The sequence below is a fragment of the Nicotiana tomentosiformis genome, chromosome 6 (assembly GCF_000390325.3).
Source record: "Nicotiana tomentosiformis chromosome 6, ASM39032v3, whole genome shotgun sequence".
In the NCBI taxonomy this organism is placed as follows: domain Eukaryota; kingdom Viridiplantae; phylum Streptophyta; class Magnoliopsida; order Solanales; family Solanaceae; genus Nicotiana; species Nicotiana tomentosiformis.
Genome location: NC_090817.1, coordinates 7,372,979 through 7,443,625, shown reverse-complemented (window position 1 = coordinate 7,443,625; position 70,647 = coordinate 7,372,979). Strand labels below are relative to the sequence as shown.

The 70,647-nt window shown below is 36.8% G+C and overlaps 3 protein-coding genes across 3 annotated transcripts; all 3 read right to left on the bottom strand.

Annotated features, from left to right (window-relative positions):
• Positions 1-26,988: 26,988 nt before the first annotated feature.
• Positions 26,989-28,271, bottom strand: LOC138893528 (uncharacterized). The gene is made up of 3 exons (XM_070178144.1): positions 27,939-28,271; positions 27,240-27,824; positions 26,989-27,081 (listed from the first exon to the last, which is right to left on the bottom strand). Exons 1-3 carry the CDS (start codon positions 28,269-28,271, stop codon positions 26,989-26,991), a joined length of 1,011 nt encoding a protein of 336 aa, XP_070034245.1.
• A 33-nt stretch (positions 28,272-28,304) lies between these two features.
• LOC138893527 (uncharacterized) lies at positions 28,305-31,555 on the bottom strand. The gene is made up of 5 exons (XM_070178143.1): positions 31,053-31,555; positions 30,923-31,007; positions 30,363-30,841; positions 28,870-29,630; positions 28,305-28,669 (listed from the first exon to the last, which is right to left on the bottom strand). The coding sequence occupies exons 1-5, from the start codon at positions 31,553-31,555 to the stop codon at positions 28,305-28,307; spliced, it is 2,193 nt and encodes a 730-aa protein (XP_070034244.1).
• A 5,144-nt stretch (positions 31,556-36,699) lies between these two features.
• Positions 36,700-40,743, bottom strand: LOC104121618 (GTP-binding nuclear protein Ran-B1). The gene is made up of 8 exons (XM_009633653.4): positions 40,575-40,743; positions 39,531-39,600; positions 38,775-38,831; positions 38,517-38,634; positions 37,944-38,033; positions 37,677-37,856; positions 37,507-37,584; positions 36,700-37,048 (listed from the first exon to the last, which is right to left on the bottom strand). The coding sequence occupies exons 1-8, from the start codon at positions 40,575-40,577 to the stop codon at positions 36,979-36,981; spliced, it is 666 nt and encodes a 221-aa protein (XP_009631948.1). The 5' UTR covers positions 40,578-40,743; the 3' UTR covers positions 36,700-36,978.
• Between the last annotated feature and the right edge of the window lie 29,904 nt (positions 40,744-70,647).

The window sequence follows — 70,647 nt, the reverse complement described above, 5'->3', positions numbered from 1 at the left end:
GAATACAATTAGTTTTGGATGACTAGTCAATTTTGTATTTTGCAAAAAAATGTGCACTTCCTTCTTGAATCGGTCTTACGAGACGCAACAATAACAACATACCCAGTATTATCCTACACCGTGAGGTCTAGGAAGAATAGTGTGTACGCATACCTTACCCCTACCTTGTAAGGATAAAGGGGTTTTTTCCAATAAACCCTCGACTTAGGAAAGCATAAGCACCACATTAATAAATATATACACAAGAAGGGACAGTACCAAAAAATCATATAAAAGCAGAATAAAATCAACAAGACAGTAAGGTGATCAACAATGAAAGAAAACAACGATTAGGCATAAAAACTTATTACCAACAGAAAGTGAGACTGCATGTCAATACTACTATTATGAACACTCTAGACTACCTACTCTACTACCCTAATTCGCGACCTCCATACCTTCCTATCAAGGGCCATGTCCTTAATCAGCTGAAGTTGTGCCATGTCTTGCCTAATCACTTTTCCCTACCTCTTATTTGGCCTACCTCTACCTCTCCGTAGACCCTCCAATGTCAACCTCTCACACCTCCTCACCGGGGCGTCTGTGCTCCTCCTTCTCACATGACCAAATCACCTAAGCCGCGTTTCCCGCATCTTTTCCTCAATAGGAGACACACCCACCTTGTCGCGAATAACCTCATTTCTGATCCTATCTAACCTGGTGTGCCCGCACATCTATCTCAAACATCCTCATCTCTGCTACCTTCATCTTCTGGACATGACCGATCTTGACTGGCCAACACTCATCCCCATACAATATCGTTTGTCTAACCACCACTCTGTAGAACTTACCCTTAAGTTTCGGTGGCACCTTCTTGTCACACAAAATACCGGAAGCGAGTCTCCATTTCATCCATCCCGCCCCAATACGATGTGTGACATCTTCATCAATCCCACCATTCCCATGAATAACAGACCCAAGGTACTTAAAACTCCCTCTCCCATAGATGACCTGCGAGTCCAGCCTCACCTCCCCTTCCCCTCTTTGAGTCTCGCCACTGAACTTACACTTCAAGTATTCTGTCTTGGTCCTGCTCAATTTGAAATCTCTAGATTCTAGGGTCTGCCTCCATACCTCTAATTGCACGTTCACATCGTCTCGCGTGCCGTCAATCAATACAATATCATCTGCAAATAGCATGCACTACGACACCTCTCATTGGATGTTCGTCAGTACGTCCGTCACCAGAGCAAACATAAAAGGGCTGAGTGCCGACCCCTAATGCAACTCCATCATAACCGAAAAATGATCTGAGTCCCCACCCACCGTCCTCACTTGGGTCTTTACTCCATCATACATATCGTTAATCAACATAACGTAGGCAACAGGTACACCTCTAGCCTCCAAACATCTCCACAAAACCTCATTTGGAAATTTATCGTATGTCTTTTCTAAGTCGATGAACACCATATGCAAATCCTTCTTTCTCTTCCTATAATATTCCATCAATATCCTAACAAGGTGGATGGCTTCTGTAGTCGAACGCCCCGGCATAAATCCAAGTTGGTTCTCGAAAATAGACACACTGCTCCTCACCCTTAGCTCTACCACTCTCTCCCAGATTTTCATAGTGTGGCTAAGTAGTTTGATACCCCGATAGTTAATTCAATTTTGAATATCACCCTTGTTCTTGTATACAGGAACCATCGTGCTCCACCCCCTCTCTTCGGGAATATTCTTCATTCTAAAAATGGCATTAAATAACCTAGTGAGCCATTCCAAACCTGCCTCGCCCGTACTCTTCCAAAACTCCACCAGGATTTCATCCGGCCCGGTCGCTTTGCCCCTGCTCATCTTACGGATAGCCCCCTCAACTTTATTAACTCTAATCCGCCAACAATACCCAAGGTCACAACGACTCCCATAGAGTTCCAAATCACCCAGTACAATGCTCCTGCCCCCCCTTCCTCATTCAAGAGACTATGGAAGTAGGTCTGCCATCTCCGACGGATAAGCCCCTCATCTAACAAAACTCTACCTTCTTCGTCCTTGATGCACTTCACTTGGTCCAAGTCACGCGCCTTCATTTCTCGCGCCTTGGCTAACCTGAATAACTCTTATCCCCACCTCTGCTCTCGAGTTCCTCATACAAATGACTAAACGCTGCAGTCTTGGCCGTCGTAACTTCTAGCCTTGCTTCTTTCTTAGCTAACTTATAATGCTCTCTATTTGCCCTCTTTTCCTTCTCGTTACACTTTACACTAGCTTCAGATACACTGCTTTCTTGGTTTTCACTTTTCCTTGCAACTCTCCATTCCACCATCAGTCTCCCTTGTGACTACCAGAGTAACCCTTGTGACCCATAATACCTCTCTCGCGGCTTCCCTAATGCACTGCGTAGTCGTCTTCCACATAGCGCTTGCATCCCCACTACTCCTCCAAGCCCCCAGAATCACCAATTTGACCCCCAACTCATTCGTTTTAGCTTCCGCCAAGGCTCCCCACTTGATCCTATGTTGGCTATACATCACCCTCTTCCTCTTCTTCCTCGTGATCTCAAGGTCCGTGACCAGAAGCCTATGAAGGGTCGAGAGGTTCTCACTTGGGATGACCTTGCAATCTGTGCAAAGATCTCTATCAGACTTCCTGCATAGTAAATAATCAATCTGAGTCTCGGCTACCGAACTCCGGAAGGTGACCAAGTGCTCCCTCTTCTTCGGAAAACTCGAATTTGCTATCAGCAAATCAAATGCTCCAGCAAAGTCAAGCTGAGACGTTCCTCCTCCATTTCTATCTCCAAAATCAAAGCCACCATGCACATTATCATATCCCCCTAGACGTCGCTCTAATGTGGCTGTTGAAATCTTCTTATATGAAAAGCTTATCGGTATGCTGGATACCATGCACCATCTCATCCAAATCCTCCCATAAGCGCCTTTTGACTTCCTCATCCAAGCCTGTTTGGGGTGCGTACGCACTTATTATGTTCAAAGTAAAACCTTCAACAACTAGCTTAATAGTCATCAGCCTGTCTTACGAGACATAAATTCAAATTAATCGGGATCTTAATATGAGTATGAGACAACAGATGAAAAATCAAATGAAATTGTCATGTTAGGATGTTGGCTGCTATATCTACAGGTTTAAATTACAAACTTCATTTTTTTCCTTTTACAAGAAAAGATTTAAATTACAAACTTTATTTTTTTTCCTTTTACAAGAAGACCCATTATATACCCTTTAAAGAGTTGTTTGGTTTAGATTATTTACATAATTAAATCAAAATTTTATTAATTAATTTAATTGATAGCAATTATTAGTGTTTGTTGACAATTTCATGTTTAGATTTTGTGAGTGGACTTTTAAAATTTTATATACAGTAAAATGCTCCAAATATTTTGTTAAAAACTATTGCAATCGGAAGAGTTATGTTGCAAAACGAAACGGTTTAATATTTCAACTGCAAAAGTTTATTAATTGTCCATATGAGGGAAAAGAAGACAAATTTGCAATTTTTGATTCTTCAGTTCGTTTGTTTATTAAAAAATTGTACCATACTTGGAAAAGAAATTGAGACAAAAATAACTGAACTGAACTATTGTAAATGTACGAAAATTGAGCTAATAATTATTGAGATCATATAATTGAAAATGAACGATAAAAACTATGTAAGACAAAATAAATAATTGGAGAAAAAGCTATCTTTTTGTATAGTTTTTCTTTTAAAATAAATAAAAACATAAGATTAAAAAAGTGATTTAAGACTTAGTAAAGACAAACAACAATTGAGCAAAAAAAGGGATATGCTTAAAGATCTACTAGCAAATCCCATCCCCACCATATCACATCTTTAGCATAAAGATTAGCTCAAATTTATCCTTCAAATATGGATAAAGAAAAACCCCACAATTTCCCTCAATGGTATTAATCAAATCTGTCATTACTATTTATAGAAATTTTTATTTTTAAGGCAAAAGCCTCGTTAAGTAAGGATTGTAGTGGGATGGATAAAATTCTTTTATAGAGAACACTTTCCGCTACAAAAATCATTGCGTAACGTGAATTTGAATTAGTCGGGGCGCCAAAGCGAGTATTGATCGTTGGATGGATGAAATTCTTTTATAGAGAATACTTTACATAGCGTGAATCAAAATTAATCGGGGCCCCAAAGCGAGTACGGATCGCCATGTGAAAAAAAAATCTTATTTGATTTAAATCATATACACTGATATCACAACTTTTTAAATATTATAAATATAATTTAACATGTGATATTAGGTTAATTAATATTTTTATAATATTATTAACTAATACTTGTGTAAAATTTTAATTGTAATTATCGTATAACCGGTATGATTATGTAAATATTTTTATAGTTCCGTAAGTGCATAAAACGTAAACTCTTCTTTATTTCACTTTCAAGATCCTCAAATCATGCTTATATACTAATCATTAATAGGTTTGATGGGCCTAATTAGACCTCCACAAGTAACGAATTATAGTTAGTGATGTTGGGTTATCTTCTTTAAATACCATCATCAATCAAAATCACACTGTTAATGGAAGTTAACATCATTTAAAATCTTTTTAGATGGTCAAAAGAGTTAGTAACATTATCGGTCAACGAATCAAATTGAAAAAGCCATTTCTATCTAAACAAATCGTTGTTGCTTCATTAGGCACTCAACAACTCAAATCAAACCCATAATTGCGCATGTAATCAAAAGATTCTTCTAATTATTATTCACAAGTCAAAATTTGAGCAAGAATCCATAAAGTATATTATTACTAGCCTTGAAAATTTGTGTTAAGCGACACATTTCTATATTTAATAAAAATTACCATCAAGGGTATAGTGAAATAGTAAAGATTCCTTTATTTTTCACTAGAGATTGATTTTCGAGCCCTAAGAATGAATTTTCTTTGATAGGAGAGCGTTAAACATTCAACTGAGTGAATCTAGATTAACCGGACACATGTTAGTTAAACCAAAAAAAAAAAATTGTAAGTAAATTATTGTGAATAAAGACGTCTTCGGATATCTGATAATAAGCTCAAGATCCATTAAATGTGGATAAACAGAATCATTTAGATTTTAACAAATATCAAACTCTAAACTAGAAATTTCAAATGTACAACGATTTCAATTAACGACTTCAATATTGAAAATCTTAACGTTGAACACATCAAGCATAAATTTCAGATATGGTACCTACGTGTAAAAGGCCAAGTTCAACCCCTAGTTTCTATTAGGTTATGAACAAAGGCGGACGAACAATACAGGGAGAAGGGTCACCGGCATCTGAAAATTTCGACAAAAATTCCATGTATACCTGCAAATATTTTTAAAAAATAGGTAGATATTAGCATAGGCCCGCCGCCATATCGATCTTTATGAACAATGATAAATTTATATTAAATGCCATAGTCCACATCTGATTATGAAGCGTGTAATTGCAAAGCTAATAGTAAAAATCAATCTTTTGTTTTACACATATATAATTAGGTTTGATGCTCATTATGTAATCAAATCTAATCAAGAAACTTCATATTATACAAAAAGTAATAGCATGTTTGACCAAGCTGGAAAAATCAGCTTATTTTGAGAAGTATTTTTTTACAAAAGTGCTTCTGAAAAAGTATTTTTGGAGAGAATCAGTTTGTGTTTGGCTAATCACTCTGAAAAATACTTTTGAGCAATAATTTTTGTTTGACCAAACTTTTCAAAAAGTGCCCTTAATTATCAAATTACGAATAAGGACATAAATAGATTTATTTAATAGTTAATATTATAAGTAAATAAATAATCTCAAAATTTTGTTATTACAGGCAATAATTAAATCTTTTCATTTTATTTAAGTAAAATATAAAAATAAAATTAAAAAGTACTTTAATTCTTTTAATATTATTCAAATATATTAAAAATCATTCAACAAATATAAAAGCATTCACCCCTAAAGTCACGAGTCCGGAACCAAAATAATATATTTTTGAACTCAAAGAACAAAAATATGTGAAAAAAATACACAGTGACCAATATATATATATAGCGTCGTTTTGAAAGATGCTATACCTTAACGGTCGTTTGGCCAGTTAAGTATAGCGTCTTTTAAAACGACGCTATATATATTTTGGTTTAAGCGGGAACTATAGCGTCTTTTGTTAAGACGCTATATATATATATAGCGTCTTAACAAAAGACGCTATACATATAAATATACACCGTCTCCTTCCCTTCCCCAAAACAGAATTGTCGAGCCTCCCTCCCCAAAATTAAAAAAATCTAAACATCCTCCAATCCAAAAATAATTGTGTGGAGCCCATCCGTCCCACAAAAAGTAAAGATTCTCGGCCCCACGTGCTAGCTAAGGCGTTATCTCGGACATTGTTGCTTGTTTCGGCTCCAAATCACAAAAATTTTGACTTTCTAAAAATCTTAAATCGAGGTATTCCAACTTAGTTTTGGTTAAAACTTATATAAAAAATGCATATTAGTTATTTTTTATGTGCTCTATGTTATTTTGTGATTGTTTTGCGATTTAACTAATTTGTTATTTTTTATCTGGACTATAGTTTTAGTGTGCTAAAAAATTCGTAAAATAGAGAAATTATTATTAGTTGTTAAAATAATATTAATTAGTTACTTTTTACTGTGGTATATGTATTTTCGTAATTGTTTTGTGTTTAAATTGATTTATTATTTTTATCCGGTTTAGATTATTTATTTGCTAAAAGACTAGTAAACTAGATAAAATATAACTTTAATTCCCTCTAGTGGTATCTTGTGGCCTAATGTAGTGCTCGTATTTGTAATGTAGTGATCTTTTAGCGTAGTAAAACGTAGTGTCCTTTAGCGTAGTATCCTTGTAGTTATAGAAATTAATTATTTAAGTATCTCTTATCCCAAAAAATACATCAAAAAGCTGACAGTTCAAATACAAATTATCTCCAATTATAGTCAACAAACGTAAGAACATAAAAATTTCAGGATACATTGGTGCTTCTGGGCCTCAAATATTGTGTCCGGAACCAAAATGTGAATATTTAATAATTAAATCTTATATAGTTATGAAAATTAATTATTTAATTTTAGTATAGTAACAAATAAGTCAGTAACAAACAAACAAACATATAAAATAATAAAACCAACATATTAAATAATAAAACTAACATATTAAATAATAAAACTAACATATAAAATTACAGACTTGTTGAGTGAAAAAATGAAAAATAATTCTCATCATGAACATAAGAATTCAGGATACATTGGTGCTATTGGGCCTCAAATATTATGTCCGAAACCAAAATGAGAATATTTAATAATTAAATCATGTATAGTAAAAAATAGGTGAATAACTAACAAACATATAAAATAATAAAACTAACATATAAAATAATAAAATTAATATATAAAATAATAAAACTAACATATTAAAGTAACATATAAAATATAAAATTATAATATTAAAAATGTATCAACCTAATTAACAATATAGTAAAAATATCGAATAAAATAATATTTAAGGTATTGCAATATAGTTATGCAATGGAAAAGAAAAATAATGTAATTAATTTTGTTCAATTTACAGTAGTCGTCATGGAGGTTCCACCTTTGCCTCCCGGACCTGCCTCTCTAGAGCTAATATAGCTACAGGTCGAGCATATGTCTTCCTACATATGGGAGGGGCAGTTATTGGCCCAGACTTTACGTTCTAGGAGAGTAGACGATATCTGGGACTTTCTTAAGACCAGCCAGCTCCATCCCCGTATAGTCAGACGCCTGCAGGATACGAGTTTCTTTAGGATCATTGAGATCGGCCGGCTGCAGCTGGATTGGTCGTTGATTACGGCTTTGATAGAGCGGTGACGACCAGAGACGCACACATTCCATTTGTCCATTGGCGAGGTCACTATCACGTTACAGGACGTGGAGGTTCTGTATGGGCTGCCGGTTGATGGACTTCTTGTTGCTTTGTCGCATGCCATGAGAGATTATACGGGAGATCAGTACCTAGAGATGTTGCAACGGCTCACCGGTTTCCGGCCAGAGGATGAGGGTGTATTGGTTGGGGCTAGTCATCTTGTGTTGACGCCCGTCCGACTGCATTTGGAGGCGATGCATGATGACATTACTCATGATATACCAGATCTTCATATTAGCCGGTATACGAGGTTACTGCTGCTGCTTATGTTTGGAGGCATGTTATTTCCGAACACTTCGGGAAACCTAGTCAGCTTGAGATTTCTTCATCATCTTGAGCAGCTAGATGATTTACATCAGTACAGATGAGGTGTTGTTGTTCTTGGTTACTTGTACAGGCAGATGTGTCGGGAATGCATGGGCACCCAACGAGACGTTGCAGGATTTATGTCGCTGCTGCAGGTGAAAACATAGTCAATTACTCTCTTCATTGTAACATACATCATAAAAATATACCTTAAATCTTACGTCCAAATTGTATATTAGGTTTGGGCCTCGGAGCGGTTCCTGCAGTTTCAGCCACCTCTACCACCCATAGCTCAGGATGCACCACCTTCACCGTTTCGCACTTTGGCTAGGAAGTGGGTTAATAGGCGGGGATACATACGCGAGTACGAGGCTCGACATAATCTCCCCTATTGCTGAGATTTGTTGGATTTGCTGGAGGACGTGCAGGTAATTTTATACTTAAGTTTACTTGGCATGGATTTATATGTGTTGCGTATACTCACGGTTCCTGTTTTTACGTAATAGTTCATTTGGAGGCCATACAACGACGAGCTAATAGCTAGTTTGCCTGATTATTGCTCGACCAGGCGACTTATCTAGAGCTATTCGATCCCGTTGATGTGTCTCGATATTGTCGAGCATCATGCCACCGAGCGAGTCCTTCGCGAGTTTGGTCGACCGCAGTTTGTACCTCCCTCATCAAATCAGGTTCGACATTCATTTCCTCCTCAGCATCACCCTCGTTAGGGAAGGGTGTGTCATCTCCAGACTCATCGGCATTGTTGTCATAATCACTATACTCTTCTTGACTCTGCGCATCTACTAGATCCCGATTAAATACGCCATCTTCAGGCAATTGAGTAAGGACAGGACCATTAAGTTGCTTGTTTTCACTGCACAGCCAAAGAAATAATGAGTTACTCAAATTTGTCCAAACAATACATATAACTTTATATATTCACTTACAAATCATAATGTGTTGATATCCTCAAAAAATCTCTCAGAGTTTCATCGTCTTCGATGTTAAACTCAACATAACAAGCAATCCCTGGAGAAGTCACAGAATACAGATATCTTCCGGTTATTTTAAGATTCACCGAAAGTTTGCTCACACTTATTTTTTTTTACATAACAACGATACCAATGTATCGTACTCCATTGTAAGTGGCAACTTTAATGAGACTGTGGAGATAAACTATAGCTTACTGAGTTATTCACCACCACAAGCTCACCCCTCCCCCCTCCCCCCCCTCCCCCCAAATATAATGAAACCCTAATTCTTCGCTCTTCAGAGGCTATACCCAATTGAATTATTGTTATGTCAATTAAGTCCAGAAGAATTATTTCTGGGCCCACAATAATACATATAGCGTCTTTTAAAAAAATGCTATATATATATATATATATATATATATATATAACGTTGTTTTAAAAGACGTTATACTTAACTGGCCAAACGACCGTTAAGGTATATCGTCTTTTAAAACGACGCTATATATATTTTGGTCACTATGTATTTTTTTTCACATATTTTTGTTCTTTGAGTCCAAAAATACTTTATTTTGGTTTCAGACTCCTAAAGTCACTATATATTAGAAAACTATCCTAAAAATAAAAAAAAATACTTATACATTAATATCCTAAGTATTAGATTTAAGGTTATTTTGGTATATACTATATTTTGTTAAAGATATTTTTGGTAAGAAGAAAAGCCAAAACTGCTTCTGCTTTTGGGAAGAAGCTACTTTTTTCTGCTTCTTCCCATAGCTTCTTCCCAAAAATATTTTTTTTCCAAAAAAACTTGGCCAAACACCTTAAGTTAGGAAAAAAAGTGCTTTTGAAAAAAAAATTATTTTTGGCCTTTGGAGAAACTTAGCCAAACATGCTATAAGTCAAACTTGAACTTGACTTGGAGCTCAATTACCAAACAATTAATTTTAAGATCAAGCCATTTCACTAAATTGACACAATTGCTTTATCCATTTAATTATCTTTTACTTTTCTGACTTGTATTATCTTTCTTGTATAACAATACTAGCTAGTATAGTGTTCAGAATTGGGATAGTAGAATCCAGTATCTTTTGTATGGTTACATCGATTCTGAAATATGATGGGAAAATACATGAAATAAATATTTTTTTATTTTTTATTGTAGATATACTTTTTCAAAATTTGTGATGAAAATTGTGTGGAGTACAAGAGTCCAAAGCTAACTAACTTTTACAGCTTAGCAACTTTTTGGATACTGCTAACTGATGTCTGCATTGCATTAACTTTGCCATATCTTTTATTATATAGTTAGGGGAATGCATGGAATTTTATAAGTTGATTTTAATGATAAACGTTAATTGTAATCTGATAAAAAGAACAGCAAACCTAGAACTATATGTAAAAAATATATAAATATAATAAATAGTCTTTATGTTGTTAAATTAAAAGGAAAAACTATCAAATTTGCTCATGTATAGTCGGAAATCGAGCAACTTAATTTATATTGTTTTTTACACTTTGGGGTCTAATGTTACCGCGTGATAAGAAAAAAGTTTTGCTTTTGTCTTTGACCCCTAATGAAGCTCGAAGTTGAAGTACAACGGAGGGTGATTTTAAACCACAATAAAAAAATAAAATAAAAAAATGTAGACTTTTTTCCTCGAAATATTTTGACACATGAACTCTATTCATTTTACGTTGAGATTCCGTTAATGGTAAGAGCAAAATGAGTTATTTTATGAGTAAACTCAAAATATATATAACTAAAAATAAAATTAAATACTAAGTTCGAATAGTACACAGACAAACTTTGACCTTTTCTCTAGTTTTAATTCATAGAGGTTACCTTCAACCAATGTGACGGGGTGAATTGGATCACTACAACCTTATTCAAATATCATGGGATTGAGCCTGAGATATAAAATAAACAGGGAGAATTGTGATGAGAAACATACATTTTTAGTCGCTCTAAAAAATAATAGCCGACAAAATATAATTTTTTTTATATATACATATTATATGGAATACAAAGAATATATATATTTTCTACACTTTTCGATCGCATAAAGACCAACTTGGACCTTTTATCTAGTTTTAATTCATAGAGGTTACTTTCCAGAATTGTGATAGAATGAATTGGATCGTTACATATGGGAAGTCCAATGTACTAAGTTTTTACTATGCACGGGGTAGAATGAGTCGGGGTAAAGCCGAATCACAATGATCGCAGACTTTTGTATTTGTGCAAGAGGCTGTTTTTCTACGGCTCGAACTCGTCACCTTTTAGTTACATGGTAATAACTTTACCAGTTATGCTAAGACTTTCTTCAATTTGATCATTACAGCCTTAACTAAATATTACGGGTTCAAGTCTTGAATAACCTTACGTGATGTGAACCAACATCACCCGGAGTTTTAATACGAATACTGAACATCGAATGAGATAAATTGATAGAGGGTAATGTAAGAAGGTTTCGTCCACGCAATGAACAGTGTGACGACTCCTGAAATGCAACTGTCTGAATGTGGGCTACAGCTATGTCTAATCATGGGAAGGCACGTGTCATCCAATCATATAACTTATGGTTTTCTTTGTCCATTTCTCTCTCTTTTTGCCTTTTTTGTGAAGTTACATCAATTGTGAGATGAGCTTTAACTTCTGCAGGTAAAGTTCAGAAACAGTGAACTATAGGGTTATTAGACGTTTTCCAGCTATTCTTTTGTTTTTGTTGTCCAAATGAGACCAATTCACTCTCTTGTTCTTGATTGTACACACAATTCTTGTTTTGTTCACTGCCATTCATACCCTTTTCACTAATTTCTTAACCATACTTCATTACTTCAAAATTCAACCTACCTCGTCCCTTAGAATCGGATTCAGGATTTGAAAGTGGCGGAAGCACCACTATCAAATAAAAGTTTGAGCAAATATTAGAGTCGGAATCGAATCCAAACAGCAAATTAAAAGTCAAGTTGTGCCCCTAAATCGATAAATGTAGCTTCCTAAGATTAAATCTTAGGGTGCCAATCAAATTATATACATGTTATTTAAGATATATATACACATATATACATATAATTTTTTCGAAGTTGCCAGGGTTTGGTGCCCCCAGCCCAAAGGGTAGGTCCTCCTCTGCTCACTCCACTCTCCTTTTCTCTTCATTTTTTGCTTTCTTTTTCCTTCTTCTTTCGTATCCGAACTTGCACTGGAAAATCTCACTTTGGGGGTAAAGTATTTTATGTTAAAAGTGACTTAATTACCAGAGTTTGAACACGAAACTAAGAAGTAAACCTATAAATCGTAATGATAAATTTGGCGATTCTTATTGTTTGAAAGAAAATTGGAGTAACTTCTAGACGAGTAACTATATGTCCTAATTAAATCCTAATCAAGAAACAAAAGGCAATAAAACATAGTCAAAGACAAATAATCTTTTCCTTCTTTACAGTTTATTTTCTTCTAAAAGGAGATTTCAAAAGTTTTATCTCACTGCTAAGTGCTAAGCCAAGCTGATCTTGCCTTTAGTATACAAAGTTTGCCTTTAAAAATTTTCATTCTTCAAATATTCTCGAAAAACATATCTAAAACCTAAAAATGTCACAAAAACTAACACAATTTTCTTAAAATTAAGCACACAATTACTCTCTGTAAAATTAAGCACACAATTTTTATGTGAGATTTTTTTTCGATGTTTGCTATAAGAGCCTCTAGTGATTCAAATTTGTACCATGCAAGGCTTATTAAAGGGGAAAAAATTAAGATTAAAATTTGTTCATTTTAAAAACTCGACCTCAAAACTTCTAATTAAGAATAGAAGGTTATTATTCGTCTACCACGTGGGATTGTTTAATCTAAATGGCAAATATGAAGTGAGGGAGGGCATGCAAACAACCCATGATTAGTTGCAAGTTGTAACATTAAAAAGTTCATTAAATTTAAAAAGTTGGATTATTTTTAGTTGATTAACAAGGGTAGAAATGGAAAGCAAAAACCCAAAAAAAAAAAAAAGAATTACATACTTCAATAAAGTGTAAAAAGATAAAATTGTCAGGTTGGTTTGTTAAGTACACAAAGATAACAAACTCTGTCACTGCCAGTTAGAGAATCTTCACGGACCAATCCGTACTTTTTTCGAACCCCTCGTCATAATTAAAATATTGATTTTCTTTCATTATTTTGCTCAGAAACCCTCGTAAATCGAGGCCTCTGTTTTGTTTGCTTTTTCAGTTAAACCCCCATATTTTATTATTGTTTCACTGCCATCTATCATGACCATTGTTATCTTTTCATTTTTTTCATCTTCTAACCCATGGAAAGAAAGTTTTTATTGCTTGGATTAGGGTAGTTTATCTCTATAGAAGGAGAGCTTTAAATTGTGAAGCCATAATTTTAACTTTATAGATACTAAATTTTGGGACTACGATTTCAAGTGTTAGTGACTGGGTTCTAGATTTAATATTTATACATATTTCATTTTTTCAAATCATCAAATATACTGTTTGATCAAAAGCTACTGGATTCGGCTGAACCCTAAGGTCGGCTGGTGCCTCCGCCCCTGCTTAGAACAACGATAAAATTGTCTTCGTGTGACCTATAGTTCACGTGTTCGAACCGTAGAAGCAGTCATTAATGATTGCATTAGGATATGCTGTCTACACACAAGGGGATCCTTAGAACAAAGGTAAAGTTGTTTCCATGTGACCTATAGGTCACGGAATCTAACCGTGGAAGCAGACTCTAATGCTTGTAATAGGATAGACAATTTTCATAGAAAGAGAGTTTTGGAGCAACGGTAAAGTTGTCCTCGTGTGACCTATAGGTCATGAGTTCGAGCCGTGAAAACAACCGTTAATGCTTGCATTAAGATAGGCTGTTTTTATCACACCCTTAATACCTTTAAGGTGCGACCTTTTTTAGGTCCCTGCGTGAGCGAGATGCCCTGTGCACCGGGCTGCCTTTTACCCCGTAGTTTTGTTATGGGGATATAAGAATATCAATTTCGGTATAATTAGAATTACATTTCTCTTATATTTAGTTGCAGGTATTGGCTTATGTAATTTTATGCCAAAATTGATGAAATGTGTGATTATAATGTCGGAGTTATAATTCTAACATTAGTTATAACCCGAAATTTTAAACGTTGCGACCATTTATAAATTCTAAAGCAAATTATCCCACTTTGGGAGTAACAATCTAATTACCTGTCAAATTAAATAAAGTATACGTTTAATTATTTACACCTAATGCTACGTTTTATGCTATGTGTTTTGTCTCTTTAAAACCTATCTTGTCTGCTTATCTCTTTTCCCAACGGTCATGCTTTCTTCTAATTTAAATATCGTTTTTCTTTCTTCTTAGAATTTTCGTTCTTCGAAAAACTCGTGAAAGTTACAATTAAATAATTCTTAATTGTACAGTGCATGACTTTGATTACTTTATTATGATTAGGATGTGAAAATATTTCATTTTTGAATCTAAAATATCTATAGTCACCATTATGAATTATATAACCACCTCATCAAGAGTATTTAAATTATTAGGGAAGAGACACAATTTATTTTATGTTTCCCCCCCAAAAAAAAGATAGGAATAAGTACGTAATCAGTCTTATTTAGCTATGTGAACATTAATTATTATCCCTTGTGATAATTGAGATTCAAAAATTACAATTTTCAATATAGAGTAGAAAATGCAATATACACGTGTAATTTTCTCTCATTTGCGTGTGTAAAAATTACCTAAATATGTAAAACTTAATTAATGCATTCATAAAAAAATACCCTCCACCTCAGGATGTGTAATAGAAACTTATAACTGTAGAAGATAGAACTTTTCTAAGCATTTTTCTTATACTTGTAATATTTAGGTATATATAAGCAGATCGAAAATAAGAGTTCTTTTGTAATAAAAACTAACGTGCACCACCAAACGATATGGTGGAATTGATGACATTTTCTATTATTAATAAGAGGTTTTTAGTTCAGTGCGTACAGTATCAAATATTCGATAATTATGCCCAAAAAATTAAACGAAAAATGTATGATTTTACTTTATAATACAGTAAGATGCAAACATGAAATACAAAGTTTGTAATTTTATGTCCCAATATAATATCGTGTCAATGTTTTGTCATTTGTCTTTCAGATGGACAGAATAGCAAGTTGGCAAAGAGAAACTACGACATTTCAGAGAGCTCAGGTGGTTAAGGCATACATACATGAAAAATGAAAAATGTGCACTTAGTGGAAAAATTAAATCCAATACTTTAGGCAAGTTAACCACCATATATAGTATTTAATTTGATAATAATGTGGGTGTAACTAAAGATAGCGTGCATTAACACCACCGAGGGTTGTAGTGGGAAGTATATGATCCCTTCGCTCTTAACCGGAGGTCTTAATCTGTGCCTTGGGAATGGAAAAAAGTCTAGTAGGAAGAGATATCCCTTTAATGAGCCTTATGCTGTGTGAATCTGAATCAGTCGGGCTCCTATACAAATATCAAATACCGGACGAGAAACAAAAAAAGAAAAATGTCAATTGAGAGAATGATTGTTAAGTTGAAAAAAAGCTAACTTCGATTCCTCTTTAGGGGCTGTTAGAATTAAACCCTTGCTTCTATTATCAACAAGTAGACAACCAATAATTATATATTTGCAAGAAACACTTCCTCTTGGGCTTTGCTCTCAACTTAATACATTACCTTTCTTTAGCCTCCCTTTTCCCGTGGCGAATTCAGTATTTTCGTGTCAAATCCAATAAATGTGCATAAAAATATAAGTATAAATAGAGCTTAATTTACATTTTAAAATCGCTCTTTCAATTCAGAATCCATATCGTTTAAATTCTTGATTCATTAATGTTTCAATTACTCCTCTAACAAAATAAAAGAAGGGCAAAATAACAAAGATTATATTTTGGCCTCATAATCTATGGGATGACAATCTAATCTAGCTGATTCTATTTTGCATAAAAACATACCTAACCCCACAAGCACCAATCCCCTAAAAAATGAAGTTTGTAAGAAAGATAGAGGAAAAGGCAATGAATGAACTCTTGGATTTCACTTCTGCTTCACTAGTAAGTATTACTTGCTGCAAAGAAAAGGACACTTCTTTGCTTTCCTCCTCTTTCTGCCTCTCCGTTTGTGAGCTTAACCACATGCTACTATGCCCCAACATGTCCTACTACAAATCATTCTCTACGGCGGCGGAGCTATGATTTTCAGTAAGGAAATTTAAAAAAATAAATACACGTAAAAGCTAAAAGGATTCAATATTACTATATATACACACACAAAAATCGGCCAATTAACCGGCGAAGATGGTTCGGCTTCCCTAGCTCCGCCCATATACTCCCCCCCCCCCCCCCCACAACCACCTTCTTGCTTTGTTTTGGTTTCCATTTATCTCTTTTCCGATAAAAGTGAATTGTATGCTAGTTCAACTAAATCCATTACTTCCGACTCAATTTATATAAATATATGCAAAATATATTAAAATAAATCTATCAATTTTAAACTCTGAATTCCCCTTCTGCCGCCAATGTGTTAAGTTCTTCTCTCCATCTCATCTCATGATCATGGCCCCCTTTACCCTACCATAACAGGATTCATGTTCATTTCTTGAAATTCCATATCATCACATGATAGTCCATGTGACACTTGAGAACTCCCAAATTTATTATTTCAAGAATTCTATGTCTCTTTCAGTTTTACATATCACTACCTATATATATAATGTGTCATCAGAAAATAACACTTAGCTTATGCATGTGATTTTAGTTTTAATTCTTTTGTAAATTTTTGACACGTTACAAGTTTGATTATTTGGCTTTTTATTAGTCATCTATAGATGTAGGTATATGTAAGAAGACAGATGGATCTTTAAGAAGTGAGTTATCATAAAGAAGGAAAAGAATGAATAGTCAATTCGCCAAAAGAGAAGCAAAACAAGTAGGGACAAAGGCAAAGGGTAACCATTCAAGATAATAGTAAATTTAACTAGGGGCAGAGCTACAATATTAGTTATGAGTTCGGACGAATTCAATAACTTTTGTTCATATCACGTAGTTGTATTAGTAAAATTTATTAAATTTGTATAAATATTTAATTTTCAATAATTAATACGAACTATAAATTCGATGATACGTTCAGAATCTATTTACTTCGCCTCTAAATAGAGATGACTATTGATACGTTCAGAATCCATTGACTCCGCCTCTAAATAGAGATGACTACTTCTGAAGAGATGATAGGCAGGTGTGGAGGACGAGGATTATGACAGAAGGCTAGTAGGCAATTGCACGTCTTCCCTCTCTTTCCAGTAGTAGTAGTATCATATTTTAGTATTTTCATATGCTTAAATTCTATTACTACCGGATATTACTTGTGTTTTGGTTGTTCTACTTCTTTGCTGTTGTTACTGCTTCCCCGACTTTTATACTATTGTATTTTTCTTTATACTATGGTAACGGTAAAGTACTATTGTACGTTCTACCGGAAATAACCTCTCTACCTGCACAAGATAACGGTAAAGTTGCGCACACACTACTTTTCCTAGACCCATGTTTATGCGTTTACACTGAATTTGTTATCGTTGTACTACTTCTGAAAAGATGTATGAGAAAATTTGGCTGAATTCACTTTGTGGATCAGCAATATAGCAGTTTGAAACATGTATAGTAGCAAACAATCCACCCACCGACAGTGAAAGTTACTAATTGTTGCCTTCAATTCCCAAAAACTAAAATGGGCCCATCATTTTAAAAATGGGCCAAGAAAAAATTTCTAGTTGTATTGTACTTTTGAACATGCTGGTGAAGTAACAGACCAGCTTTTGTACACCTACTTTTGGGTTGGAATGATGGGGATGGCCTAGTGGACAATGCACAGTGTACTCAGTCCAGTAAAGAAGTGGGGGTAGAGTGGGACATTTTCAAAAATGGCTTTTTTTTGCAAGTCTATTATTATATCTATCTATATTAAAGTGACGCATTGGAGCAATAGCAAAGTTATTTTCGTATAACCTATAGGTCACGGGATTTAGTCGCAGAAGCAGTCATTAATGCTTGCATTAGGGCAGACTGTCTACATCGTACCCTTAGGGGTGCAGTCCTTCCCCGGACCCTATATGAATGTGAGATGTTTTGTATACCAGACTGCCATTTTTTACTCTTGTATCTATATTAGCTCTATGAGTAAATTTGTTTATAAAATAAAAATTCATCTAACTACTTTTAAAGATGAAATTTAGCTCCTTGGTCTCTCGGGGAGAGAACATAAAGTGTGACCTTAAAAAAGGCCATACAATGCAAATATGGAGGGTAGGGTGGGGAATTTGCAAAAATAGCCTTTTTCTTGTCTACTACATATTATGTCCTTGTTAACTTGGTGGGTAAATAATTTTTTGTAAAATAAATATTTATCCAACTACTTTTAAAGATGAAATTTAGCTCACTGAAATGACAACAACTACAACAAACATACCCAGTATTATCCCACACCGTGGGGTCTGGGCTTACTGAACTAACGACGACATAATTTAAAAAATGGCTTCATAAAAGACCATAGGGTGCAAGTATGGGGTAGGGTAGGGTGGGGTGGGGAAGATAGGGAATGGGCTTAGTTTTTTGGTGCTGTTTGAACCAACATGGATAGAGACACATCTATTGGCACTAAGTTAATAAGGTGAACAGGGTGCACCCCAACTACTTAAATGGATCATTTGTAATTTTGTGAACCTTGTTTCAATGTTTAAACTTGGACTAGACAAATAAACCAGACATCTCCTTTTAACACATGTCTGATTGTTTTCATTCAAATTTGATTAAAGATCAAGAAGAAAGGATAACAGTGGTGACTATATTGTATAGTCAATAGTACAAGTGCACCTATTGTCTTCAATTTGTCTTATATATAGTTGATTATCTTAGAAAATTTTCTATACATGTTTGTATGTGCCTTCGGTATTTTGATTTTGGGGTTTTTTACTCTTGTATTTCTCGAACATATTTTCAAAACGCTTTTCTTGTATCGAAGGTCTATCAAAAATAGCTTCTCTACCTCAAACGAGACAGGGGTAAGATCCGCGTATACCCCATCCTCCCCAGGTCTCACTTGTGGAGTCACACTGAATATGTTGTTGCAGTTCGTATGTTTGTGTATGTGTCCTTTGTGCGCTTAGTTTGAAACCTTTTCCACAAAGGAGTAGTGGGTGCAGTGATATATTGTCCGATTAATTTAACATTTTGAATCCGCGTCTTAGTGCAATGATGCTTTGATGATTGTTACACCTCTTTTTTTTCATTTGATATGACGATATTTGACTAATCAAAAATGGAAACTAGCATGCTGAATGATTTCAAATCGAAAAATATGTCAATCTTTTTAGAATGGATCAGAAAAATAAAATGTCATATGAAATAGAACGGACGACAAGTTTTGGGCTTTTTCGAAGGTGTACCACAATGGAGGCCCAACAAAATGAAGCCCATGTCTATTCATGGTTACATGTCTAAAGACTATTTGTCTTTCTAGTTGGCAGCTGAAATGTAACTTCAAAGAAGAGGTTCTTGATTGAGGCTCAATTAAGATTTTATCTTGAAATGTTGGATTTCTTATTAACAAACTTGGGAATTAATGCAGGAAGTAAAGGAACCATATGCATGCTTTGTCTTTCTGCACCCTTCTTGTCTTAGTGTTTTGGACTTTTGTGAGACAAATGAAAGTTTTTGCTTCTTACTAACCACAAAATCTTATCAAGAACCCACCTTTGGGACATGGCCCAGAAAATCATAGACAAGGCCCAACTCAGTCCATAACAGAAGCCATAAATCCAAAGCTAACTGCAGGGCCCATATTCCCTATAGTTAAAACACCAATAACCGGTTGCATCCACGATTTACTTTTTCTAGTTGGTATACATAAATTATACACTAATTATATACGATTGTACATATATACATGCATGTATTATACATATGATGGCTATATTTAGTTTAGTATATATGCTTCCACAAGGTAGGGGTAAGGTCTGCATACACACTACTTCCCCAGACCTTACCTATGGGAATACACCGAGCTAGTGTTTGGACATAGATTTGGTTGAAATTTGAAAAAAAAGTTTTTGATATTGTGTTGATAAATAATTTTTGGAAGTTGAAGTTGTGTTTGGACATACATTTTATTTGAAAAAAGTTGAAGTTTTGTGAGTGAAAAAAAACTTTTTATCCAAAAACTGCTTTAAACTAGTTTTTGGGAATTTGAAAAGAAAATTTTAATTTTTTTTCAAAAACTGATAATGAACAAACAATGTTTTTAAAGACATTCTGAAAAAAAGTTGTTAAAATCTATGGCCAAACAGGAGATATGTTATTATTGTCGGCTATTTTTAGTTTAAGTGGTTCGATAGATGACTATTTAGTTTAATTCTAGAACAATCTAGCAAACTTTCTTGTAAAAGAATTTAGTGTTATTAACACTAGGCGGCTAATTCTGTGGCCTTGTATTTAAAAGTTGGTCGTTTTTTCAAAATTAGACCCACGGTCTGGATATTTAGTTATGAACTTTAGACCTAGTGGCCATGTTCGAACTTCAGACTACTAGTCTAATTTTGGAAAAGTTACCAAATTCTAAATATAAGGCCCCAATTTGAGCAAATCAGTCAAAACAATTGTAACGGCAGCAAAAGTAAGTTTCAGCAACCAAACTAAACGCTTGATTCTAGGGAGCTTTACTCTAAATTTTAAAAACATAATACATATTTCTAGCAGCAAGCAAACTTAGTATATCAATACTAGCCATAAAATATTTCCTTATATAGCAGATCCCAACCAAAACTGAAACCCTAATCATATGCCTAAAATCATCCAGCGTATTAACTTAAGGATTTCTTCCTTATTTATCTTCTAAGCATCTGTTATTTAATCCCCAATCCAACTGATTTCTTTGTTTATATTTTTTTGTTTTATGTTTTTTTTTTTCATATTTGAATATTTAAATCTTTAATGATAGTATATACTAAGTTTTATACTGTAGTTATTTTACAAATATATTAAATATATATACTGGATATATGCACAAGTTTTTTATTAGAAAAAACATTTATGGTATATTCTAGTTTAAATATTTTATATCTTACACACACCATGAGTATACCAATTACTGTATACTAATTAACATAATTTAAAATTGTTGGAATTTAACATATATATCTTACACATAATTTGCAAGTATGATTAGGGCTGCTTATCGGGCGGTTATTTATTCTTAACGGTTCGGCTTATCGGTTATCGGCTTTTAAATGTATTAATCTGCTAGCCACCCGATAAGATATCGGGTGGATTGATATCGGTTTAGCTATTATCGGGCGGTTTATCGGCCTAATTCAATCTGTATTACAGAGGACTATTTTGATCCTTCATGTTACAGCCTGTTAGTTGTTACACCAAAATTGACACCTCTAAACACTAGAGAAATTTGCTAGTGCCCACTGACGCTACTTTCAGTTCAAACTACAGATATTGGAGCAATGGTTGCAATTGCACATGACGCACATACCATTTTCATAAGGATCAGATCAATTATCGTCAATACTTTGTATCTAATTACTGATTTAATCTGTAAAGATCGAGATAAAAAAGATCCAAAGCTGTAAATATATTTAATTTACATATGCTTAAATCACTATTTGCTAGTACCTGATTATTCCATACACAGAGATAACAAAAAGTACAAAACTTTATACAAATATTTACACATGCTTATTAATCACCAATTTACTATCCATATATAATAACCACTTTCATAATGTCTCTAAAACCTTCTTTCTCAACAAAGTTGAAAGGAAACTCATCAACTATTACCATACGACATAACGCCTTCTTACACTCTTCTTGATCAAATTTTCAAGTAACAACAACTACGTCACCCTGACTACCCCCGGAACAGATTGAAAGCCTAAATTTGATTATTTTTTATCAACAATAGCAGGGCGTTTAGGACACTTAAACATATAAGAAAGAAGTGTCGGCGTACCGTCTTTGGCCTTAAAACAATACTCAATAAAGCAATAGTCACATTTTATTTTTGTACTCCCTCGGAAGTAATAATTTCTGTAAAATGATCCCACACAACAAACCTTTCTTTTCCTTTTTTTGATTATATTTGACTCCATTGTTTCAGCTGGACTTATTGCATTTGAATTAGAAGCCCTACTTTCACCCATCACCTTATCACTTTATATATTTCCAGTCATGCTATGAGTCACTGCAACAAGAAAAGAAAAGGAATAAAAATAACAAGTTCCTTAACGGATATTTAAACAGAAACTGTCAAAATCGATCTCAAAACAGCACAAGGCAGAGAAGACAACAGTTGGAATGTCAATTTCAGAAGAAATCTCAGTGATTGGAGATCCGTGAAATGGCTGAATACTTTGAGATGTTCTCTGATTTTAAAGGTGTAAACAACAGTGAGCACCGAATATTCTGAAGACATCAACAAGAAAAGAAACTTACCATCTGCTGCTCTAGCTATGGAGAGAGAGAGAGAGAGAGGCGAGACAGCGAGTCGACAAGAGGGAGAGGCGAGTCGACGAGAAGAAGAGGCGAGTCGGCGAGATGGAGAGGCGAGTCGATGAGACTCGAGAGGGAGACAACGAGTTTGCTTCTCTGGCCGCTGGGTGAAATTAAGACTTTTAGATGTTAGGGTTTCTAATGTCTAAGTGTTTAATAGTGTACTGGAAGTGGAAGAAGATATATATATTCTTAACGGGTTAACGGATTATCCGTTAAGAAAATTGAATAATCCACCTCAAAACTGATAAGTCGTTAATAAAAAAAAATTTAATCTGTTCCCCATCCGTTAAGCCGTTAACCCGATACCAATAAACCATTAAGCCACTTTTGTGGTTCGGTTTTCGATTTCAGTTCGATTTTGAACTCCCCTAAGTATGATACATGTAATAATACTGGAATAATTTTGTCACTTTTTTTGTGTGTTTTATAGTGGAAATTGCTTTGAGTATATATTTTATACGTTTTGATTATACCCTGTTGTAACAACAAATTTTCGCGTCGAGAAAAATAAATAATTAAGACTAGAAAATTGCGTAACAAATGTAGTATTTGATTTCAACAAATGAAAGTATTACAATCTTTATGGTATTCCTCTGATTCTTCAACAATATAAACTATCTTGATGAGCTTGATTTTGATTCAAATGTTTGTAAAGCTTGGTCTTGAATCTCCTTCTTGAGCTTGAATTTGGATTTGATCACGAACAAGTAATTTGATCTTGAACGCCTTGGTATTTGATTTGGCTTCGTTCTTGATCTTGAACTTGAACTTGAACTTGTAGCTTGAGTGCTTGAACTTGTAGCTTGTAGAGAAATTTGCGGTGTTTGATCCACGAGCTCTCTGCTTGCTTCTTGTTATCACTTTTGGTATCTTCTAGCTTTATGAATACCTCTATTTATAGTTGTAGGGAGTGGTGTGGCTCTGCGATTTGATTGGTCCGTTTGAACTAACCAATACCATCTAGACATTTGGCACAACTCTATTGGTTGTTGATTTGACTTGGTATGCCACCCTTTCTTGACACATGGCATGATTTAATTGGCTCATTTATTTCGCATGGATTGCCACATCACTTGACACATGGCATGATTTTGTTGGCTCATTCTTATGACTTGGATTGCCACATCACTTGACACATGTCATGATTTTATTGGCACATATATTTGGCTTGGATTGCCATATCACTCGACACATGGTATGAAACTGACCTTTAAGATAGGCTACTAACCATTTGAACCTTGGGCTAGTAAAATGAGTTCATCTTTTGTAGCCCAATTAAATGGACTAGCCCAATATATTTGGATTTAAATGGCTAACTCAATTGTATTAGCTGCAATATTTACTTAGACTATTGTTTTGAATTTAATAGGGATCTTTACACAAATAGCCAGTAATATTAATTGTTTACTTTTTCTAGCTATATATATAGATTATACATTAATTATACACAATTATATGCAATTATTATACATTGACCGGCTATTTTTAGTTTAAGTGGTAGGGTAAGCGACTATTTGGGTTAATTCTTCAATTTAATATAGTCCAAATAATTTGTGGTTTAAAATCCAACAAGATTTGCATGCTTACAAATACCCCTATTTCAAGACTTGTCAGAATATAAAATTCTCGATCTTCATTGGGCTTGAAGTATAATTGGAGACAACATCATAATTTTTTTTTTTTGACTTCATCCAGTTACACGTTATTTCCATGGAATGAACATGTCTTTGATAATTTACCAATTAGTGAACATTTTTTATCAGTCGCAGAGTGCATCATGTGAACTTATAAGCTTGAGGGCTGATACTGATCTTCTTCAAAAGTAATGACCCACTTTGATTATGTCTTTGAGTACACGAGTCTAATCGAAAGCATGTAGCACGTCCTTCTCAGTTTATAGCCTTTTACTACATTGAATATTGTCAAAGAAAGGTGCAACTTATAGAATATATCCCGTGTACGTTCTTCTTATTCAATGTCAAATAGTAAAGTTTTCTAATGACAACTTTTCTTTTCAGAAAAAATTACTTGTAGAATCACTGTTGTATTGTCTTTTCCACGCCAACTTTCTTTCTTTTTAAATAGAGAACAATTACATTACACAATCAGAGTTAAAGTTTTACTTTGTCTGAGGTGAAGACCATTACATCGTTTGAGCCAAAAAATTTACTTTATTTAAAGATTTGACATTATTTTATCTGAGGCGAAGACCATTACATCGCATGAGCCAAAGATTTTACTTTGTCTAAAGCGAAGACTATTACATTGTCTGAGCCGAAAATTTTATTTTGTTTAAAGCGAAGACCATTACACCGTCTGAGCCAAAGATTTTATTTTTGTCTGAAGCGGAGACCATTACACCGTCTAAGCTAATGACTTTATCTTGTTTGAAGATTTAACTTTATTTTATCTGAGGCATAGACCATTACACCGTGTAATCCAAAGATTTTACTTTATCTTAGGCAAAGATCATTACATCGTCTAAGCCAAAGATTTATTGTCTGAAGCGAAAACCATTACACCGTCTAAGCTAAAGGCTTTATTTTGTCTGAAGCGAAGATCATTACACCATCTGAGCTGAAGGCTTTATTTCATTTGAAGATTTGACTTTCTTTATCTGAGGCGAAGACGATTACACCGTCTTAGCCAAAGATTTTATTTTGTCTAAAGCGAAGACCCTTACACCATCTGAGCTGAGGACTTCATTTTGTTTGAAGATTTGACTTTACTTTATCTGAAGCGAAGGCCATCACACCGTCTAAGCCAAAGATTTTACTTTGTCTGAAACAGAAACCATTACACCATCTAAGTTAAAGACTATATTTTGCAAAGACGAAGACAACCATCTAAGCTGAAGATTTTACTTTGTCCGAGGCTAAGACATTACACCATCTAAGTTAAAGACTATATTTTGTCCAAGGCGAAGACAACTATCTAAGCTGAATACTTTACTTTGTCCGAGGCTAAGACCATTACACCGTCTAAGCTGAAGACTATATTTTGCAAAGGCGAAGATAACCATCTAAGCTGAAGGTTTTACTTTGTCCGAGGCTAAGACCATTTCACCGTCTAAGCGAAGACCATATTTTATCCAAGACGAAGACCAACGAAGATCATTATAGAGTCTAACTTGCAGATTTTACTTTACCGCCAAAATGTTTGACCTTTTGGTGCAAAGGAACGAAAACTCATCCTCATTTCGAGATGCATGAATCAGAGATTATATGAAGCATGATTGTTTTTTCAAAAACTGACCACCAAGAACATATTTTCAATTTCAATCTTCAGAGGTAATTTTATGATCTCCTTTATATAGATATGTTTCTTCTTTCCTTTTTTTTGGCCGGTAGAAAAAGAAATCAATTCCAAAGATACCACTTTAGTAAAGATAACCTCATAGTCAAAGAATCTTTTTTTCTGCAACATAAATCAAGTCATGCAAGCCAACATTTTAAATACTTCCAGTTGAAAATTTGAAGACATATTAAAACCTTCCTTCAAATAATTCAAGATATAAATATTTAAAGATAGTGCAGAATATATCAAAGGCTTTTACTATACACTTGGAGATATACTGAAGCTTCCAACTAAAGAAGCATGTCCTAACTTTTACCTAGGCCGCCTCTTTCGAGGTTTTCAAGCTAGCGGATTTCTTTTTTGACCGTGCACAGTTTATACTCTTGCGGGCCAGGAGTAACATGCAGTTTATGCTCATGCATTAAGGAGCATATTTGTTTTCTTCAAGGATAGTATCTATTCATGAATTTTCCATTGATGGGGCCAATCCACAAACCTTCTGAGTCAACTATCTTATAAGCGCCACTTGAGTATACCTCTTGTACAATATATGGTCCATCCCACTTAGCAGAGAATTTGCCCCCGGATCGACGAGAGGTAATAATAGGCCTTTTGACCAACAGAACTTGGTCACCCACTTGGAAAGATCTAAGGTACACCCTTTTGTTAAAAGATTGAGACAGGCGAGCTTGATAACATTCAAGGCTTTGTTGAGTTTCTAGCCTCTTTTCATCAAGAGCTTCTAGTTCTTCAAGGCGTAACTGAGCATTTTCTTCATCAGTGAGTCCTTCTTGAATGGCAAGCCGCAACGATGGGATTTGACGCTCAAGTGGAAGAACTGCTTCAACTCCATAAACAAGTGAATAAGGAGTCGCTTGCGTTGGTATGCGGTATGTGCTACTATATACCCAAAGAGCTTCTTCCATTCTCTCATGTCAATCTCTCTTAGATTTATAGACAACCTTTTTCAACAAGTTGCAGAGCGTCTTGTTAAATGCATCAGCAAGTCCATTGGCAACAACATAATACTGGAGGAATTACGTTGCTTGAAGCAAAAAAGATCACATATTTTACTCATCATTTTTTTATCAAATGGCTTACCATTGTCCGTCAATATATATCGAGGAATACCAAAGCGATAGATAATATTGACTCGGATGAAGTTAGCCACATTTTCCTTCTTTACTTCCTTAAGAGAAACAACTTCAGCCCACTTCAAGAAGTAATCAGTTGCAGCCAAAATGTATAAATGTCCACTAGAAGACTTTGGCAATGGGCCAACAACATCTAATACCCAATCATCACATGGCCAAGAGGCAATAGTTGGGTGCAATACTTTAGGTGGTTGATGTATGAAGTTAGCATGAAATTGGTAAGATTTACATCTTCGAGCGTAATCTAAACAATCTTTCACCATAGTTGGCCAGTAATATCCCATTCTTTTTATGTGAAAATGAAGTTTTGGCCCAGATTGATGCGCACCACATACTCCAGAGTGTGCTTCTTGCAGGGCTTGAAGGGATTCATCAGCCCCCAAAAAATGTAGGAGCACTCCATCAAATGATCGTCTGTAGAGTGTATTCTTATAATAAATAAAACGAAGGACTCTCCTTCGGATTTCTGTCTTCCTTCGGGGATTTTTCGGCAATATCTCATAACAAAGATAATCGATTAGTGGTTGTCTCCAATCTTCAATTTCAACCTCAAGAATGGAAGCAAGATGCTCAACTTTGCTTTCTTCTTCCTCATAGTCATTTGGTGGAGGAACTACCTATCTTTGGCAAACAACGACTTGTGTCTAATCAGGCAAAGATAATGTAGAAGATAAAGCTGCTAATTAATCAGCTCTCTTATTTTCCTTTCTCGGCACGTGTTGAATAGTTACCTCTCCAAGCCAACTTACCAATCTTTGAGCATATTTGTTATATGGTACCAACTCTGGCTTCTTGACCTCATAGCTACCCATAATCTGATTGATCACTAACTTGGAGTCTCCAAAATCTTGTAGTTGCAATTGTTTGATATCCACAACCATTTCAAGCCCAAGTATGAGCGCTTGATATTCAACAACATTATTGGAGCACCGTTGTGTCAGAGTGAAAGAATGTGGAAAAACTTCTCCTTGAGAAGTGATAAACATTATTCCAGCGCCAGCTCCTTCACGATGTGCAGCGCCATCAAAATACATCTTCCAATGAGGTTGAATTTCTATGTCCATTGCATCTTCATCAGGTAATTCATCAGACAACTCTCAATCATCTAGAATCGGATGGTCAGCTAGGAAGTCTGCTAATGCTTGTCCTTTTACCGCCTTTTGAGGAACATACACAATTTTAAATTGTTGAAATTGGAGGTACCACCTCGCTAATCGATCACTTAGGATAGGTTTAGACATGACAAACTTGATAGGATTCACTCTTGAGACGAGTCGCACGACGTGAGCTTGGAAGTAATGCTTCAGTTTCTGAATAGAGAAGACAAATGCCAAACATAACTTCTCAATAGGTGAATACTTGAGCTCATTTGGCATCATCATCCTACTCAAGTAATAAAGTGCATTTTCTTTGCCTTCATTGTTTCCTTGAGCCAGAAGCGCTCCTACTGACCTTTCTTGTGCTGAAATGTATAATATTAATGGCTTTCCAGGTATGGGGCTGCCAGTACTAGAGGCGTCATCAAATAGGATTTAATTCTTTCAAAAGCATTCCTACAAGCTTGGTCCCATTCAAAAGGAACTCACTTCTTCATGAGGCGACTGAACGGTTGGCATCTTCCAGCAAGATTCTAAATAAATCTTCTAAGATATGCCAACTTACCTTGTAAGCCTTTTAATTCATGAATATCCTTAGGCTCGAGCATTTTCAAGATAGCATCCACCTTAGTTTGATCAATTTCTATACCTCGATGTCGAACAATAAAATCGAGGAACTTCCTAGAAGTAACTCCAAAGGTGCACTTTAACGGATTCATTCTGAGTTGGTATCTCCGAAGCCATTCAAATACCATTCTCAAATCTTGCAAGTGATCATCTTTCTTCCTTGACTTTACCACCAGGTCGTCAACATAACACTCCACATTTTTATGAAGCATGTCATCAAAAATATTTTGCATAGCACGTTGATATGTAGCACCAGCATTCTTCAAACCAAAAGGCATTACCTTGTAGCAGTATATACCTTTAGGGGTGCGAAAGGCAGTAAGTTCTTCATCCTTCGGTGCCATGCAAATTTGATTATATCCAGACGAACCATTCATGAATGACATCGCCTCGTATCCAGTTGTGGCATCAATCATGAGCTCAGTGATAGGAAGAGGAAATTCATCCTTAGGACAAGCATTATTTAGGTCCCTAAAGTCAACACAAACTCGGATTTGACCATTCTTCTTTCTTACAGGGACGATGCTTGAAATCCATGTAGCATATTTAACTTCACAAACAAAACCAGCCTCAATAAGCTTGTTAACTTCAGTTTCAATCAAGGGAACCAGTTCAGGTCTGAAGCGACGTCGTGCTTGCTTCACATGACGAGCACCCCGTTTGACAGTAAGATAATGAACAACCACCTTGGGTCTAAACCTGGCATTTCTTTGTAGCTCTAAGCAAATACGTCTTTGAAATATTTAAGTAGCTCAATATATTTGCTCTCTTCATCACCAGTTAGAGAGGCACTTACATATATGGTCTTTGGATCTTCAGCAGCTCCGAGATTGACTTCTTTTAGTGCATCAATCGTTATCTTCACCCCTTCTTCAAGCTCAGGTGGTGCATCTTTAGCGTCTTCATCCTCTTGAGGATCACCATCATTGAAAGATATGTGATGACATATATGAATATCAAGGCACTTTTCCTAGACTTCCGTATAAAATGAAGCATTTTGTTCGTCATGAATAGTGATATGATATGATGACTCCACACTTTATTCATCTTCCTCCGTTCTTTAGTGTGGACTATAGTATGCATCTTTGCTTTGAAGACCTCTCCGCACGAAACTACAAGTTTGGTCTCTCGCCTCATTCTAGAAGGAGTCGGACTTGGGTAGTCTGTGGTCAAAATATCCCTTTTAGCGAAGATAGGTGCTCTAATCCTTCTATTACCTCTATGAAGCTTGTTTTCTTTCTTCAATGGTCCCAACCTATCAAATACTGAGGTCCTTGTTTTTGTAAGTCGATCAAACATAAAGGCTTCTCGTTAAGCGTCGTATACACTTCTTTAGCAATAATATAGTTACAACTTGCCCTTTTAATGGAGATGCGGATTGGCAGGGGTTGTTTGTAATCCAAACCTTCACGTCATTGCTTTAGGGGGTACCCTTTCTCCATCATCATCTTTTGAGTAGGGTTTGAAGCTTCAGGTAGGAGCTTTCCCAACTTGGATGGTTCATTTGGATCATATACAGCTTTCGCTAACAACTCGTAGGCATTTGGGTCAAAGCCATCATTTGTGCGCTTTGCAGGAACTGTTAGATTTAGAAGCGAATTGGGGTTTGATGATTTGACAAACCCTTTAATAAACTTTGTGAACGAATTAATTGCATCAATTCGCTTGACAGGAAGGGTCAAGCCTCCTAACACATTACCTTGTAGTTCAGAAGATGGATATTCAACCTTCGTTGCCTTTGGGACATAGCAAAGAATGTGAGTCACTTTCTTACTTGAAGATGCCATATTTATCTTGTTTCTATCATAAAGCACTTGATCTTTTTCAACTATAACCTTTGCCTTGCTAGTTGCAACATCAAACTTCTTTGCAACACTTTTGGTTGGCGTCACGTCATCAACCTTAACCTCCTTCAAGACATAATTCTTTAAGTAGAATTTTGCATCAGCAAATTATGATTCAGCCTCGGTAAAGGGCTTATCATCAGCAACTATCTTCTTTTCGACCCCATCTTCACAGTACTTCAAGGACTGATGGTAGGTGGATGAAACCACTTTGTTCTCGTGTATCCATGTCCTTCATAACAAGATATTATATGAGGTCTTTGCATCGATCACGTACATCGATGCACTCGAATACAAATCTCCCATATTTATTTCCAATTTGATCGCCTCTATAGCTCTTTGACCCCCTTGATTGAACCCTTGAATCATCAAATGACTTTCACATAGTTCATCCATCGGTATGCCAAGCTCTTTGACAGTACGAATTGGGAGAATATTGATGCCAGATCCATCATCGATCAAGATTCTACTTATTTTTTGTTCTCGCATAAAGCCAACCATAAATTGGGGACGATTATGGTGTGTTTCTCCAAGCAAAAGATCATCATTAGTAAATGTGATTTTTGCATCACAAATGTCCACTTCTTCAGAATTCTCAGTGAGTTTTTCAAGCAAGGGAGGTAGCATCAATGATGGATCCTCCTTCTTTGTCTTTTCTTCATCTATCTTACAACATGAGGCCTTGATATCTTCATATGAAGCTTGCATGCATAACCAGCTTGGCAGGAATTCATCCAATGTTACTGGACAGCGTAGCCTTTGATAGTGATTCTCCACCATTTTTATTTTCTTCCAATTCTTCTTTATCATTTTCTTCTTGGGTCTCTTCACCGTTTTCTCCCTAGTCAATTGCTTACTTGACTCCCTTTATGTACTTGTCTTGTAGCATCTCCACCGAGCCACAAGAATCCAACCTTCATCATCAGTTTAACCATCTTGTGATTCACTTTCCTCTTGAGATCTTTCCTCCACTATTAGTTTATTCAGTATAGGGAGAAACAATGATTTGCTTACATCGATAGGTTCAAAGTCACCAAATTTAATCATATTTGGTGATGATGCAGTTTGGATGCCATCACATTCATGTACTTCGACAAAATTGCAAAGGACGATGGGATCAAGTGAACCAAAAGTGACAGAGACTTGATTCAAACTTTCCTTCTCATCCTCGAGCAAGATTTTTCCTTCAGCGGCCAAATCCATGACTTTCTCCTTGAAGATAAAGCATTTTTCAATAGGGTGGCCAATCAACCGATGGGACTTGCAATAATTTGGATCATTAGTCCTTCCAGCTTCGTTTGGCCGCTTCATCTCAGGTAACTCAATGAGTTTCAACTCAAGGAGTTCTTCAAAAATTGTTAGGACATCGGAGTCCAAGAATAGATATTCTTTTGCTTGCATTTACTTCAGAGTTAACTTTCGGCCAACTTGATCCTATAAGGACGTTGTCTTCACACTTTGCTTCTTACTCAATTTTGTAGTGACCTTTAATGGCGAGGCATTAACATTCATTGATTCCTTGCTCTCAGACTTTGACACAAACTTTCCTTCTTTCTTTATTTCTTGTTTATCCTTGACTTTGCGAGGTTCATAAACAGGTGGCCCTTGATTTCCACTTGAAGACATACTTAACTCCATATCATGAGCACGTGTAGCCAATTATTCAAAAGACTTAGGCTTGATACACTGTATAATGTAGAGAAGTCCCCAATGCATTCCTTGGATACACATTTCTATTCCAGAAGCTTCACTAAGTCTGTCTTTGCAGTTGAGGTTTGCCTTCCTCCATCGATTTATGAAATCAACAACTGGTTCATACTTCCATTGATGCGTGTTTGTGAGTTCAATCATACTTACAGTGCGCCTAGAAGTGATTGAGAAATTCATGCTCAAGTTGCTCCCAGTTATTGATGAAACCAGCCTCGAGATCAGTATACCAATCAAAAATATTTTCTTTTAAGGAACGGACAAACTGCTTGACAAGATAATCTCCATATGTTCCGGGATTATTACAAGTTTCGGCGAAGTATGCAATGTGTTGCTTTGGATTTCCTTTACCATCGAATTGTTGAAATTTTGGGGGGCTGATAACTTGCAGGCATCTTCAAACTGTCAATTCTCGTTGTGTATCGCTTTGCATATGCGAGAGAAGACTTGGCAGCAACGTCGTACTTATCTTTGATGGTTCCCATGATGAAATCTTTCAATTGGTCAATGGGAATAACCCCGTCAGATCAAATCTGAAGTTCTTTAGAAGTTGTTGTCTGCCTTGCAGGTGAGTCTCCTTTATCTTGCATCATAGGGAGCTTTCCAAGAGCATGACTTGAATCTTCCTCCATCATGCTTTCAACTCTATTTGTCAGCTTGATAATTTGATTATCTTGATCTTGTATATACTTCGTTAACCCTTCAATTGCCTTTGTTAAATTTGTGAGTTATTCTTCAACAGTTGAAGTGTTAGTCACCATTACTTGGATAATCATCGTGGATGGTGGAGCAAAGCATGAATTTTCTCTTACACCATACTTTGAGTGGAACAACTCACATGGTGTGCTTGGAGCAGATCCGATGATCAAGACATCATCATCATCCTGTGTGATGAGATTCTTAGATCTAGATGGGCTAAGTAGAGCCAATGTCTTCTCAACGATTTCAGCAATGTTCGCTCCTTCTTCCAATTCAATTGGAAATGATCTTTCCCCCTTTGAGGATCGAAAATCAAAGATAGGAACTGATGCAGAAGACATTTGAAATGCTTGTTATCCCAGCAAGTTTGCCTTGCTCTTAGTGACACGTCCTATGCTTTCCATAGTAGCATCCAACAAGTTTTCCACATCATATGAAAACTTGGAATCTGTAGCCTTAGTAGTAGTGAGTTTGAAGTTAATCTTCTTAGGAGTCATTTCTGTGTTCTTGAAATTTGGTAATTTGAAGAGATGAGAGGTAGAGATGGTCCCACTGGGCATGCCACAAATTTGTAACAACAAATTTTTGCATTGAGAAAAATAAATAATCAAGACTAGAAAATTGCATAACAAATGAAAGTGTTACAATCTTTATGGCATTCCTCTGATTCTTTAAGAATATAAACTATCTTGATGAGCTTGATTTTGATTCAAGGGCTTGTAAAGGTTGGTCTTAAATCTCCTTCTTGAGCTTGAATTTGGATTTGATCACGAACAAGTAATTTGATCTTGAACGCCTTGGTATTTGATTTGGCTTCGTTCTTGATCTTGAACTTGAACTTGAACTTGTAGCTTGAGTACTTGAACTTGTAGCTTGTAGAGAAATTTGTGGTGTTTGATCTACGAGCTCTCTGCTTGCTTCTTGTTATCACTTCTAGTGTCTTCTAACTTTATGAAGACCTCTATTTATAGTTGTAGAGAGTAATGTGGCTCTGCGATTTGATTGGTCCGTTTGAACAAACCAATACCATCTAGACATTTGGCACAACTTTATTGATTGTTGATTTGACTTGGTATGCCATCCTTTCTTGACACATGGCATGATTTAATTGGCTCATTTATTTGGCATGAATTGCCACATCACTTGACATGTGGCATGATTTTGTTGGCTTGTTCTTTTGACTTGGATTGCCACATCACTTGAGACGTGTCATGATTTCATTGGCATGTTTATTTGGCTTGGATTTCCATATCACTCGACACGTGGCATGAGCCTGACCTTTAAGATGGGCTACTAACCATTTGAACCTTGGGCTAGTAAAATTGGCTCATCTTTTGTAGCCCAATTAAATGGACTAGCCCAATATATTTGAATTTAAATGACTAACTCAATTGTATTAGCTGCAATATTTACTTGGACTATTGTCTTGAATTTAATATAGTCCAAATAATTTGTGGTTTAAAATCCAACAAGATTTGCATGTTTACACTTGCGTATACATTTTATATATATTTAAATTGAAATAAATATAATTTAAAACACATAGAAGTACTATATAAGGTAAAAATACGGGATCCTAGATCCTAGGTTATAAAAAATACACTATATATATATATATTTAGGGTGTATATGCTCAAATCATAAATAAACATCAAATAAACAACTTGATATATTGTAAAAATACATAAGATTGGCATCAAATACATTTTAGTACACCATAAAAATACATAAGATATTGGTCAGTTGTGCATCAATATCAAAAAATTCCCAACTCCATGAGACTTTCAAATGCCTTGTTTTAAAAAAGGAATAATAAAGAAACCTTCACATGATCCCTACAATTTTGAGAAAAAGAACGAAAAGGGAGGAATTTATTTTTGGGTTCATGATGGTAGAGAGATTAGTGGATAAATAATCTCTACAGTTTTAAGATTTTGATTAAATATGGGAGATTTTTAAGCTCTAACATATTGTCCCTTAAATCATGGGTCAGTTTTAAAAAACAAAGAATCTGATGGTAACGTATTATTTTTAAAATATGCTATATATGTAGATGAATCTGCTCTTTTTGAAATAAATCAAAAATAGTATTATTTATATTACATTTTCTTACTAATTGCTCTACAGAGTAAAAATCTCTTGATTCTATCGTTCTAGTGGACCTAATCAGCGCAAATCCTGATTAGTTGGATTAGTAGAATCCCAATACCGGATGCTTAAAGTTTAAAAAAAAAAAAATGTTTTACTGTTTGTGTTTCAAGTACTCACCTCTCCCTCAGTGATTACAGAGTACTGAGCTTGTTTTATATAGCTAGCCTGAGGGGCGGAAGTACAGTGCTCGATGCGGGTTCGACCGAACCCGGTAACTTTTGTTCAAACCATGTATTTATCTTAAAAAATTCATTGAATATATACAACTTATTAATTTAGAACTCAGTAACTTAAAAAGATTACAATTCCAAACCTATAAGGTTCAAATCCTGGCTCCGCCTCTGACTAGCCCGACAATAAAAGCAATTCTAAATATTCTTTATTACACCATACCAAGTTCTCCATTCTAGCTGTTTCTTTATCTGCTTTAGCAAATTTATTGTAGGGACTTTCTAATATAGAACATACCATAATTGTGTAATTGCAGGATTAACCTTGTCCTTGTACTAGGCTGAGTACTACCAGGTTTAAATTAATCCATACAACAGTTTCATTGACATTATATTAGCCCCAGTTCCAAAAATGTCATCTTGTATTGGTCAACTTTGTCTATCTATACCTTAACAAATTAGGGATGAAGGTAAGATGCAATCGACTTATAGTGTCCGGGTCAACTTGCGCACATCGACTAATTCTACGGACTACCTACTACCTCCCACCAGCACAGGTATTGAGTAACTCTATCCACGAAGGCTCGGACAAAAGTACTTCATCCATTTCACATTTGGTACTAAATGAAAATTGTACATCCTCTTCCAAATCCATGAGCAACTTTATGGGAAAGTAACTGTAGTTTTATCTGTTAGAAGTTAGAATGATAAAGGAAGGTTTTACTTCTGCAAATTTAGGATATAAACCAGAAAGCCTGCTGAATGATATAAACCAAAGTTCGAAGTGGCAGAATTAACTATAAACGATTTATCAACAAAGAGTTCCAAGTGGCAGCACTGACTATGGAAGTTCTTTTCATGTCCAAGGAGATTAAAACTTAAGCTACTATTCATTGTCAATATTCTGTTTTACAACATTTCAACTTGATCCTTTAAGGTAGACTAGAAGATGCCTCTATTTTGACACATCCTTGCACATCTTGTCTAGAAAAAAGAATCATCAGTTAAAGTGGTTTCTTCACTTGGACTGACATTTTCTTGAGCACAGCATTTGACCAAAAATTCAACTTTAAATTAGTTGTATATGCACCAGCCGCATGTTGAATACAACTAGTTATCGTCAACTAATAAAGTAAGACTTCAGCACTCTAGGAAGCCCAGAATATAGCACAACGCCAAATACCTTCAGAGGGAAAATTTATCGAATATCTAGGCAAGTAACATTATAATAAGCTCAAACCGAGCTCGCGAATGTGCTACATCAGGATAAGAATATAACACTCTATCTAGCTAAATAAACCACAGGCTCATGGTCTCAGACAAAGCATAACTACTAGTACCCCATCTATAATACTAGGAAGCAGCAAATGAATCCTCAAATGTCAAATACTAACAGCCTAATATAGGAAATACAAAATATAAGTAGGAATATAGGAAGATGCAACAGTGAAACTGATCCGCTCTGAGCTATGCCTTCTATTCAAAAGCTTCATCATCGTCATCTGGAAGTGGCTGCGCAGCGGCTTGCAAAAGCTCTTGTTCATGCCTGAATATGAAGAGGTGTATGGTTATAACTCATAAAAATAGCAAACAAAATTTCAAGCACTAGACGGCCTTTCCCAGCTCAGACAAGCAAGCAACAGGTTCAACTTGCATGGTCTAACCTAACAGGAACCTAATCCTTATTCTTACTAAAATATGCAAGGGTTAGTCAGGAACAAAATCATCTGTCCAACTATGATATACAAACTAAGATGCATGAATATCTGTAGATTGTCGTCTAACTCTGATATACATATTAAGATGAAATGAATATCTGTAGACCGTCATCTAAATCTAAAGTACATATTAAGATGCAATGAATATCTGTATTCTAATATGATATATTCTCCTCACTGACAATGTTCTCAATTGTATGGAATATGCATACAGAACCCTTAAATATCCTTAAATATTAGCAGAAACAAAAAATAATGAAACATCAAAGGGAAACAGAGATCTTACAGTTGCTGTGCAGCTAAATCAATTTGTACTTCAGGGGGAGCAAGTGCAGGTGATTCCACAAAGTGAAGATTAGCATCCCTATAAGTAGGACAAAAAGAAAATAAGATCTCAATACAATACCAGTATGCAGGCCTCGCATAAACAGGAGATAATATTATATTTAGCATTACCCAGCAAGCTTTCTGGCAAGGTACAGAAAAGGCTTCTCAAAGTTGTAGTTACTCTTTGCTGAGATCTCATAGTATTGCAAATTTTTCTTCCTGTGGAAGGTAACTTGCTTTGCCTTAACCTGCCTGTTCTTGACATCAACTTTGTTTCCACAAAGAACAATGGGGATGTTTTCACAAACCCTAAAAAGAAAGGAAAGCCAGTTCAGATTCAATCCTATATTCTCAATTATAAGTTATATGGAGCATAATTATGACAGCTACATATACCTGCAGAGATCTCGATGCCACGTAGGAACATTCTTGTAGGTCAGACGGGCTGTAACATCAAACATGATAATTGCGCATTGCCCATGAATGCTGCACAATTAATGCAAAGAAATTTAAGCAGCCAAAACACAGTCACCAAAAGGTTCGAGCAAGATTACTAAAGAATCATTAGACGGTAAATCTAAGTGCTCAGACATTTTTAAAAAAAAAAGAGAGCAGCATAGTTGATGTTCAAATGTTAAATCAGAGATCAAAAGAGATGAGAGCAAGTAAATGAGCCCAATTTCTGTCAAGTAAATGAGCCCAATTTCTGTCAACTCAAACACCCTGAAATAGTAGTAGTATGTTGTAGAAGTAACACTAGAAGCATTTGCTGTAGATTCTCACATGTTTCTAACTATTCACCATCAAAACAACCAACAACCTAATAGCAATATTCTTTCCATCTAGAAACTTTAAACTTTACACACTCACTCTTAGCATTTGATAGTAAAAGCTTTAATAAGAAATACCATACTTCAAGCAGTAAAGACTAGGGAAAACTAAGGTTTTCAACTGTCTATAGTCACTTACTAGTAACCATCCCGAAGACCTCCAAACTTCTCTTGTCCAGCAGTATCCCAGCAATAAAAGCGAATTTTCCCACAATTTGTGAAGAAGTCTAATGGATGAACCTCCACACCAATAGTGGCTGTTTGAAAAAGACACACACAAATAACTCATGAGAAAACAACGAAACAAGAAAAAGGTAAGCCTTTTTTTGAGAAACAAGATAATGATCCAGATTATCAAAACCGCACTTTATGTCAGTAAAAGAAATCAAACACTTACGTTCATATTTCTTCTCAAATTCACCAGTAAGATGCCTCTTGACAAAAGTTGTTTTCCCTGGAAAAAGTATACCAATTACAGCAGGAACCACCACAGGATGCTCAAACAAAAGGAATCAAAAGCCACTAAACTCTGACAAACATCCACTTCAATTTACAAATATCCAATGAATAATACCAGGTGTTATTCATTGCACACAGATCAATAGGAGATTTTCGATGTAAACTTAGACATGATGATATCTTACTCTATGAAATAATTTTTATATTTAAACACTACTAAAGATTAAATTTTTCATAGTCAATATTGTTATTCTTTTGTTGAAAGACTCAAAGCAAAAAAGTAGAACTGTTTGACATCAAAATATTATCAGTGTCATTCTCTTAAAGACAAAAAGTACAACAATCGCGAAGCAAAGCAGAGGTGAATCCAGAATTCGAATTTTATGGGTTCAAGTTCAAATTTTATCATAGCCCATTTTGTTTGCTTGGTTCGAAATCTATCATTTGTTACGTATTTAGTGGATTTTTTAACATATACATAAGGTTTGAGCCAAAGCTATTGAGATAAAATAATAACATAACTTGTACACTCACACATGATTTCATAAAAGTGCTCGGTCACAATTTTTGGTAATATTTAATGCTTTCATATGTTTAAGCAAAACAGCTCGACACCAATATATTGTTAGTTTCATTCTCTTCGAGACAAAGTACTAGAAACAAACGCAAATCTCAGCTAAACATAGAAACATACCAGTTCCTCCATCGCCCACGATTACAAGCTTGAAGCTTGGATAATCTACAGTTTGTTGGTTTGGTAGAGCCTGTATAACAATGAATTCACAAATATCAGCCCTAATCAAAGTTAAAACCAATTTTAAAAACAAGAACAGAAACAATTGAACAAAAAATCAAAAAAGCATATAAACACCTTAACGGTCAATTATACCACTACGATGGATTATCATTCCATACTGATATATAATTTGCAACTATATAAGATCTCTATACAAATTCTGCTATATTCAATCTCATTCCGTTCTAATGATAATAAAAGTAATCTGTGAAAATTTGGAATCAATTTCTAAAAGAAGAAAAAGGAGCAATTTACATATTAACTCCTCAATCTCAAACCAGTTGCCATCGATTATACATATCATCAATATGAAGATCAATTATATAAACTCTCTATACAAATTCCACTATATCTAACTTTCCAATAATAATAAATAATTTACGCAAATTTGGAACTCAGTATTTCTAAACAGAATAAAAAGGAACAACTGGAGCGGAAAAAAAAATCAATAAAGCATATAAAGACCTCAATCTCAAACCAGTTGCCATCGGTTATATATATCATGTATATGAAGATCGATTATATAAATTCTCTATACAAATTCCACAATACTCTAACTCATTCCATACCAATAATAATAAATAATTTAAGCAAATCTGGAACCAGTATTTCTAAACAGAATAAAAGGAATAATTGGACGAAAAAGCTCAACGAAGCATATAAACACCTCAAATCTCAAACCAGTTGCCGTAGATTACACATATCATCTGTGTATAAATTCTCTACACAAATTCCGCTAGATTTAAACTCATTCAATTCCAATAATATAAAATAATTTACGCAAATTTAGAACCAGTATTTCTAAACAGAATAAAAGGAACAATTGGCGAAAAAAATCAACGAACCATATAAACACCTAAATCTCAAACTAGTTGTGGTCGATTATCATTTCAATACTAATAAATAATTTGCAGCTATACTAAAAAATAAAAATTAACTCACCATATTGAAAGAGAAGAACAAAACGCAGTAAGTTTCTAGAGAGAAAGAGATCTAGGGTTTTGTGGGTAGATTTGTGAAGAAAAGTGAAATGCGGAAGTAGGGTTTATAAATTGAGCATATGGCTTTAACTTGACGCCACTTTCGGACTTTTTCGACTTAAATTTTCCGCAACCTTTTTTTTTGTGTGTATGTTTATTATTATTCTAGAAGAAACCATATTTTTGAATTTCAAATTTGTATATCAGAACTATATATAAAGTACTAATGTAATTTTTTTTTACTTTTTTTTCTATTTCTCTATATTTGTCCAACTTTTGTAAGTTCTAAGCTAATATTTTGCACTTGGATCCACTAGGACTCTAATATTGCATTAGTGTCCTACTTTTTGTATTACAAATTACACAAGAGTTTAGTGCGAAAGATGATTATTTAGTCTGATTAATTTGGAATTTCAATGAATTTTAGTACTGAAGATTATTTAGTCTCATTAATTCGGATTTTCAATAAGTTCTAGTAATAAACTAGTTGAATGATGATGTTAAATTTTAATTTGACATTTGCCAAAATAATTAGTCATAATCCATAAAATATATAAAAAATAAACTTCACACGATGATATCTAAGCTTCAGATTGTAACACCACGTAAAAAATTTTAAGTGTTTTAAGACCATTAAGAAGATTGGCGGATGTTAAATATATCAATTCGGGTATGAACAAGATTGGTAATTTGAATGATATTAATTGATCTTGATAATATATGTATCAGGTGCATTAAAAATGGTTTAGGGGTCTAAGAAGAGCCCTGAGGCTAAGTCAAGTTGAAAATTATATGATTGGATAAAATTTCAAGTGAGTTTGCACAAGATCTAACTTCAAACGAGCATAACTCTCAGGATATGAAGAGTTATATGGTGTATAACCTATCACATTAAATCCCTTTGAGTCTAGTTTCCAACGCATCAAACCGTTCCTCATTTGGAGATTTTTACAAGAAGTTATGACCATTTTACTAAAGAGTGGAAGAACAGCTACGCGAGTCTTACGTAGCTTACGTAGATTTGCGTAGGCAAAATCAGTATGAAAGTGAGGGGAGGGTTAAGCTGTGTAGCCAATAGGGGTGGGCATAATACCGACCGAACCGAAAAAATTGGTTGAACCGGATATTTCGATTTATTCGATTTCGGTTTTTCGGTTTATTCGGTCAGTTTGCGGTTTATAGTTTTAAAAAGTTCGGTGTTCGATTTTAACGGTTCGGTTTTCGGTTAAACCGAAAAAACTAATTTTTTTACCAATTTTTTACTCTTAGTCCCTTACCATGTTACTCTTTCTTAATCTTAAAGCCCAAAACTAATTCTCAACCTAAAGAAGCCCAATCCATCGGATATTCTAACACAAACACAACTTTTAGTTTCCGTTTATGTATTAATATATTCAGAAAAGAATAATTTTGAGCCAGCATACTTAGACTTAATTATTGTTTACTCGGATTTCTTTTCACCAAATTGAATGAGTGTCTACTGATTTGAAAGTTTAAATTATTTGGTGAGGAAAATTATTTATTAGCTTAGTTTATATTATCATGTCCAAGATATTAGAGTTGTCGTGAGATATTAGCTTAACACTTGTGATTATCCTATCCAAAAGACGACATAATTAGCTAGGTGGTTGCAAAAAATGTTGTTTAGCATTTTTGTCTCACAGTTGAGTTTTAAGTCGAGAAATAGGGTTGAATAGTGCACAACTTACTGAATTCTAAAATCAGTTTTAGTTAGCTAATAGCTTGATTCTTGGTGATGTCTAAACTTCTCTATTTTTGTTCTACCTCTACATAGTAAGTAGATATTTTGTGTTAATATTTTTTGAAGTTCCCGTCACATTATGTATCAGTAGCCAGAGTAACTCAGTAGGATATTTTTGTCTTTTTCTGTGAGCAAGTAATCTATTTTCGTTGTTTCGTACTATTTTTGCCATGGCTTGAAACCGAAAAACCGAACCGACTAAACCGAACCGAACATAAATAAACCGAACCGAACCGAAGTTATTATGGTTCAGTTTTGGTTATTAAAATCACAAACCGAAAACTGAATAAACCGAACCAAAATTTTACAAAACCGAACCGAACCGATCGATGCCCACCCCTAATAGCCAATATGCGTAGGCTACGCAGCCAGCCTACGCAGTTCATTTTTTTATAAAACATGGGAGGTTCGGGGAGAGAGAAAAACATAATAATTTTGGCTAAGTTTTGGGTTCTAGAGAGAAGGTGGAGCATCCTCAACCCAAATACACATCAAAGGTAAGTTTTATGATATTTTTATAATGGATTAATACTAATTAATGGTAGTATTAATATCTACATGGATTGAAATTCATAGGGATTTCTCTAATCTTCAAGAATCATTCAAAAGGGTTCAAGTTAGGGTTTGAGCTACAAGAGGTAAATTTTCCACCCTACACTTAAATACAACTATGAATTAAGTATTTGGGATGTATTGTGAAGTAGAAAGTACTAATTGGTTGAAGAATTATGCTAATCCTTGAAATGGGTATTGTGAGTTAGGGTTCTTGAATGGAGAAGAAGATGAATAGTGAATTTTTGAATCTTGTTAGAATGGTTGGTGATTCTAGTGCTTCAATAGCTTAATAATGATTAACTATTGAATCATATAACCTGGGTTGGGGCTTAAAGACTAAGGATGAAATCTATTAAGGATAAAAGGGATATGCATAGGTAAATTGGGCTTGTTGAGGTCTTTAATTGAAGATTTGAGGGTCGAGTTGATGTCGAATTTTAGTAAAACTGGTATGGTTGGACTCGAAATTGAATGAGTTATCGGATTTCGTAACTTTCGCTGGATTCCGAGACGTGGGCCCCACGAACGAATTTTTAATTAATTTCGGGATTTTTATTGAAAATATAGTATTTTCTTATAGAATTGATTCTTATAAATTTTAGTGATTGTATCGAATTATTTTTGGTTAGATTCGAGCCGATCGAAGTTGGATAATCGAGGAAAAGACCTACTAGTGGATTAAATTAGAGCAAGACGAGGTAAGTTTCTTGTCTAATCTTATGAGGGAGAAATTACCCCATAGGTGATTAAAATTAAATAATTGTAGCTAATTGTGGGGGCTATGTATGCACGAGGTGACGAGAGTCCGTGCGTAGCTACTACTAATGCTAAAGTTCGGGTAGTTTAGGACTCAAAGTATGAATTACTTGTGTAAATTATATTTCTTGTTTAATTAATATTATATATATATATATATATATATATATATATATATATATATATATATATATATATATATATATATATATAATTCATATGCTTAAATTTTCTATTTAAATTAATTAATTGTTAAGAGAAATTGTTCTTCCTTCTGAAATTATCTTATAATAAATATACTCTCATTCCGGAGGTATATAAGAAAATGTCCTTTTTTGTGGAGTGGGCCGAACGCCTCGGCAGAATAGATGCATCTATGGATCGTGTCGCACGTCCCTCGATAGTGTACGCGAAACTCTGCGGGTCGTACAACCTCGACAGAAATCGTACTTAATAATAATAATAATTACACTATACTTGGACAGTTTATTGCAGCTTGTAAAGTTATTTGATAAATTGAAAATTTTTTGAAATTGAATTGCAGCTTGTAATGCTATTTGATAAATTAGAAATTTATTGAAATTGAATTGCAGCTTGTAAAGCTATTTGAATCAGCACGAATTAGCTTCTACTCAAGTCCGATCCGGCACACACTAGCTACTACCACTCTGCTTTCTTGTATGTTTCTTTTAAAGTTGTCATAGCATTGTTATTACGTCTGGAGAATTTTCTTTTTCCCAAGGTTGATTGCTAGTCTGCAAATATATCAGTTGATTTAGATTGTAAGATCATTATAAAATTATTATTAAGATATTATAAAAAAAATATAGAATACGTATATTAAATCATTTCGTAACAAGACGTTACCATAATTACAACTGAGCTTTTACCTCTCTTTTTGTTTATTTTTCTCTTAATTCAATTAAGAATTTGCCATATAAATTTTCGGTTAATTTTATTGATTCAAAAATTTGTTGAATTTTGTTTATATAAATATGAATACCATATTACATGACTTGTTTTTTTTTCTTGTTTCATAATTACCCAAATTGCTTCTAATTTATCTATTTTTTATGATAGTGTTCATTATATCGAATTTATCAAAACTTGAATTTGTGGCACTTGACATTTTCGGAAAGAATTATTTATCATGTGTTCTTGATGTTGAAATTTACCTTGCTGCAAAAGCTCTTGAAAATACTATTATACAAGGAAATAAAATATTAAACCATGATAAAGCAAAGGCTATGATTTTCCTTCATCATCATCTCGATGAAGGGTTAAAGGCCGAATACTTAACCCTAAAGTATCCATTTGAATTATATAGCAGTTTAAAGGAACGATATGACCATCTTAAGGCAACGATATTGCCAAGAGCTCGATATGAATGGATTCACTTACGGTTACAAGGTTTTAAAAATGTAAGTGAATATAATTCTGTTGTATTCAGGATAACTTCTCAACTTAAATTATGTGAAAAAATTGTGAATGATGAGAATTTACTAGAAAAAAACTCTTTCTACTTTTCATGCCTCAAATATGGTATTGCAGCAACAATATCGTGAAAAGAGTTTAAAGAAATATTATGAATTAATCTCATGCCTCTTGGTGGCTGAACGACATAATACCATTTTAATAAAAAATCATGAAGCTCGTCCCATTGGATCTGCACCATTTTTCGAAGTGAATATGGTAGCAGCTACTCAAAAGTCTGAAAGAAGACAAAATCATTATCGTGGTCGTGGCCATATTCGTGGGCGTTGACGTGGAAAAGGACATGGAAGGGGACGAAATAATTATCATCATTATGGCAAAAATAAACAAAAGAACAATAAGGATCCTCAAAATAATCTTTTAAAAGGCAGAGTTAATATTTGCCACAAGTGTGGTATGAAAGGTCACTGGGCACGTGTTTGATGTACGCCTGACCATTTTGTCAAAATTTATCAAGCATTCAATAAAAGAAAAGATAACAATGTGGAGTCACACTTGACTTTTCAAATTGATGATGATAAAGCAGGCCCCTCAAACAAATATGATGATGTTGAGGCAAATCTTGCATATAAAGATGATGACTTTGGAGGCCTTGCAAATATTACTCATTTAAAAGCTGGTGACTTCTTTGAGGATATTGACTGAGGAAGTAATTATTTTATTGGGGAATAAAGCTTTAAGAAAAATTATTATTTTTATATTATGTCTTTATGTAGTTTGTTCTTCTTAAGTGTACTTTCCTAAAGCATTATATATGCTAGTTTCTACATTCCTCATGTAATTTTTAATGTTTCTTTTATTTATAGTCTTTTGTATTTCTTATGATGTACTTTTTGTTTATTTATGAAGAATATGGAAATTTCTCAGTCTCCAGTTAGATCCAAGATCAATAATGATGATATATGTCTTTTGGATAATGCTACAATACATACTATTTTAAGAGATACAAGATATTTCTCTAATTTGATGATGAAAGAAGCCAATATTAATACAATATCTGACAATACAAGATCAATTGAAGGCTCATGAAGAGCAAATTTATTACTACTCGGAGGAACAAATTTGGTTATTAATGAAGTATTATATTGTAGTAAGTCTCAAAAAAACTTACTAAGTTTCAAATATATTCGCCAAAATGGATATCACATTGAGACTACAAATAATGAAACGATTGAATATCTTTATATTAATTGTCATGACCCAACCGGTCATTTTGACTTTTAGAATCCTGTTCCCCTAAATAAAACTTTCCTTATGTACTTTTAATAATTTATGACTTGCGGGGATGGTTGGTTCAGAATTTGAAAGTGATCGGGTTGAAATCGGAACAATTGGTTCCTTAGTTTGGCTTTAAAAGGCCAAGTTTGACTTAGGTCAATATTTTGAGAAAATGACCCGGAATCGGGATTTGAGGATTCCAATAGGTTCGTATGATAATTTCGGACTTGGGCGTATGTTTGAATCAGGTTTTAGATAATCCAAGAGCGTTTTGACGCTTAACAGTGAAAACTAGCTAATTAAAGGCTTAAAGTTTTTGAAATTTGGTTTGGGGTAGGTTTTGGAGAAGTTGAAGTTCGTTTGGAATTTCGAGTATGAGAATAGCTCCGTAAAGTGATTTAAGACTTGCACGCAAAATTTGGTGTCATTCCGAGTAGTATAAGTATATTTCGGCGCGTTCGGAGTAAGTTTGAAGAATTTAAAATTTCTAAGTTGAATCAATTTGGTTTGGGATATGATTCTTAGATTTGATGTTGTTTTACACATTCCGAAAGTTCGAGCGAGTTCGTTTTATGATTTCAAACCTGTTGGTATGTTCGGGCAGGCCCCCGGGGCCCCCGAGTGTTAACCGGACGAGGCTCGAATCAATTTTAGAATTTTGAAGAAGAGGTGAAGCTTCCAGCTTCTGGTATGATCGCACCTGTGCATAGGCAGCCGCAGGTGCGAGCCACTAGTCGTAGGTGAGAAGTTGAGGAGCAAGTCTGCCACCGTAGGTGCGGAACTTTGGGCGCACCTGCAAACGCGCAGGTGCGAGAAATAGGCGCAGATGGGAAGCTTGGCAGCGAGGGGAAAAACTCACACCTACGAGGCTTTTCCGTAGGTGCGGAAGCCGCAGGTGCGGTACACCTCCGCAGGTGCGAAACCACTGCTTGGCAAAATGGTTAAAAATCGGGGCTTAGACATTTTTTAGCCTATTTTTCTCCATTTTCGGGCGATTTCAGAGCTTTTGAGAGGGGATTTCAACTAGCAACTTGAAGGTAAGTTAATTCTACATACTTTGAGTTAAATACATGGATTATGGGTAGATTATAACTGGTAAATCTTAGAAATCAAGAGTTTAGATGAAAAACCTAGATTTGTAAAAAAAATGAGATTTTAACCACGAAAATGGTTATGGTATTAGATAGAAATTATGTATTTGAGTTCTTGAGATTATGGGTAACGTTTTTCTCCAAATATTTCCGGAATCCGAGCACGTGGGCCCGGGGTAAATTTTAAAAATTTTACCATTTTATATATGGTAATTTATTTAATAGATGAATTTCGAATTATTGATCATATATTAATTATTTTATATAACTTTTGGATAGTTTCGGATTTTTCAGCATCGAATTGAGGTTTTACGCGGCATTTAATCGGAAAAGTGGACTTTGAGACAAGGTAAGTCTCTTGTCTAATCTTGTGAGGGGGAATTTACCCCATAGGTGATTAAATTAATAATTTTTGCTAATTGTGGGGGCTACGTACGCACGAGGTGACGAGAGTCCGTACGTAGCTACTATTTATGCTAAAGTCCGGGTAGTTTAGGACATAAATCATAAATTACGTATGTAAATTGAATTTTTTATTTAATTAAATTATTTGATATATATATTGTGAGTTGTTAGGGAAAGTTAGTAAAAGATGCAAATCTCATATACTTAATTTTCTGTATAAATTAATTAATTGTTAAAAGAAATTGTTCGTCCTCTCGAATTAATCTTATAATAAATATACTCTCCTTTCGGAGGTACATAAGAAAATGTCCTCCTTTCTTGTGAAGCGGGCCGAATGCCTCGGCAGTATATATGCATCTACGGATAGCGTCGCATGTTCCTCGGCAGTGTACACGATACTCTGGATCGGGCCATACGACCTCGGCAGAAATTGTGCCTAATAATAATAATAATTACACTATACCTTTATATTTTAATTCTAATTTGTGAATTTAATTAATAGATTGGAATTTGTTGCAGTTGGAGGAATTTAATTATTTCTGCTGGTTAAATAAGAAGTTTTGTAAATTCCGCGAGTCATGTTGATTTGGATATTCTGTTTTTATTTCAATTATTATTATTGACACTTAGTGAGTGTCAAAGTCGGCCATCTCGTCTTTACCTCTTCGAGATTAGGCTTGATACTTATTGGGTACACGTTGTTTACGTACTCGTGCTACACTTGCTGCACTTTTGTGCAGGATCTGAGACATGCACTAGTGGAGGACCTATCATCGCACACCCACATTATCCAAAGGCGTAGTGGTGAGCTGCCTTTCTAAGCAGTTCTGCAACTACTAGTGTCTCTTATGGAAATTTTTATTCTGTCTATTTCATTTCAGATAGTATTTATAATTTTTGTACAATCTACTAGATGCTCATACACTTGTGACACTAGGTCTTGGCACACACTAGTAGAATGTTTGGATTTAATTATTTTTCTTGGTTATTTTAATTTATCAGATCTTTTCATATCGTAATAATTATTGCAAGTAATAAGAGTTTAATTATTCTGTAAATTTTTAAAAGAGTTTAATATGGTTTAAATTACTAGTTGGCTTGCCTAGCTGTATCATTGGGCGCCATCACGACCTATAGGTAAAATTGGGTCGTGACAACATGGTATTAGAGCACTAGGTTCACATAGGTTTCACAAGTTATGAGAAGGCCTAATAGAGTCTTGCGGATCGGTATGGAGTCGTCTCTACTTATCTTCAAGAGGCTATAGGCCGATAGGAAACTACCTTTCTTTATCTTCCATCGTGAAATTGATGTAGTACTAAATATTTTTCACTTATTCTCTCACATATGGTGAGAACGCGCTCTAATGAGGTTCCAGACCAGGGAAGAGCTACTCCCCCAGTTGCTAGAGGCCGAGGCAGAAGCCGAGAGAGGGCTCCAGTCCATAGTAAGGGACGAGAACATCCCAGGACTATTCCAGTTATGTCGCCAGTGGGTCCAACAGAGAATCTCATTGTTGAGGAACATGGTGAGGTGCCTGTGGCAGAGCCAGCTCCGGTGGATTTCATATCTGCACCGGTATTCCAGGATGTCATAGGTCCTATGCTGTGGTTCATGGACACTATGACCCAGGCCGGTTTATTTTCGGTAGACCCAGTCACATCTCAGGCGGGCGGGGGAGCGCAGACCCCTACCGCACAGGCTCATGGGCAGGCAACTGTTGTATATCTGTGATGACCCAAAAGTTAATAATTAATTTTGTGTTCTAAGATCTCAAAAGGTACTATTCATCATTCATCGATTTGCGTGCGCAATCTGTATAATTTTTCGGAAAGCTTTTATGTGAAAAATAGATTAAAATGTGAAATAGAGCCTTAAAACTCAATTAAGTTGACTTTGGTCAATATTTTGAGTAAATGAACCCGGATGTTCCTATAGGTCTGTATAATTATTTGGGACTTGGGCGTATGTCCGGAATTTAATTTAGAGGTCCCTAGCTCAAGTTATGGCAATTTGACGGAAACTAAAAATTTAAAGGCTAAAGATTTCCGAGTTTGACCACGGAGTTGACTTTTTGATATTGGAGCCAGAATCTTATTCTGTAAATTAGAATAGCTCCGTTATGTCATTTATGACTTGTGTGCCAAATTTAAAGTCATTCCGGATTCATTTAACATGTTTCGGCACAAGTTTTGTAAATTAAAAAGTTTAAAACTCAAAAGTTTGAATCGAGGTGTGAATTGTAATTTTGATGTTATTTGATGTGATTTCAGGCCCCGAGTAAGTCCGTGTTATGTTTTAGGACTGGTTGGTATAATTAGACGAGATCCCGAGGGGCTCGGGTGAGTTTCGGACGAGTTTCAGATCATTTTTGCAAAAACTACCAGTTCTGGTTCTGGTGTTTCGCACCTGCGACTTTTGGAGCGCAGGTGCGGTATCGCTTCTGCGGCTCAGCCATCGCAAATGCGGAAAGCACCGTTTCTGAGGCTCCTTCATGCACATCTGTGCAGCCGTAAATGCGGCTCAAGTTTCGCAGATGCGGACACACGCCGGGCAAGCCATTTCGCAGATGCGAGATTTTTCTCGCAAATGCGAGCTCGCAGGTGCGAGTCCAGGCACCGCAGGTGCGGAAATGTCTGGGCAGTGTTACAAACGAAGGCTTCCGAGATTTGTTTCTCATTTTGGTCATTTTGAGATCGGGTAAGGCGAATCTTAGGGCGATTTTCACGGAAAAAAATTGGGGTAAGTGTTCCTTATCCTATATTGATTATATTTCATGATTCCATACTCATTTACATCATGAATCCATGAATTTATGGAACAAAAATCAAATTTTTATAAAATCTTCCAAAAATATAAAATGAGGATTTGAAAGCCAATCCGATATCAAAATTTGGTAATTTTTGTATGGTTGGACTCGTCTCGAAACAGGTGTTCGAATTTCGTAAGTTTTTCCGAGATTTGAGACATGGATCCCACTGTTGATTTTTGAGATGAATTTTGAATTTTAATCCGGAAAATTAGCAAATTCATATGGAATTAATTTCTATGATTTGTATTGAGTATATTGAATTATTTATGACTAGATTTGAGGATTTCGGACACAAATTCGCGAGGCAAAGGTTTATTGGATTCTTGAAATTAGTTGCAAGCGAGGTAAGTGTCGTGGTTAATCTTGACTTGAGGGAGTAGGACTTATTTTTCTATTTGCTACATGATTTAATGTGTGGGTACAACGTATATGTGAGGTGACGAGTACTTATGCGTTGTGGTTGAGTCAAAGCATGCGGGTGAAATTTGTTTATTGTGAATAATTGTCTAATTAATTAAAGATATTCCTGTTTAAGTTTATTATTGATTATTTGATCATTATTTGTAAAATTATTATTCATTTAATTATTGTTGATTATTTTGGAAGGTGAAGTCGATATTTTGGTATTGAATTGATTGATAAATGTATATCCCCGCATTTAAATACTCTTCCGAATTCATATTATTATTTTCATGGTAAGGAAGAGTGTAAAAGCACGAAGGGTGTTGCCGTGCCATTTGTGAGTGTAAAAGCACGAAGGGTATTGCCGTGTCATTTGTGAGTGTAAAAGCACGAAGGGTGTTGTCGTGCCAATTGTGAGTGTAAAAGCACGAAGGGTGATGCCGTGTCAAATGAGAGTAAAAGCACGAAGGGTGATGCCGTGCCATTTTCATATTATCATTTGCTCATTTTATTGTTGATGAATTAATTGACTGCTAAGTGATACATCTCCTGTTGAGATTATTATATCTTTCCCCTTCGTATGTTCCCTCCCAATTTATAAATTGTTATTTATTATATTATTGTTACTTCATATTTGTATATACTTGTACAAGCTATTTATGTACGTGTCTTGTCATAGCCTCGTCACTACTTCGTTGAGGTTAGGCTCGGCACTTACCAGTACATGGGGTCGGTTGTACTGATATTGCACTCTGCACTTCTTGTGCAGATTTCGGAGTTGGTCCCAGCGGCGTGCCGTAGATTTGCCCGGATACAGATACCAGTGGAGACTTGAGGTATAAATGCACAATGTTCGCAGCTCTGAAGTCCCCTTCAATATTGTCTCACATGTGTATTATATTTCAAACAACTTGAATTTTATTCAGACCTTTATTTTTATTATTCTAGAAGCTCGTGTACTTGTGACTCCAGTTCTGGGATGGTATGTAGATTTCGCGATTATTATGTATTACTCACTTTATTTCAGACTTTATTTCAGCATTTATTTCCTTATTATTAATAAATTTAATTTTTTTGTTAAAATGGCTAATTATATTCTAATGTTAGCTTGCCTAGCAAGTGAAATGTTAGGCGCCATCACGGTCCCAAAGGTGGGAATTTTGGGTCGTAATAGTTGATATCAGAGCACTAGGTTACATAGGTCTCACGAGTCACGAGCAAACTTAGTAGAGTTTGAAGGATCGGTACGGAGATGTATGTACTTATCTTTCAGATGCTATGAAGTTTAGGAACAATATCACTTCTTTCTAATTCTGTCGTGCGATCTTATTCTATCATCGGTAATTGAACCATTCCATTCTTATTCTCTCGCATATGGTGAGAACGCGTAAAATATCTACTGACGGACAGGGACCAGAGCCCCCAGTGGCAACTATGCCAGGGGTAGAGGTCGAGGCCGAGGTCGTTTTAGAGGCCGAGGCAAAGGTAGAGTTAAGTCTAGAGCTCGAGCAGCAGCACCTGTTGTAGAACCTCAGGTGGATCTTCAGGAGGAGGTTCCAGTTCAGACTATACCAGTTGGACCAGTTCAGGTCCCGGAAGGATTTATAGCTACTGTAGTGCTTCAGGACGCTCTAGTCCGTTTGGTAAGTCTTATGGAGGGCGTGGCCCAGAATGGTATATTTCCAGTGGCACCATCCATCTCACAGGCTGGGGGAGGAGCACAAACTCCTACTACTCCCGCTCCGGAGCAGATGGCTGATAATCGGCTTAATGTATGCATATTTTAATATATACCGCCTCACATTTTGCTCATGTCTTGACGATTTGAGATGTTTAATATGATTATTTGTGCTAAATTTTGGTATTTCTATGTGTAGGAATCATTCAGATGCAATTTGGGACGAAAGGGCGCGAATTAGAGCAAAATTGGGACAAAATCGCAATAAGGGAGATTTGAGGGCCACAGCCAGCGTGGGGCGCTGGCTGTGGCGCAATTTACAGAAGCCAAAATGTTTGATTGCCAGGGCCAGCGCCCCACGCTGCCCTGGACGCCCAAGACGGGAAAGTATCCTTTTTCGACTAGGACTCGGTTATTTCGACCCTTAGACGCCCCCAACTCATATAAAAGCCAACCTAAACCTATTTTTGAGGGGAGGACGTGATTTAGAGAGAAGGGCGAGGCGCCAAACACTCGAAAGCAAGGATTTGATCAATTCTTCCATCCTTTTCCTAGTATCCATTGAGTTTATGTTTGAAAATATTATTTTTTATGATTGTATGAACATGAGTGGCTAAGAACCCTATTGTTCTAGGGTCATGGGTATACATGAATGTTGACGTTTGAAGTTTAATTTGACGAAGTTGATTTTATCATATTGGGTTGTATATTTAATTATGTTTTTAATTATTTTGCTGAGTAGCTAACAGTGAAATACTATCTACGAATCTAGAGTTGAACTCGAAAGTGGGAACTCTAGATTGCATATAGAATTAAATAAAGCAAGTTCTTAAACCCGGGCATCGGGGAACAGATTCGCAATTAGGATAGACATATACCTAATTGCCTTGCTCGGTTGCAATACAGGAATTGTAAATGCGTTCTTGTTAATCTTAATTCCATAGACATACAGGTATTAAGTTAGCTTGAATAGGCGAGTAAGGACTCGACAGATTCTTATGAGTAATATTAACCCTGTCAATTAACAATCCAGATAAATCAATTAGTTATTTTAAGCTAAGAATGCAACATGATTGTTAGATAACCCGTGACCCTGAAATATTATCTCCTATTGATTGTTATTCAAAACTATTTAAGTGTTGTGTTGATTGCTAGTATTTCATTACTTGATAGTTTTTAGGTAGTAAATTAGAAAATTATCTATTTTATAAGAAATCGCTTGAATCGATAAGCTATTTGAGTTTGAATTAGTCAAAAGTTAATCATAAGTCTTCGTGGGAACGATACTTTATTCACTACTCTATTACTTGACGACCACGTATACTTGCGTGAGTGTGTTTGGTCGCAACAAGTTTTTGGCGCCGTTGCCGGGGACTTAGAAATTAGCTACTTGACGGAGTTAAGCTTTTATTAGTTAATTGTTCAAGTGTATAATTTTCAGTTTGCCTTGTTTGTGTTAACGCAGGATCTTCTCTTGAATGCGGAGGAGTAGAAGTGCAAACAACCTCCTTCCTTTTGATACTGAAATTGAACGAGCACTTCATAGAGTGAGGAGGGAAGTCGAAACAAGAACTAGAATAGAGGGAGAGTTGGACATTGTAGTTCAACCATAGCCAATAGAGATGGCATGTAATGAAGAGCATGCGGTGATAGAAGCCGCAAGGCCCAATCTTGTGAATATGACTCAGGCTATTATGAAGCCTGATATCACGGGGCATTTTGAACTCAAACAGTACATAGTACAACTGATTCAGTCCACGGGGCAATATGTAGGTCTATCTCATGAAAACCTGCATATGCACATTCAGAACTTCTTGGAAATTACGGACACTTACAATTATCCGAACGTTTCCAAGGACTATGTCAGGCTGACACTATTTCCCCTTTCACTGTTGGGAGAAGCTAAGGAATGGTTGCAAAAGGAGCCCGCGAACTCAATCCACACTTGGGATGATCTAGCAAGGAAATTCTTAATCAAGTTTTTCCCCACTAAGAAGACAAAGTCGCTGAGGAGCCAAATTCTTGGGTTCTAACAATGAGATGGCGAGAAACTTCATCAAGCTTGGGAAAGATACAAGAAGCTACTCAGAGACTGCCCGCATCATTGTCAGACTGATGAAGTATTGGGTCACACTTTTGTTGATGGGCTAGATGAGGCATCAAAGAGGAATCTTGATTCAGCTTGTGGGGGTAGTTGCATGGCGAGGCCGTATAGTGAAATACAACTCTTGCTAAATAACTTCACTGCTAATGACCATAATTGGCAAGGAGATGGGGACTCACGAAGGGCAACTAAACAGAAGGTAGCCGGGTTGATTGAGCTTGATGACTTCTCAGCCATAAAAGCCGATATAGCAAAATTGGCAAATCAGATGAATAGAATGACAATGCAACAAACACAACAGATGCAACATGTACAGCAGATGTCTATTTGCTGCGAACTATGTGGTGACAGTCATATGAGTGACATGTGCCCTACGAATCCTGAATCTATATACTATATGGGGCAACAGAGCAGAGGTCCAATGAATCAACATGCACAATATGGGAATACTTACAATCCAAATTGGAGGAATCATCCTAACTTCTCATGGGGAGGAAATCAACAGAATCAGAACCAGTATAGGCCCCAAGGAAATTTCAATCAACCTCAGAAACCACCCCTACAAACAGAAGAGAGTACGAATGACTTGCTGAAGAAGTTGTTGCTTGATAATCAACAGCTCAGGACCGATTTCAAAAATCTTGAGAGGCAAATAGGACAGTTAGCAACAAATCAAAACACTAGACCTGCAGGCGCTATTCCCAGTGATACAGAGAAGAACCCTCAAGTTAATGCAGTTACACTCAGAAACGGGAGGGAACTAGAAGAAGTGCCAAAGAAGAGAAAGGACAAACCTATACCTGAGAGGGAGCTGATCCCTAAGGCAATACACGAGTCAAAGAAAAATGATGCAGGTTCAGAGCCAGTGGAGGCTGCAAGGCCACCACCACCTTTCCCCAGAGATTGCAGAAAAAGAATGATGATCGCATGTTCAACAAATTTCTCTCGATGTTGAGCCAGGTTCAATTGAATATTCCATCGGTGGATGTACTTCGTGAAATTCCAAAATATGCTAAGTACATAAAAGATATAGTGGCTCACAAGAGGAAATTGACTGAGTTCGAGACAGTTGCACTTACTGAGGAGTGCACTTCAAGGGTCCAAAACAAGCTTCCTCAAAAGCTTAAGGATCCTGGCAGCTTCACCATCCCTGTGCGAATTGGTAATATTGACGTGGGTCGTGCTCTTTATGATTTGGGGGCGAGCATAAATCTAATGCCCTTGTCCTTATTTAAGCAATTGGGTCTGGGAGCTCCAAGACCAACCACTGTGATGTTGCAATTAGCTGATAGGTCCATAGCTTACCCTGAAGGAGTGATGGAAGATGTGTTGCTGCAAATTGGGAAATTTATCTTCCCAACTGACTTCATTATTCTAGATTTTGAGGCTGATGAACAAGTTCCAATCATATTGGGACGACCTCTCTTGGCTACTGGTGATGCAATAATTAAAGTGAGAGAGGGAAAAATGATTATGAGGGTGGACAACGAGGAAGCAGTTTTTAATGTCTACAAAGCGATCCAACTTCCTCGCCACTATGAGGAGCTCTCTATGATATCTGTTATGGAGGTGGATTAGAAACTTCTTGACACGAGTGTATATCTAGACGATTCTCTAGAAAAAGCACTCATGTTGTTCGATAGCTTGGAGATTGATGATAAGGTTGAGGAGATGATGCATATCCTAGATGCATCTTGTGCTTACATGCAAGGAATACACCCGTTTGAGCCCCTGAATAGGCTAAGTGGATCTCCTCCAAAGCCATCAATTGAAGAAGCTCCAAAATTGAAGCTTAAACCCCTACCCCCTCACCTTCAATATGCTTATTTAAGTAGTTCTGACACTTTACATGTTATTGTTTCTTCTGACTTGTCTAAATTGCAGGAAGAAAAGTTGTTGAGAGTGCTACGTGAGCACAAGTGAGCAATTGGGTGGACGATGTCTGACATCAAAGGCAATAGTCTAGCTTTCTGCATGCATAAAATCCTTATGGAGGACAAACACAAGCAAAGTGTAGAGCAACAACGCCGCCTAAATCCAATCATGAAAGAGGTGGTAAGAAAAGAAGTGATTAAGTGGCTTGATGCAGGTATTGTATTCCCAATCTCTGATAGCAAATGGGTAAGCCCCGTTCAATGTGTGCCTAAGAAAGGGGGGATGACTGTAGTGGTTAATGAAAATAATGACTTAATTCCTACAAGAACTGTCACTGGGTGGAGGATTTGCATAGATTATAGAAAATTGAACAATGCCACCTGAAAGGACCATTTTCCCCTCACTTTCATTGACCAAATGCTTGATAGGTTAGCTGGCCAGGAATACTACTGTTTCGTAGATGGTTATTCGGGGTATAATCAAATTGCTATAGCCCTAGAGGACCAAGAGAAAACCACATTTACGTGTCCCTATGGCACGTATGCGTTCAAGAGAATGCCCTTTGGTCTCTGTAATGCACCTGCGACTTTTCAAAGGTATATGGTGGCTATTTTTACTGACATGGTTGAAAGATTTGTGGAAGTGTTCATGGATGATTTTTCTGTGTTTGGGTGTTCTTTTAATAATTGTTTAATGAACCTTGATAAAGTGCTTGCTAGGTGTGAAGAGACAAACTTGGTACTCAACTGGGAAAAGTGCCATTTCATGGTACGTGAAGGTATAGTCTTGGGGCACAAGGTGTCAAAAGATGGTCTACAGGTGGATAAAGCAAAGGTGGAGGCGATTGAAAAATTGCCCCCACCGACATCCGTCAAAGGCATTCGCAGTTTCTTGGGCCATGCAGGTTTTTATCGTCGATTCATTAAAGATTTTTCGAAAATTTCTTCTCCGTTATGCAGGCTTCTAGAGAAAGATGTCACCTTCAAGTTTGATGAGGCATGTCTTAAAGCATTTGAGGAGCTGAAGGGAAGGTTGGTGACTGCACCAATTATCATCGCCCCAGATTGGGGACTGCCATATGAGTTGATGTGCGATGCAAGTGACATAGCAATCGGAGCTGTTTTGGGGCAAAGAAGGGATAAAATATTTCACTCCATTTATTATGCGAGCAAAACTATGAATCCAGCTCAGATGAATTATACAGTTACTGAAAAAGAGTTGCTTGCAGTGGTGTGGGCGTTTGACAAGTTCAGATCTTATCTAGTGGGAACCAAAGTTATCGTCTACACAGATCATTCAGTTATCAGATACTTGTTTGAAAAGAAAGATGCCAAGCCGAGGCTGATTCGTTGGGGTCCTCCTCTTGCAAGAATTTGAATTAGAGATCCGAGATCGAAAAGGGACAGAAAATCAAGTGGCTGATCACTTGTCCAGATTAGAAAGTCGGAACTATGTAGCTGAAGGAGGGTCAATAAAAGAAACATTTCCTGATGAGCAGTTATTAGCAGTCACCTCAGGTGAAGCCACATGGTATGCAGATTATGTGAATTTTATTGCAAGTGGGGTGACATCACTAGAATTAACACCTGATAATAGAAGAAGATTCTTACATGATGTGAGTCTCTACATGTGGGATGAGCCATTCTTATATAGGTAATGCGCAGATCAGTTGGTGCGAAGGTGTGTTCCTGAGGAAGAGATGAATGCAATATTGCATGGCTGTCATGCTTCGCCATATGGAGGTCATCACGGTGGGGATAGAACCGCCCAAAAAGTGCTACAATCAGGTTTCTATTGGCCAAAATTATTTAAAGATGCACATGCCTTTGTTAAAAAGTGAGACAGATGCCAAAGAACTGGAACTATCACGAGGAAGCATGAAATGCCTTTGCAAAATATTCTGGCAGTAGAGCTTTTTGATGTTTGGGGGATTGATTTCATGGGACCGTTCCCATATTCTAATGGTCACAGGTACATCTTGGTGGCGGTCGACTATGTTTCTAAGTGGGTGGAGGCCATTGTTCTTCCTACTAATGATGCAAAGGTAGTGGTAAGCTTTGTAAAGAAGCACATCTTCACGCGCTTTGGGACTCCAAGAGTGTTAATAAGCGACGGAGGAACTCACTTTTGTAACAAATTGCTGAATAATGTTCTTACAAAGTATGGAGTTAAGCACAAAGTGTCCACTACCTATCATCCCCAAACGAGTGGTCAAGTAGAAATTTCAAACAGAGAGGTAAAGCAGATTCTGGAAAAAACAGTAAGTGAAAATAGAAAAGACTGGGCAGGGAAGCTGGATGATGCATTATGGGCATATCGAACTGCATACAAGACTCCCATAGGTACTTCTCCGTACATGTTGGTTTATGGGAAGGCATGCCACTTGCCCGTCGAGCTTGAACATAAAGTTTATTGGGCGATCAAAAAGCTAAATATGGATATGGACTCAGCTGGTGAGAATAGGTTGCTGGAACTCATCGAGCTTGATGAATTTCGATTGCACGCATATGAAAATGCCAAATTATATAAAGAAAAGACGAAGAGGTGGCATGACAAGCACATTCAACATCGAGAGTTTGAGCCGGGTCAAAAAGTTCTCTTGTTCGATTCAAGGTTAAAGCTATTCCCTGGAAACCTTAAGTCTCGTTGGGCAGGTCCTTTTGTTGTGGTAAGTGTTAGGCCTCACGGAGCGGTGGAACTGCGCGATACGAGCTCAAGGGGTACCTTCTTGGTAAATGGCCAGAGAATAAAACATTATTGGGGTGGTGACATTGCACGTCACAAGACCTCAGTGGACTTGGCAGATGCTTAAACATGTGCTGAGTCGTGCCGCGACGTTAAATTAGGCGCTCGTTGGGAGGCAACCCAATTTTTACTGCTTTCGAAGCATAGTTTTTTCTTTTGTAGGCCATAATTTTTTCTTTGTAGGTTGAAATGGTGTGGAATGTGTGTAATATATATATTGAGTGCTCGGGTAGTCGGGATTGTTTAAAAAAAAATGGCGAATTGAGCGCCCAGGCCAGCGCCCCACGCTGCCTGGGGCGCACTTTGCAGTATCTCGGGAGCTTCAGCGCTAGCCCCAGTGTGGGGCGCTGGGCTGGCGGTCCAGGTGAGTAATTTTTATTTTTTTATTTTTTTCATTTTCTTTATTTAATTAAAAATACCCTACCCAATTACCCATATACACTCACAACCCAACCCATACCCAATTACCCAAACCCATTCCCCCATCTAAATTAAGATAGCTAATACCCAAAACCCCTCATTTTCTCCAAAAAAAAAAACACGGTCTCTTCTTCTTCTTCCCCTTTTCTCTCAAGTTCTCATATTCTTCAATATTCCTTGCTCAATTCCATATCAAGACTCTAAGGTATGTTCTTCTTGTTATCTCTTTTCTTATATTTTGGAAGTTCTTAGAGTATTTGTAGTCTTCTTTCTCCCCTAATCCTCAAAACCCCCTAGGTCTCTTAAACATATTTGGATGTTATTGTGGGTGGAATGATTATACACGAAATTAGTGCAAAAATTTGGTTGAGCAGTTGTGTTTGAAGTAGTAAACTATAATTCCCTCTACTTCATGTAAATTTGGGAGGCCCACCTTCTCACACCATTGTTGAAATAGAAGAGCAAAATTGATGCCCACAAGGTGTTTGTTAAAATGCTTAAGAGAGTAAATTTGAATACCGGTGAAGTCTAAGTAGCGGAGTGTAGTTGTATATGAGTTTGGGCGAAGTGTGGGGTATTGTGGGGGTATTGTATCTTGTTGTAAACTTTTTTAAGTTGTAGTTAGTGTACTAAAATAGTGTAGTAATGTAGATTTTAGCTTTGTTATGCTTGCACCATAGTTAAGTTACGGCCATGTTAAACTAATTGAATTTTATGGCATAGGGAAGTCTAAGTACCATATAGCCTTGTGATGACACATTGGTGCACATTGAATCAATATTATGACTCGATTATACATAGCCTTAGGTTTTAAGTGTGGGGTCATCTTGCCTCTCACGATGACCTTAGGCAACATCTCTTGATTCATTCTCATCTTTGTGTTTATCATTTGTAGGTTGATATGGCTCGTGACGATACCGCTAAAGGAAAAGGGGTGGGGAAGTCCTCCACTACTGCTCCCCCTCCAAAGAAACGCAAGCAAGGCGAGAGCTCTTCCCGACAAGCCAAGGGAAAGCAACAGGCTAGCGGGTCTACGAAGCCACCACGGCCTCGAGTGGAACTTGTTCGGGATGACGCCATCAAATGGCATGATACTTTTATTCCATATGGGAGATATGTATCTGAAATGGGGATAAATGTGAAGGCTTTAGAACGGAACTTCCCAGATGTACTTGCTACATTAATTGAAAAAAAGATGGATAAGCTTCTCGAATGTCCGGGCCCGGCAAATCTCGGTATGGTAAGAGAGTTATATGCCAACTGGAACGAGAAAAATGATGAGTCATGGGTCAGAGGCAAGGAAATTCCAATGGATAAGGAAGCCTCATTTTTTGGGAGTTGATAGTCCTAACCCACGAAGGCTTCGAAAGTTCGTCAAAAGTCCAAACTACCAAGCAATACATCACACACTTTGTGGCGTTGATTCTAATGCAAAATGGACGCGAACTAAGGGAAATATTCACATTTGTTCAAGCTAGATTAATGCCCGTTGAACATAATAGTGAGTGCACTCGAGCTCGAGTGTGCGTGATCTACTTTTTGATGACCGGGTGCCCTATAAATATGGGTGAGCTCATGCTTGGGGAGATGACCCGCACCCATTTTGGAGAAAGGATCAAAATGTTTTTTTTGGCAACATCCTGACACAATACATACTCTCTCGGGGGGTACCAGAGTACACTGGCTATGATGAGGTAGTGGAGGCACCCACAGCATTGTTAGACATCACATCCATGCTAGAGTCCACATCCAAGCTCACCCAAGCTGCTAGGAATGAGAGGGACGAAAATTTCAACAGGTATCTTTACAAATCCCTCAATGTTATTATGAGCAGGCTTGGGTGTCAGATGAGGAGCGCACGTAATTGTGAAGTGATCTCTCCAGTTCTTCCAAGGAGATGTTGGGCATAGCACTAGGCAGTCCCGTTCATCCATCTGAGGATGAAAACACTGACAAGGAATCTGATAATGAGGATGCGGATGATGATGAAGTTATGGGACCAATGGCATTGGTACCCGTAGGAGATGATGATGAGCCCATTGCCGCAGCTGGTTGGCATCCTGATGAGGCAAACTCCGACTAACAGGGAGTTCTTTCTTTCCACCTTACTTTATTTCCGAATTTATTAAGCATCGGGGACTATGCATTGTTTAAGTGTGGGGTGGAGGGTGAATTGTATATAATTTTTAGTGTTATATTTTTCTTTTTTTGTTTTCTTTTATCACCTTTTAGCTTAGTTTAAGACTAACATAGTCTAATTAGCTAGAGTACATTTTTTTTTAAAAAGAAAAAAAATTTAACAAAAACTTGGACTTTTCCCGACGATGGATCTGTTGGACAATTTTCTTGAGGGATTAAAGTCCGATTAAAAATACCAAAAAGATTTTCTTTTGTTTTATTTTTGATAGTTAGGTAGTAGCCCTTGGTTTTTCTTTGGACGCCAGTTCTTTTCCAAGGGTGTATCTCGAACAGGGTGTTTTGTTTTATTTTTTTAGGAGTAGGATAAGGGAGAAAACTGAGATTGATCTGAGGTACCTGTTGACATGTTTGGTGTTGGCAAGTTAAGTTAGAGCATGCGCTCTGTCTTCCTGCATATATGATTTGAATTGTAATGCCCAAGTGGATTAAGTAGCCTACTCTTTGACGCCTTTTTCTCAGTTGATTGACTTGTATGCCACTAGTGCATTGTTGCTTAAAAACTAAATCCTCAACTTGATATGCTTGCTTGACTGGAGAGTCACACAGAACCGTCTTGAGTGAGTCAAGTGCCATGTGTATGTAAGGATTGTTGATATTATGTGCTATCTTATGCAATCTAGAACTTGCCCTGTGTGTTAATCAACGCGAAATCATTAAGTTGTGCTAGTCTAGGAGATGACATAGGCGTTTCTTGCTTGACCATAAAGGTGCTTGTCACTGACAAATAAAATTTTCCCATTGCTAGCCCCTTTGAGCCTATATATTGTTTCCTTGGCACCCACATTACAAGCCGTACTCCTTCTTTGTTCTTAATGTGAGATTGTTGAACCTTTACCTCCTAAGGCACTTAGTCGCTAGAAGAAGTAAGGTGAGAGATTGGGAAATAGCTTTCGAGTGGAACCATGGAAGGGCCCTTAAGGTGCACTAAAATTGTGAATAAAGGTCACTAGCTTAAGAACTTCAATGTATGGAGTGTGTAAAAAAAATAAAAAATAAAAAAGAGAGGAATTTTTTTGCAAGAAAGAGCAAACAAAAGTTCAAATAATGTAGAAAGACACACCTCCTAATCCTTCTCACTCGTGCTAGTGAAACCATAGAGGTGCTTGATGGAAAAGAGGGTTATGTTAGTTATGGTGTATGACAAGTGAATGGGTTGAGAAGATATTGCGCTTGAATTGTGAGTGTAGTGTATTAAAGTGCTTAGGAGGGTTAGTTACTATTCCTAAATGTATCCTACCCATCCTTTAGCCTACATTACAACCTTAAAGTCCTAATTGATCCTAAATTTAGCTAGCTTAGATTAGTAGAGATATACACTACGGGCAAGCTTATGGTAGGACCACGGGATGCACATAAATTCTTTGTGAGAGTGAGTAAATGTTGTTCAATTGTGTGATGTCCTTAATTTATGTTCAATGACATATTTAAATTTGTGGACTACTTTGATATTCACTCTTTTGCTTGTGGTGAGGGCACTTGATCTCATGACGAATTGGTGATATTGTGCACTTTCTTGTGTCGGGTGAGTGCGTGCGTTGAGGATGCTTAGTGGTAACGAGTCGTCTCTTGAGGTAAGGTGGTTGTTGCGAGGTTGATTGAGTTGGTTGAAAAACATTGAGTATATTTGGGCTATTTAAAAACGGGAAGAATGTGAAATTTGTATGTTCATGCTTAATTGCCGACATCGATAATAGTCAAAAGTAGGGTGTTTGATTGAGTTAATTGTAAGGTCCTCTTTCATAGTGCTAAGTACGTTTTGGGGGTGCTAATATAGTTCCATTGCTCGAGGATGAACAAGAGTCTAAGTGTGGGGTGTTGATAATCGGCTTAATGTATGCATATTTTGATATATATCGCCTCACATTTTGTTCATGTCTCGGCGATTTGAGATGTTTAATATGATTATTTGTACTAAATTTTGGTATTTCTATGTGTAGGAATCATTCGGATGTAATTTGGGATGAAAGGGCGCGAATTGGAGCAAAATTGGGACAAAATCGCAATAAGGGAGATTTGAGGGCCACAGCCAGCGTGGGGCGCTGGCTGTGGCGCAATTTACAGAAGCCAAAATGTTTGAGCACCAGGGCCAGCGCCCCACACTGCCCTGGATGCTCAAGACGGGAAAGTGTCCTTTTTCGACTAGGACTCGGTTATTTCGACCCTTAGACGCCCCCAACTCATATAAAAGCCAACCTAAACCTATTTTTGAGGGGAGGACGTGATTTAGAGAGAAGGGCGAGGCTCCAAACACTCGGAAGCAAGGATTTGATCAATTCTTCCATCCCTTTCCTAGTATTCATTGAGTTTATGTTTGAAAACATTATTTTTGATGATTGTATGAACATGAGTGGCTAAGAACCCTATTGTTCTAGGGTCATGGGTATAAATGAATGTTGACGTTTGAAGTTTAATTTGACGAAGTTGATTTTATCATATTGGGTTGTTTATTTAATTCTGTTTTTAATTATTTTGCTGAGTAGCTAACAGTGAAATACTATCTACGAATCTAGAGTTGAACTCGAAAGTGGGAACTCTAGATTGCATATAGAATTAAATAGAGCAAGTTCTTAAACCCGGGCATCGGGGAACAGATTCGCAATTAAGATAGACATATACCTAATTGCCTTGCTCGGTTGCAATACAGGAATTGTAAATGCATTCTTGTTAATCTTAATTCCATAGACATACAGGTATTAAGTTAGCTTGAATAGGCGAGTAAGGACTCGACAGATTCTTATGAGTAACATCAACCCTGTCAATCAACAATCCAGATAAATCAATTAGTTATTTTAAGCTAAGAATGCAACATGATTGTTAGATAACCCGTGACCCTGGAATATTATCTCCTATTGATTGTTATTCAAAACTATTTAAGTGTTGTGTTGATTGCTAGTATTTCATTACTTGATAGTTTTTAGGTAGTAAATTAGAAAATTATCTATTTTATAAGAAATCGCTTGAATCGATAAACTATTTGAGTTTGAATTAGTCAAAAGTTAATCATAAGTCTTCGTGGGAACGATACTTTATTCACTACTCTATTACTTGACGACCAAGTATACTTGCGTGAGTGTGTTTGGTCGCAACAATGGCTCCCCAGGATCAGGTTCCAGCAGTCCCGCTAGTTGGGGTAATTCAGCCAGTTATTGCGGCACAAGCCGGTGATAGGCCCGCCATATCTTCTGAGGCCTTATTGAGACTGGATAAGTTTACTAAGATCTTTCTAGTTCACTTCAGTGGTACACCTTCTGAGGACCCATAAGATTATCTTGACCGCTGCCATGAGGTACTGCGAAACATGGGTATAGTTGAAACCGATGGGGTCGATTTTGCTGTATTTCATATGACGGGTTCTGCCAAGAGGTGATAGAGAGATTATACATTGACCAAACTAGTTGGATTACTTGTAGTGACCTGGGAACAGTTCTCACGGCTATTTCTAGAGAAGTTTCTCCCTATCACATTGAGAGAGGATTACCGCAGGCAATTTGAGCGTCTACAGCAGAGTAGTATGATTGTTACTCAGTATGAATCCCGTTTTGTGGATTTAGCCTGTCATGCTCTCCTTTTACTACCTACTGACGGAGAGAGAGTGACGAGGTTTATTTAGGAACTCACTCACCCTATCAGGCTTCAGATGGCCAAGGATGGCGGAAGTGAGATTTCCTTTCAGGCGGCTGCTAATGTAGCAAGGAGGATCGAGATGGTTCTTGCACAGGAGAGGGGGCAGAGGTCTGATAAGAGGCCTCGTCAGTTCAGTGGTTTCAGTGGTGCCTCGTTTAGAGGCAGGGGTAATTTTGGTAGGGGTCATCCTCATCCTCCCAGACCATTTCATTCAGCACTTCAGGCATCTCCATGTACTTCAGGGAGTCACGGTCATATTATGCCTTACTCTGGGCAGTCAGTATTTAGTGCACATTCAGGTCCTATCCGTGCACCACCACTCCAGAGTCACTACAACAGTTATTCGGCCAGTTCGGGTCAGCAGTCATAGCAGCTGAGGTCCTGTTATACTTGTGGTGATCCGAGACACATTGCTAGATTCTACCCCATACCTCAGGGCAACATATAGCATCAGGGTTCTCGTGATATAGTTCCAGCATCGGTTGCTTCACCACCTGCTCAGCCAGCTAGAGGTAGGGGTTAGGTAGCTAGAGGTGGAGGTCAGACCGTTAGAGGTGGAGGTCAGGCTGTTAGAGGTGGGGGCCAGCCAATTAGAGGTCGTCCCTAGGACGCCGTTCAGAGTGGTGGGGCTCAGACCCAATTTTATACTTTTCCAGCTAGGCCTGAGGCTGAATCATCTGATGCTGTGATTACAGGTATTGTTCCAGTTTGCCATAGAGATGCTTCAGTTCTATTTAATCCAGGATCTACTTATTCCTATGTGTCATCTTATTTTGCTTCATATCTGGTGATGCCTCTTGATTCTCTAAGTGCTCCTGCGTGTGTGTGTCTACTCCGGTGGGAGACTCTGTTGTAGTAGATCATGTCTATCGTTCATGTGTGGTTACTAGTAGTAGTCTTGAGACTGGTGTGGATCTTCTACTTCTTGAAATGGTAGATTTTGATGTCATCTTGGAAATGGATTGGCTGTTACCTTATCATGCTATATTGGATTATCATGCCAAGACGGTGACCCTAGCCATGCCGGGGTTACCTTGATTAGAGTGGAAAGGAACTATTGGTCATTCTACCAGCATGATTATTTCTTATGTGAAGGCTCGGCGTATGGTCGAGAAAGGGTGTCTAGCCTATTTGGCTTTTATTCGCGATCCCAGTGTAGATATTCCTTCTATGGACTCGGTACCAATTGTTCATGAATTTCCAGAAGTATTTCCTACAGATTTGACGGGGATGCCACCCGACAGAGATATTGACTTTTGTATTGATTTAGCTTCGGGCACTCAGCCCATTTCTATCCCACCATACCATATGGCCCCGCCAGAGTTGAAAGAATTGAAGGAGCACTTACAAGACTTGCTTGATCAGGGATTCATTAGACCCAGCGTCTCGCCCTAGGGTGCACCAGTATTATTTGTAAAGAAGAAAGATGGTTCAATGCGAATGTGTATATATTATCGGCAGTTGAACAAGGCTACTATCAAGAACAAGTATCCACTGCCGAGAATTGATGACTTATTCGATCAGCTTCAAGGTGCCAAGGTGTTTTCAAAGATCGACTTGAGGTCTGGTTACCATCAGTTGGAGATTAGGGCATCTGATGTCCCTAAGACAACTTTTCGGACTCGGTATGGGCATTACGAATTCCTAGTGATGTTATTTGGGTTGACAAATGCCTCAGCATCATTTATGGATTTGATGAATCGGTGTTCATGCCCTATTTTGATTCTTTTGTAGTTGTATTCATTGATGATATCTTGATTTACTCCAGTAGTCGAGAGGAGCATGAGCAGCATCTTCAGAGTGTGCTTCAGACTTTGAAGAATAATAAGTTATATGCCAAATTTTCGAAATGTGAACTTTGGTTAGACTCAGTTGCCTTTTTGGGGCATGCTGTATCGGCAGAAGGCATGAAAATGGATCCTAAGAAGATTGAGGTTGTTCAGAATTGGCCTAGACCTACTTCAGTTACAGAGATCTGGAGTTTCATGGGTTTGGCAGGTTATTATCGTCGGTTCGTGGAGGGGCTTTCATCTATAGCAAGCCCATTAACCAGAATGACCCAGAAAGGTTTCCATTCAGATGGTCAAACGAGTGTGAGTTGAGCTTTCAGAAGCTCAAGACTGCTTTGACTACGGCGCCAGTTTTGGTATTACCCACATGTTCAGGATCGTATACGATGTATTGTGATGCATCTCGCATTGGGCTTGGTGCAGTATTGATGCAAGATGGCAGAGTGATTGCATATGCATCGCGGGAGTTGAAAGTTCATGAGAAAAATTATCCTGTTCATGACGTAGAATTGGCAGCCATTGTCCACGCTTTGAAGATTTGGAGACATTACTTTTACGGTGTCTCTTGTGAGGTATTTACCGATCATCGTAGCCTGCAGTATCTGTTCAGGCAAAAAGATCTCAATTTGAGGCAGAGAAGATAGTTGGAGTTGTTGAAAGATTATGATATCACTATTTTGTATTACCCCGAAAAGGCCAATGTGGTGGCTGATGCTTTGAGTAGAAAGATTGTGAGTATGGGTAGTCTTGCGTATATTCCGGTTGGTGAGAGACCGTTAGCTGCAGATGTTTAGACTTTGGCTAATCGGTTCGTGAGGATAGATGTTTCGGAACCCAGTTGGGTTCTAGCTTGCACAGTCGCTCGGTCTTCTTTATATGAGAGCATGAGAGAGAGACAATATAATGATCCTCATTTACTTGTCCTTAAGGACACGGTGCGTTGCGATGATGCCAAACAGGTTGTTGTGGGGGAAGATGGAGTTCTACTAATGCAGGGTCGAATTTGTGTGCCTAATATGGATGGGCTTTGTGAATTAATTCTGGAAGAGGCCCACAGTTCCAGGCATTCTATTCATCCAGGTACCGCCTAAATGTATCAAGATTTACGGCAACACTATTGGTGGAGGAGAATGATGAAGGATATAGTTGCATTTGTAGCTCGGTGTCTAAACTGTCAGCAAATTAAGTACGAGCATCATAGACCTGGTGGTTTGCTTCAAAAGTTAGAAATTCCTGAGTGGAAGTTGGAGCGTATCACTATGGATTTTGTTGTTGGACTTTCACGGACTAAGAGAAAATTCGACGCAGTTTGGGTCATTGTGGACAGGCTAACCAAGTCGGCACATTTCATTCCAGTGGCAGTTACCTATTCTTCAGAGCGGGTAGCTGAAATTTACATTCGTGAGATTGTCCGCCTTCACGGTGTGCCCGTGTCTATTATTTCAGATCAAGGTATGCAGTTTACCTCACACTTTTGGAGGGTCATACAACATGAGTTAGGCACGTGGGTTGAGTTGAGTACAACATTTCATCCATAGACAGACGGACAGTCAGAGCACACTATTCAGATATTGGAAGATATGCTTCGTTCCTGTGTTATAGACTTTGGAGGTTCTTGGGATCAGTTCTTGCCACTTGCGGAGTTTGCTTATAATAATAACTACCAATCGAGCATTTAGATGGCTCCATATGAGGCATTATACGGAAGGTGGTGTCGTTCGCCAGTTGGCTGGTTTGAACCGGGAGAGGCTCGGTTGTTGGGTACCGATTTGGTACAGGATGCCTTGGATAAGGTCAAGGTTATTCAGGATCGACTTCGCACAGCTCAGTTTAGGCAAAAGAGTTATGCCGACCGTAAAGTTTGTGATATTGCATTCATGGTTAGAGAAAGAATATTGCTCCGGGTTTCTCCTATGAAAGGTGTAATGAGGTTCGGAAAGAAGGGCAAGTTGAGCCCTAGGTATATTGGACCCTTCGAAATTCTTGAAAGGGTGGGTGAAGTAGCCTACGTGCTTGCACTACCACCTAGTTTATCAGCAGTTCATCCGGTGTTCCAGGTGTCTATGCTTCGGAAATATCATGGTGATCCGTCCCATGTGTTAGATTTCAGCTTAGTCCAATTGGACAAAGATTTGACTTATGAAGAGGAGCCGGTAGCTATTCTAGCCCGGCAGGTCCGACAGTTGAGGTCTAAGAGTTTTCCTTCACTTCGGGTATAATGGAGAGGTCAATCGGTAGAAGCATCTACCTGGGAGTCCGAGTCAGACATTCGGAGTAAATATCCACACCTTTTCACCAACTCAGGTACTTTTTCTAATTCCGTTCGAGGACGAACATTTGTTTTAGAGGTGGAGAATATGATGACCCAAAAGGTCATCTTTAAATTTAATAATTAATTTTGTGTTCTATTACCTCGAAAAGCACAATTTATCATTCCTCGACTTGCGTGCGCAGTCCGTATAATTTTTCGGAAAGCTTTTATGTGAAAAATAGATTAAAATATAAAATAAAGCCTTAAAACTCAATTAAGATAACTTTGGTCAACATTTTGAGCAAACGGACCCGGATCAGTGTTTTTACAGTTCCGGTAGGTCCGTATTGTGATTTGAGACTTGGGCGTATGCCCGGAATTTAATTTGGAGGTCCCTAGCTCAAGTTATGACAATTTAACGAAAACTAGAAATTTAAAGGCTAAAAATTTCCAAGTTTGAAGTTGACTTTTTGATATCGGAGCCGGAATCCGATTCTAGAAATTAGAATAGCTCCGTTATATCATTTATGACTTGTGTGCCAAATTTGAAGTCATTCCAAATTTATTTAACATGTTTCGGCACAAGTTTTGTAAATTGAAAAGTTTGAAACTCAAAAGTTCGAATCGAGGCGTGAATTGTAATTTCGATGTTATTTGATGTGATTTGAGACCCCGAGTAAGTCCGTGTTATATTTTAGGACTGGTTGGTATAATTGGACGATGTCCCGAGGGGCTCGGGTGAGTTTCGGATTATTTTTGCAAAAAATACCAGTTCTGGTTCTGGTGTTTCGCACCTGCGACTTTTGGAGCGCAGGTGCGGTATCGCTTCTGCGGCTCAGCCATCGCAAATGCGG

What these genes read in the sequence shown, in the direction of transcription:
- LOC138893528 (XM_070178144.1), bottom strand. Translation starts at nt 28,271, where the DNA reads ATGGACATAGAAATTCAACCTCATTGGAAGATGTATTTTGATGGCGCT. An exon ending in TGGTAAGTTGGCTTGGAGAG is followed by an intron (nt 27,825 to 27,938) that starts GTAACTATTCAA and finishes TGCCAAAGATAG; the next exon opens with GTAGTTCCTCCACCAAATGA. An exon ending in AAGTTGTTTCTCTTAAGGAA is followed by an intron (nt 27,082 to 27,239) that starts GTAAAGAAGGAA and finishes TAATTCCTCCAG; the next exon opens with TATTATGTTGTTGCCAATGG.
- LOC138893527 (XM_070178143.1), bottom strand. Translation starts at nt 31,555, where the DNA reads ATGGTGGAGAATCACTATCAAAGGCTACGCTGTCCAGTAACATTGGAT. An exon ending in ATGGGGTCGAAAAGAAGATA is followed by an intron (nt 30,842 to 30,922) that starts GTTGCTGATGAT and finishes TATGTCTTGAAG; the next exon opens with GAGGTTAAGGTTGATGACGT. An exon ending in AAGATGATGATGGAGAAAGG is followed by an intron (nt 29,631 to 30,362) that starts GTACCCCCTAAA and finishes AAGAAATGCCAG; the next exon opens with GTTTAGACCCAAGGTGGTTG.
- LOC104121618 (XM_009633653.4), bottom strand. An exon ending in ATTTGAGAAGAAATATGAAC is followed by an intron (nt 38,635 to 38,774) that starts GTAAGTGTTTGA and finishes TTTTTCAAACAG; the next exon opens with CCACTATTGGTGTGGAGGTT. An exon ending in TGGCATCGAGATCTCTGCAG is followed by an intron (nt 37,857 to 37,943) that starts GTATATGTAGCT and finishes CTTTCTTTTTAG; the next exon opens with GGTTTGTGAAAACATCCCCA.